This window comes from Schistocerca gregaria, chromosome 3, assembly GCF_023897955.1.
Source record: "Schistocerca gregaria isolate iqSchGreg1 chromosome 3, iqSchGreg1.2, whole genome shotgun sequence".
NCBI classification, from domain to species: Eukaryota; Metazoa; Arthropoda; class Insecta; order Orthoptera; family Acrididae; genus Schistocerca; species Schistocerca gregaria.
The window spans coordinates 610,748,478-610,820,566 of record NC_064922.1 but is presented as its reverse complement, the minus strand read 5'-3'; the positions used below and the strand labels follow the sequence as shown (position 1 = coordinate 610,820,566).

Sequence of the window (72,089 nt, the reverse complement as noted above, 5' to 3'; positions counted from 1 at the left end):
AGAAAGTATTCATACACTACTAGCAATGTAAACATAAAAACAACTAATCAACCACTTGCAGCAAGAAATGCCTTTAGTGGCAAACGGCACATCGTGCACATTGGTTGGACCTCATACATGTTGGTTCTGATGAAACAGTAAAATGGATCACCAAGGGAAGGGAACAACTGTGGAGGAAAGGCAAATAGTTATACTTAAATATGAAAAGGGAAAATCATTTTTAAAAATATCTGATACTGGAAGAAGCCAGGAAAGTGTGCAGTTTCTCATAAACAGCAAAAAAGAGGCTGGCCACAGAAGCTAACAAAGAGAAATGAAATTTGATGATAAGATTGCTCAAAAAAGATACTAAATTGATACGTTTCTGCACTGTCCATGTTAATGATCAGTTGTGGAAGCAAATTACACCAGGGGCTGTTCACTATATTTTGTATAGTACAGAGTAAGGAGAACAACTATACACAAAGAAGAACAATTAATTGTTCAAGAGCATAAATAAGAACACAAGCTTCTCGGACAAGGAACTGCTCGTAGATGAAAGTAAACTTAACATACTTGTAAATAACGACAGAATTTTGCTGTGAAGATGACCAAGTACTGAACTGAATCCCAAATACATTCAAATTCCAGAAAAACATGGAGGTGGAGGAATTATGGTGTGAGGGGTGTATGGCTACATCTGATGGGCAACTTGTCTTTGTTGAAGATAACATAGACAGATTTCAATATTTGAATATTCTAAAGGAAAATCTGCAAAAAAGTGTTGATAGCTTCGGTTTGGACGCAGATAGAAGCTTTCAACAAGACAATGACCACACCTTACAGCAGAAACGGTTCATCTGCTGTAGTTGTACCCTGCTCCCCATGGTCTCATGTTTCCAGTACAGAGTGCAGACCTTAATCCATCTTCGTTGTATGCTTGACAGAATGGTCAGAAAACATGAAACACGGAGTAAGACTGCTCTGAAACAACGTCTAAAACAGGAGTAGCAAAATTTTACCTCAGACACTGCAAAAATTCTGGTTCATTCCATGCCAAAGAGGTTAACAGAAGTACAGGTGGGTCAATTCGAGTTACCAGACCAGGTTAACTCGGGTTGAGAGGATTTCAAATCAACCCGAGTTAGACTGTTACTAACTCAAGTAGTTTTGTGCGATGCACGACGACCGCCACTTCCGATGACCGTTTTGCACATGATTAGAGTTTACCACCGTCGCACCTACAGAGCCCGAGTTGAACCGCGTTGAGTCTGTGCCTGCAGAGTGGGACGCCACTCTCTGTAATCTTTAAAAGTGCAGTAGCTTCTTATGATTTATTTTGTTACAGAACATTAACGTCATGGCAACTCGGAAATTCAAATTTTTGTGTAGAACGTGAGTGAAGGAAACGATGATGAAGCGATAATTTACACCATTCATCTCGAGCAGCAGTATGTGGCTACCTTCAGATCGTCCAATTCTCGTCAAAATCCTTACAGTAAATTCCGGGTATCTCATGATTGTATTTTCGAATTGCGGCCTATAGCGTGGCAACCATTCACGCACATGATGAGATATTTGGCTACCTTAAGATCGTCTGATCACTGCCAAAACAAATTCAAAGTGTCTCGGATGTGTCTTTTCAAATTTCAGTGTGTATTGTGGCATCCATTAATTCTCGTGACGAGGCATCTGCTTATCTTACCATTACAGCAAATTTTGGTTGTATCACTATCTTTAGAATTTCATGCCTAAAGACTGGAAACCGCTAGCTGTAGCGCAGTTCGCAGTCATACTCGTCAAAAGGAATGTAGCTACCTTATGATCGCAAAATAGTTGTCAAAATCTATACAGTAAGCTCTGGATGACCACAAGTCTAATTACCAAATTTCAAAACAAAAGATCCAAAACTGCGGCGTGCAGTGAGGTATGGAATCATACTCGTGAACAGATTTTTGTCTACCTTGCGTTAGACTAATGGCTGTCAACATTTATACTGTGAATTTCGGACGCTTCGCAAGTTTAATTTCAAAGTTTCAAACCAAAATACCCAATATTGCTGCCTGTAGTGCGGTATGTAATCATAATCGTGAACGGGAATTTGGCTACCGTAGTATCGCCCGTTTGCTGTCAAAATCTATACATAATGTTTCAGGTTTTTCACAAGTCTACCTTCAAGCTGAAAGACCAAAAATTGCCCCCCATGTAGTATCCATCACACCCCTGACTGCATGTATAATCACCAACTGGGAAACCGCGAAGCTCGGGTTGGTTAACTCAACTGAACTGAATCGTGGACCGCGCAGACGGGAAAGAGAGAACGGCGTTGAATGTTATCACAGTTTTTTCGTCTCAATTCGGTTTATACACAAACTTTCAACTCGGTTAAGTTAGTTTGGTGTAAACCCGAGTTGGACCATCACTATACAGAAGTGACATATGTAGAAGAGGAATTCGTACAAACATTATGTTAATGTACATTGTATTTTTCTTCTGTTACGTATGAATACCATTTTCCTACTGTATGAAGCCAGCTGGTAACTGATTTTTATTTACTTTTTGCAGAAGACTAACTTAGTTAATCTTTTTATTTGTACAGACAAGAAAGGAAACCCAATACTGTTGGTTTACCAAGTAACATCCCTGTTATGTTCTTTAGCTCTAATAAATAACGCTATTCCACATGAACAATGATGTATGAATACTTTTTTCCATGACTGTACAGGCTCACTAGGTATGGGCCTATGGGCGGCAGCTATAGAGGGCGACATTTTTGGCACCGCATATACAGCGTGATTCTCGAAGATATGCAAATATTTCAATATGTCATTCTACAAGTAAAACTAAAGAAAAAAAGTCCATACAAACAATGGCCAGCAAGTGTTTAATTATGGAGTTATGGCTAAAAAGAGATTTTGCCTGAAATTTAGCAACTTTGCTAATATGAAGCCATCGCAAAACTGTACAAGGTTAAAGTGAAACGGTATTTCCATTTATTTTGTTGTTATTGTTCTGGTGAACCATGTCCCAGGCGTGCATCTGCGGTAGTTTTCCAGAACATCCAGACAAGCAAAGATTATTATACAAGTAAATTTGTTTATTTCCATTAAGATTGTAGAAACGTTTATGTCATTGTTGGCAACCGTTAATGAATTGGTTCAATCGTTTCCTAACCTTGAAACGAATTAGTTTTCTGTATTGTTCAGTGAAAGAATATAACAACCACAGTGTATTTAAGTGAAGCCACATAGTAAATGTTGCAGTTTGTAGATTATTTAAGATATAGGGATCCCTTTCAAATTTACGACAGAGGAATACGCCGATATGGTGTTTATTCATGGCAAATGTGATGGTAATGCTACGGCTGCAGTTAACGCATATCACATACATTATATAACTCGGGAGGATTCCGAATGCAGAAACGTTAGTGGAGTATTTCGAATGTTAGGGAGACAGGTTCTATACCCAGCGTTCATAATCAGTACGAGCGCTCGATATGTTAAGGTACCAGTACACGACGTATTTCTCGACGATTAGGCATTTCACAATACAAGGTATGGCGTACACTGAAGTACAATAATCTGTCCTTGCCATAAACAAAAAGTGCATCCTTTACATCGGGGAGATCCTGCCCTTCGCTTGGAGTTTAAATACTAATCGGCAGTTACACAAATACATTTTATTGACTGACGAGACACAGTTTACTCCAGATGTTATAAACAGTTTACATGTGTGGTCTGAAGAAAACACACGTGCTAGAGTGCAACACAATTTCCACCAGCGATTTAGTATAAATTTGTAGCGTTGTATAATCAACACACTTTATTGGTCTATTCATTTTCCCAGGACGTGTAACTGGCGAGACGTACTTTTAATTCCTTCAAGAAGAAATGCTCCGCTTGCTCGAAGATGTTCCACTTGCTACGCGGTGGCAAATGTATTTTCAACATTAGGCGCGCATCCACATTTCACCAACGCCGTTACTACACATGTAACTGAACATTTCCCCCATAAATTGGTTGGTCGTGGTGCTACACGTCTGTGGCCACACAGATCACCTGATTTAACACCAATTGACTTTTGAGTATGGGGATGGGTGAAAGACAAATTTCATGAGCACAAAGACAATACACGTGAGGTATAAATTGCTTGCACTATGAATGCAATAGACGAAATTAAGAACAAATCTATGAAATCAGAACGAGCAACAAAATCTGTTCATACATGGGTAGCTAAATGCATTGAACTCGGTGGAGACATTGTGAACATTTATTTGAATGTATTGTGAAATTGAATGTACACTGTACAACTTCCTACACACTGTACAACTTCCTATACACTGAGCTTTGTTTTATTTCCAGTTTAACATGAATTCGGGCGTGCTATGGTACTAATAAAAGCAGATTATCTAACACATTAATACAGTTTCATTTAACGTTATAACCCCCATTTTTCCAAAATTACCCCGGCGTTGCACGCACCTGGAAACAAGATGGCAGTACACGCAGCTGGTCTCACAGACCCTTGCAGTTTCTATCTTTGTGAATTTTCATTTAGGTGTATATTATGGAGGGAAGCGTTATTAAATGAAGTAATATCATTAAAAATCAGTTTAGTAAATATATTTAAGGGATAAATTTAATATATTGGTCAAAAATATTTACACAAATGGAGATACATAAAATTTAGCTGTTATGAAAATAATGCATGTATTCTATCAGATATTTTGTCGATACAGTCTTGGCACACAGTAACAAAATGTTCAAGGCAAATGTATTTCTTGCAGTTCTTGGAAATATATCTCGTTTTTCTGTTCTTACTTCTGCAGTCCACTCACCATCCAAGTGAAGTCGCAGTTGATTCCACTTCAGAAATTTTCGCACTGCAAAGCTCTCCAATTCACCCAATTATATTCCTTGGCAATATTTTTAGCATTACTCTTTTTTGAAGATGATCATGCAGAAGCGTAAAAAAAGTTGCCTGAAAAACTCTCTTCTTCTCAGTTGCTCTTTCTGATTTGAATGAAAATAGCAGCAGCATTTATCGCAGCTGTGTTTATGAAGCTATAATAAACAACCATTGGCCATCTTCTTGTGTTTCTAGCTACATTATATGTTGCACTCATTCTGTCTACAACGTCAACTCCACCTTTAGTAAGGTTATAGAAAGCGATAATTTCTGGTTTTTTTTATCATTCCCTGTATTTTCGCCAGTATTTACATTGTGGTGCATCGTTGACAGTAATAATACCACTCTATTTGGTTTCGGCACATAAGAGACTGAGGTGCAATTTTTCTGAAACCCAAACATAGATGACTTTTCTTGTCGGTTTTTAATGTTAATAAATCCCCTTGGGACTTGTCTCTTGTTCATACTCAGGGTACCAACGATGGTCGTCTTCTTCATAATCAATGTGTTTGCAAGCTCGAACTTGTAAAATAATTGTCGCAAGTTATGTTGTGGCCTGTATTCAGGATAGGTTGGCAAAGTCTCTGAACAAGTTCAATTCGTCCCTTGTCCTGTATGTAAGGGCCTTCAGGCTGTTGCCCACAGATACCTCCATGTTGAATGTGTAAAACACTCTGGCATCCAATGCTGCAAAAATCTCTACTCCATATTTGTCTGGCTTATTTGGCATGTACTGTCTGAAAATGCATCTTCCACGGAATGCTTCTAGTTTTTCATCAACTGTCACGTATTCAGAAACTGTATAAGCCTTCTGAAAAATTTCAACAATTAGACGAAACACCTGTCTTATCGCCGCCATGTGATCTGTTTTCTCCATTTCCATTCTCGTTTGTTTATCGTCGAATCTGAGGCATCGAAGGAGAAAATGAAATATGTTTATGCCCATTGTGAGATGAAATATTTCAACTCCTGTGCCATCTGTTCGCCCCAAATCTTGTAGACTTAGTCGATGGGCATGCATGACACCAGTGTAGTACAATAATCCCAATAAGGCCTTTTTTTCAGCTTCATTAGTTGTTGTGCAACTCTTTCCCTTGAAACGTTTCCCTGGCTACTTTGAATGTACCTATTAGTGCAGTCAACGAGTATGTGTATAATGTTTTCATCAAAAAACAGTTCCCAGCACTGTAGAGGATTTGTAGCACTTTTTGCAGCACCTTTCACACCTGCTAGATGAGTTATGATGTTATGACAATGTGTGTGGGAGTTCTTTGGCGGAGTATGTGAGTTCCATACTGTTCCATCTTTACCGACAAACACATCACTGTCAGCATCACAATCACTGTCTTCTGATTCATCACTCGACGTTTTTTGTTTGGTGCCGGAATCACTTTCCACTCTATGTCCTGGATTTCTTCAAAGTCGATTTCTCCATCTTCAGAATCACCAGCGTCACTTTCAGCCATTACTTCTTCAATCAAGTTCCTAATTTTCTCCTCCTGTGCCTCGTAAGAATAGGCCATGATGCATTTACAACACTTACAACACACTAAAATAAGTTACAAGGCACGAAAAAATCTGTTCTACCACTAAACTAAGTAGATACCGCAAATATGCGTGCGTGTGAATAACTTTGTCGGAGCTAACAATAAACTGACACCAGTGCACGCGACTGGCCTTTGAGACCCTAGACCTCTTTGTTGTGAGCTAACCAGAAGTGCTATTGTTGAAATACCAGATACACCATACCAAGCTTACTCACTTAAAGGTACTGAGAAGATAGCTTCTTGGAAACAACTTTCAGACACTGCATTAATGTGAAAATATTCTCCTTGGTCAGACAGACCACCTGCGTGTACTGACGGTTTAAATTCTCTACAACTTCTTTTGGAAACTTCTTGCAATTATCTGGAATTTAAAAAACAAATTCGGCCAAGTAGTTAATAAATTAAAATTTTTTACGAAATTACTTCTTTACTTCTCTGGATTTTATGAAAACTAGTGTAGATACACGTCCATGACGTTTCATTAGATTCACGAGATCAATAAAAACAAAATAAATGGAAATCGTGCTTTACTTTAACCTCATAGAGTATTGTAGTGGCTTTGTATTAGCAAAGTAGCTCAATTTCAGGGAAAATCTCTTTTTAGTCATAACTCCATAATTAAACATTTGCAGGCCTATGTTTAAATGAACTTTTTTCTTTAGTTTTACTTATAGAATAACACGTTAAAATATTTGCATATCTTTGTGAATCACCCTGTATTTTAACATTTGATGTTTTAAAAAAACTTTGCTTACAAATGACAAAAAGTATTAATATTGTGAAGTAACTAGGTAGTCCGAACAAGCTGTAAGAACGACAATCGACAATACAATCATTGAAATATTATTACAGTGAAGTGCCAAAGAAACTGGTATAGGCTCACATATTCACATACAGAGATAATTATGTAAACAGGAACAACATGGCGCTGCTGTTGGCAATGCCTATATAAGACAACAAGTGTCTGGCACAGTTGTTAGATCTGTAACCGCTGCTAAAATGGTAGGTTATCAAGGTTTAAGTGAGTTTGACTGTGGTATTATAGTTGGGGCACAAGCGACGGGACGCAGCATCTCCAAGGTATCGGTGAAGTGGGGATTTGTTCGTACAACCATTTCACGAGTGTACCGAGAATACCAGGAATCCAGTAAAACATCAAATCTCCAACATCACTGCGGCCAGAAAAAGATCCTGTAAGAACAGGACCAACAGATGACTGAAGAGAATCGTTCAACGTGACAGAAGTAGAAGTCTTCTGCAAATTGCTGCAGATTTCAGTGCTGTGCCATCAAATGTCAGTGTGCGAAGCATTCAAGAAAACATCATCAATATGGGTTTTCAGAGTCGAAGGCCCACTCGTGTATCCTTGATAATGCACAACACAAGACCTTATGCCTCATCTGGGTGCGTCAACTGTGACATTGGACCGTTGATGGGTGCAAACATGATGCCTGGTCAGACGAGTCTCGTTCGAAATTGTATTGAGCAGATGGACATGTGCGGGTACAGAGACAACCTCATGAATCCATGGTCCCTGCATGTCAGCAGGGGACTGTTCAAGCTGGTGGAGGCTCAGTAATGGTATGGGGTGTGAGCAGTAGGAGTGATATGGGACCCAATATACATCCAGATACGACTCTGACAGGTGACATGTACGTAATCATCCTGTCTGATGACCTGCATCCATACATGTTCATTGTGCATTCCAACGGAGTTGGGCAATTCCAGCAGAATAATCTGAAACACCACATGTTCAGAATTGCTACAGTGTGCCTGCAGGAACATTCTTCTGAGTTTAAATACTTTTGGTTGCCACCAAAGTTCCCAGACATGAACATTATTGAGCATATCTGGGATGCCTTGCAACATTCTGTTCAGAAGAGATCTCCATCCCCTCGTACTCTTAACGGATTTATGGACAGCCCTGCAGAATTCGTGGTGTCAATTTCCTCCAGCACTACTTCAGACATAAGTCATGCCTACGCCATGATGTTTTGCAGCATTTCTGCGTGATCGGGGGGGGGGGGGGGCCTACACGATATTAGGCAGGTGTATCAGTTTCTTTGGTTCTTCAGTATTATTAGTTTACTAGGTAACTGAATAGAAATTCAAACACTTAATTTCCGTCCAGAATCGTCTTTACGAAATTGTTCAATACTATTTTAAAGTAAGCTATCAGGATGACAATCGGCAATACGTGCTTCAAACTGTTATCACTCTGAAAATTCTGATGGCTTCTAACTTCTGTTCACTGAGAATAGAAAAAGAGGCGACAGTGAAATTAACCATAGTTTCAACAGCGGTTGGGGTGCATCTATAGCATCCAATAAATAAAATATTTATAACAAGTGACAAGCAATATATTTACAACAGATGGCGAATTTAAATTTCGTTCAGGTAGTACTAAATGCTACAGTGAAATTATTTTAACTTTTTGAACCATTCAATTTTTGTAAAAAAAAAGAACAACTTCTTTGTGGTACTAAATATAAGTAAACTGGAAGTCCAAGTAATTTTGATTGAAATACGGATGTAAATGAGAATAAGCTGTAGAACTACAAAGAAAAAATGTTGAATTTCCATTACATTACAGAAATTGTGACCATAACAAATAGATTGTGAGATACCGTCCTCTAAAATCGTCATTTTATCAATATAATCGCGGCAGTCCTATGCGCCAAGCATTTCCCCACCTTACAGACTTTGCAAAAGTATTTTGTTTTGCAGTCCTTGCGTTTGTAGCATCTTCCCCTTTTTGCTGGTTGTGGATTTTCAATTATTCTTTATTCTTGAGTGCTGGAGAGGTTAGAGGGAAGCCTGCGAAATTCGCGTGGGATATTTGGTTCGGCTACACCCATTGTCAAACTTGGTGTTATGAGAGACTTTCCTAGTGTTGTGAGGTATTCTCTTCCAAGTGAAAAGGTTTTTTGTTTTTGCCTTGAATACAGTGTAGCCATCGACTGCTGCTACGTTCAGCAACTGAAAGAAAGAGGCAGGGAGACCACTGTCTTGTCCCTCTAGCAACAGTTTATTCAGCACAAATAGCATCAATGACATAATAACGTACTAGAACAAAACAATGTGGGTTGTATATACGTGCTTTATTCTGTCACTGTCAATTTCATCATCATGATGCATTGACGAAATAAGCACTACTGATTTGTTTCGTTTTGTACATATGAAAGTACTATGAAGTCTTCTTGAAATCAAAATATATTTGAGTACCTTTTTTTTACATTTTTTGGATGAGGACCCAACTGGAATTTCAGGATTTTTTTTAACGTACCAGCAACAGAAATATTCTTTTCTTCTAGTACATTTTTGACGATTGAGTAAGAAGTAAACCAGTTGTCTACTGTCAGATTTCTTCCAGACCCTCTTTTTGCATATACAAGACTCAAAACAACATCGTCTGCCTTATTACTGATTTCGTACGGTCCTTGTGGTTGTGCATCTGAATAGACTTAGTTTTACATAGTACATTTTAGAACAAGCCATGATGAAAACCTTGATCCTACACTTCGCAAGTTTATTTTGGATATACGGTATGTATTAAACCTGCTTCTATCTCTGTATGAAACGAGCATTTTGTCTGAGTAACGTTTTTTGATGGAGCAAAATATGCATTGCAGTTGGAGACAAACATATCAAGAATAGATCTTATGGCAGCAAGAGTACCCCATGCTTTTCTTTCTTCCCTCGTATGGATGTTGTCAAATCTGATGCAACGAGTCAAAAATCTGAACCTTTTCAATGATATACTTATTCAAAAGATTTCTACTCCGGTTCAATCTGTATTCCAAAAGTCTTCAGTACTCATTTTACGGCCATGCAATGTTCCAGCTAAGTAAAGTAGGCCAGAATATACCTTCAGTTCATCAAAACATGTAGGGCTAACCATATTTGTGTCACTTGTATATTTTGTTTGAAACTGAATCAATATAGATATTGGTTGATTCAAGAACTAAAGCAATCAACGGGTTGCTAAAAAATTATTTCTATGATACTAACGGTGAGTGTACAGCCACGAAAATGGATGATAACTGCGTGTGTATTCGGTCATTTTGTTCAAAAACTTTGTGCAAAACAAGTTTTTCTCCATTTAATTGTTGCATTACTTCCTTTATAAAACCGTAGAGGTGACATACAGGAGTCAGTTACAGGAGTTGGTCTTGAATAAACAACAGTAAGTGCATCTGTGCTTGCAGAAAGCGGAACATCTTCCTCTTCACCACTACTTACTTCACTATTACTGTTATTATTGCTCTTTCTTTTTTTGGATGTATAGGTTTGCATCAGAACTGTCTACTTCACTCTCATCATCATTTAAAATTCTGTAAATCTCTGTAAGAAAGATTTTTCTTACCATTTTATATTGTAAACTATTGACAATGATAATAACGTTTTTGGACATCAAAAATAGTTCGCAAAGTAACTCAATGATAAGCTTGCACCAAAATAAAAATGGCATCGCCCTGGCAAAAATTAGTAATGTAAACGGTTGGGCTGGGTCTCACAGACCGACGCGGCTTTGGAAGACTGCCAAACAACGATTAAATGAAGCAACACCTCATTCACGGCTTGGACTCTTTCTTCTTGGATGCATCAGGAAGCTATCGGACCACTCGAGTCAAACTATAAAAAAATAAATTCAGTGGAGCAAAAACTAGTGGGACTGATGGATCCAACCTGACCGTTCTAAGGTTAAATTATTCAGCTTTTTCAATGTTGTCTTAACGACTTCATTTTGTAACACAGTTCGGTCAAGTAATCCAAGCTAGCCAGTTGATCATTGTCGTGTTTAAGGTAAAATCTATGTGGTCATGTGCCATGTGCCATGCGGCATGATTTTGAACTAGGTACTTTTATTTACAAACTTATTTTCTTTTGTGTTGGTGTTGCTCGACAATTTCTTAATTGTCTTTTAACATGAATAAGGGTGACAAAAGATTTGGTGGAATAGCATTTCGGAAATTAGAGAAGGAAAAGCGAGAGCGAGAAGCTAATGTTCAAGAAACGCTCAGCAAAATAGACAAATTGTTCATAAAAAATGTTTTTTGTTTCTTCTTCGAGTTCAAGTACTACGGATGACACTTGGCGTTAGAATCCGAGCATCCTAGGATCTCGGTTGATGATACATCTAACACTACAGTTGCAGTGAAAGAAGTAAATGCATACGAAACAATAGTAAAAAAAAGAAAAAGAAATAACCTCGTTAGTGATCATCCGGTGGAGCGGTGTATCAATTAATCAACAACCGACATTCACTTACACCACGGCATTAATCAAAACTGTAACTATTTATATAACAAAAATCCGCTGAAAAATTCCATTTCTTGAAATTTTCTTAATTTATTCCACGACAGGTACCAACAAATAATTATTAAGACATGAATGTGTGGCGGTTGGGCCAAACAAATGATTGGACTGCACGACACAGAAGTGTAAGATTGAAATGGCGGTTTTTCTAATTAACGAAGGTTGGTAAACCAGATAATTGAACAAAAATTTATTTTATTGTAAACTTTAAGTGGTGCATCAACTTCGCGTAATTACGTAGCGTGAGCACCTTTGCGATATTTCGTGCATCATGAAAATTGTTCAGAGGTAAGACTGCAATTGTTACTATTTGTATTTCAGATTGGAACTAGGATTGTGAACCTGTTGAACGTTTCCTTGTGTTTTTACCAAACCTGGAACAGAAGTAAGAAAGTCCTATCTACAAATTCCATTTATATAAGTAACTGTGGAGTCCAGTCATATGACGATGCAAGCAACCTGTCAGAAGCCTACATTGGTTTGCAGGCACACATTATAGAAGGAAATCCGAAAACGCATTATGTGCCTTGTGCTGCACATTCTTCGAATTTAGTAGGCACTAGTGCCACAAGCTGTTGCCAGGAAGCATGTTCGCAATTCAATTTAAAGCAAAACGTTTATAATTTTTTTATTGTTTCTACACAATACTGGGATCAACTTCTTTCTTAAATGGAACCATAAGAAAAACAGCTAAAAATTTATCAGAAACACACTGGTCAACAAGAGAGAAAGCATGTGTAAGTATACATGAAAATTGGGAGAGCATTATCAGTGTTACCAATAATACCTGTGAAAAACCATTTGTGTAAAATGATGTTTGTGCTTTACTGAATCAGCTCAGAAGACTAGAAACAATTAGTCATGACATTTTGGAAGGATATACTCCAGAGAAATAGAGTAAATATGAATCTGCAGAGTGCAAATACTGATACTGAAATAGTGCATGAATTATGTAAATCACTTGTATGGTTTATTTTGTCTGTTTGTGGCATGTCCAAGTATTATAAGAATAAACCCTTGGAGATTATAATTAATACAGACTACCAATACACCTATAAAAGATCAGGGAAATGTAAGTTTGAAGTTGATGAAGAAGTGGGCAATGAAGAAGTTCTTCTGATTGTTAGTGAAAAATTTAGAATTGGAACATTTTTCCCAGTGCTCGACAACTTACACACCGAATTAGCAAAGAGGAAGGAAAGACATAAAACACTGTTAGACACTTACATAGTTTTCACTTATTTGTAAATGCATCTCAAAACTTCAAGCATCATGTGAAACTGATTTGAAAACTTCCTTCCCAAGTGAATGTGTACATTTGACACCACTTTTGAATTTTTTGTGAGATTAGTGATGTACCAGTCGAAATGAGTAAACTTGTACTAAAGGGGCTGTTACAGTCCATGTTTCCAAATGTTGAAATTGGTCTTAGAATGTTTCTGCATAATGCGCATATACTTTCTTCAGCAGAACGCTCTTTTTCGCCTGTTAAAAGGCTGAAATCGTACCTGCATTCTACCGTATCTGAGGAGAGGTTGAATGCCTTATCTGTTCTTCGCATTGAAGCTGACCTCCTAACTAATTAATGTCTCAACTATGAAGATATGATTAACGACTTTGCTGCCATCAAAGCCAGATGCAAACTTGCTGACTGGTGAGTTTTGTTTATTTCTTCTTATTAGTTTTAAAAATTTTGGATGACAATGTGATTTTTTATTAGCAAATAAGAGCACAGTCATTGTGATTCAAAAACTACACTGGTGTCCAAGATACAATTAACAAACGGAAATTTTGAAAAGTTGTAATTATTTTGCCACAAAACGGTATAAATAGGTCATATTAAAGAAGAAACAATGTAAAGAATGTAGCACGTAAACAACTGTAGCACGAATAACAGTTTTCTCCAACGTAATAGATTTTCACACACATTCTGACAGCTGTTTAATGTGCTCAGTATGGGCCGTGACCAACTGTGGCAGCAATACAGGCCTGACAACGACGGGTCATGCTGTGAATGATGTCATCAATCTCACGTTGAGGCAATAACGTCCATTATTCCTTGGAGAATGGTTGATGAACGCTGACGTGATGCAACACGTCTCCCTGGTGCATCCCAGATACGTTCCGTAGGGTTTATATAGAGAGAGCGAGGAGGCCACGCCATGCGTGTAGTATCTTCCGTCTTCAAGAAAACAACGACTATCTTTGCACCAAGCGAGGTGGCGCAGTGGTTAGCACACTGGACTCGCATTCGAAAGGACAACGTTTCAATCCCGCATCCGGCCATCCTGATTTAGGTTTTCCGTGATTTCCCTAAATCACTCCAGGCAAATGCCAGGATGGTTCCTTTGAAAGGACATGGCCGACTTTCTTCCCTGTCCTTCCCTAATCCGATGAGACCGATGACTTCGCAGTTTGGTCTCCTCCCCCAAACAACCCAACAACAATTATCTTTGCACTATGAAATGGAACATTATCGTCCATCAGTATGAAGTCTGGGCCCACAGCACCTTGAAACAACCACACACGAGGTCCCAATATCTCGTCACGATACCTGACAGCAGTTAAAATTTGCCAATTCATCCATACAATTTCACAAAGAGATGTTCGAGTGGCCAACATAATTCCCTGCCAACACCGTTAGGGATCTTCCTCTATACTGCTTTCTCTCCACAATGTTTAGGTGCAGAAATCGTGTTTCGTGTTCCCTCCAGATGCGAATCCGTCGAGAATGACTCTCCAGACCAAATTCGGATTCATCCATGAGAGAACATTGGCCCACTGTTCGACTGTCCCGGTGGCATGTTGTAGACACCACTCTAGACGGTTCCTTCTGTGAAGGCCCATCAGAAGACACATAACAACAGGTCTCTGACAACAGAGGCCACTCTGCTGAAGCCTTCTTATACCTTTTTCCTCGACGCAACACGTCTAGTGAATGCTGCATTGTCAGCCGCCAGTTGCCATACAGCGTTCAGGAGGTACCATTTTGCCATTACAGCCAAATAACGGTCATTTCTTTCTGATGTCACACGTGATAGGCCCTGTCCTGGTCTGTACGATACAGTTTCGGTCTCTATAAACTGTCACCACATCAGAGAAACAACAGAACGATTCACATTAAGCCATCAGGCCACATCAGTTTGCGACTGCCCTGCTTCCATTCTTCCTACGGTCCTCCACTGCAGAGAGTAAGTTAGGCGTCTTCTCTGTACCATTTTGCACCGTCTGTAACTGTATACAAAGCGACTGTGGGTGTGGGACTACCCAGCAAACACTACCCCTCTGACAGGTGACCTGACGTCATTGTTGGCATGGTTGTCTGTTGACCAGAATGCCGTATTCCGTGCAGAACACGATTGCACGGACATCTGTTGACAGTTTATACGATGATATGGTGAATTAGACACGGGACGGGGAAATACAGGTTTGTTGTTTTAATTTTGGACCCAGTGCATATTGTTATTATTTAAAACATATATTTGGAGGGGACCGTGTATTACAGTGCACCTAGGGACGGAAAAATACCAAATCCACCACAGGCCAGGGCGCTCCCTCTCGCCATTTGTAACAAATTTGTAAAAGGAGAGAATACTGGAGATTGCTGAAATAAAACCTGTTTGTTTCTTTTGGTATGGCGACGACACTTTTGTCATCTGGCCACATGGATACGAAAAACTACAGAATTTCTTAGAAAATCTAAACTCCATACATAAAAACATTCAGTTTACCATGGAAATGGAAAAAAATGACATATCACCTTTTCCCTATGGCCTAATTCGGCGTTGGCTCGACAGTTCGGTTGTCCACTGCGTATACAGTAAGTCAGTGCATATGAATTTATATCTCCATCCCTCGCCGAAGAACTGCGCTCTCAACACTCCAGTAAACAGGGCAAATTCCATTTCAGACGAACAAAGTCTGATGGGAGAGCTGCGGCACCTTAAATCCATCTTTTACGGGAATAGATTCAGCAGCTGACAGTTTCAGACAGCCCTGCAATCCAAGAGCCCTAAGAAAGTTACAGATGACGAAAACTCGGATGAAGACCATAAGAAGACCGATTTCATGACATTTGCTGGCAATGTATCATCAGAAATTGGAAGACTAGTGTGAAAACACTACATAACCCCAGTTTTCCGCCAGACACAGCCGAAATACGAGCTTTATTAAGTACAATGGAAGACGACCTGGGTCTAGTAACGTGTGAGTGGAGTGGAGGGGGGGGGGGGGTTGTACCAAGTTCTGTGTTCATGTGGAAAACCTTATTTTGGGTAAACGATCTGCACAACTGAATGTAGACGCACAGTACAAAACGCCATACTCGCTTACTGCAGCCCAATAACAGAACAGTGCATTGAAAAGATTGAAAAGGGATATAAGATGAATTATCAGCAAACAAAAGTTCTTGCTACCACTCATAAGTTTTTAGGCTGCATTTTCAAAGAGGAATTTGGTAATTTAACCAACAGGTAAATGGACTTCCAACTGGACAAGGCATCTGAGCCAATACTAAGTTCCCTCAAAGCAAAATGTGATATCCAGACGTTTGATGTGACAGAGATGGTAGGTGGAAGGCAACTGAGACTGTCCCTCTCGCTATCGCAGCCACATGTCACCCCCCATCCCGCCACCACCACCATCACCACCACAGAGCAAGGGGCGGGACCAGAAAAGCCCTAACTTTGGACTTTCAGGGTGGGCATAGATACCACCAGCACACAGCAGACACTGCATTCCTTCAGCACCATCTGATAATGACAGAACAGCTGTCTGACGAAATACTGTGGAGCTTCGACGATTGGTTCCAGCAGTACACCTGAGAACTTCAGAAGGAAAGATATTCCTTTTAAAAATGCAAGACCATTCTTCACGTTACAGGCATAAATATAAATATAGCTTTCAATCATAACAGTGTAAAGTTCCTTTGTGTACTCATGTGTCAATTATTCTCATATTAAACCAGTTTGACAGAAACTTTACTTCAAATAACATAATAAACTTTTTTCTCTTAGACAAATAAGAAACTGACCTTTCATTAATACTGCTGAAACTACACTCGAAAAACTTTAGTGTAACCCCCATAACATCTACTGTAGAAGGATAGCATGATAGTAGAAGATACATGAAACGTTTACAGATCAGTCAGAAAATAAACCTCGTACAGAAGTCGAAAATTTTAGAAAAATAAATCACATTGGTTCGGGGCTTTGTATTCGCCAGTCACGTAGTGTGGAAATGAGCCTATACTCCCCCTCCAAAAAATGGCTTTGAGCACTATGGGACTTAACTTCTGAGGTCATCAGTCCCCTAGAACTTAGAACTACTTAAACCTAACTAACTGAAGGACATCACACACACCCATGCCCGGGGCAGGATTCGAACCTGCAACGGTAGCGGTCGCGCAGTTCAAGACTGTAGTGCCTAGAACCGCTTGGCCACCCCGGCCGGCATACTCCCCCTCCCCACCTGTAGTCCTTGAAGTTATGGTATATATTAATCGTCATTATTTTCTAAATCAACTGATTCTACTATTCTACTTCCAACATGAATTTATTTGAATTTAGTTTTTTCTATTTGACATACTGAAAAATACAAAAATGGCTGGAAAATATAATTGACTTTAAATATTTCTTCTAACTGTATGTTACACAGCTACTAACCAGTTTTGTACTCCATAACCCCATAACACTTTTAGATTCCCACAACATCATTATTATCTTTGTCATTCTTTTAAGCAAGTAAACATTTTCATTGCAACTTACTTTTGAAATATCACTTTGCTCTATAGTTTGAGTTAAGTTTACAGATCCTATGGTATCTTCGTACAGAAAATACATGACATAGATATTTGCTAATAACTTGCATATATTCAATTATTTGCTTTATGGCCTTTAACCTTTTTCAGTATTTCTACCTTAACATTTGTTAATATTTTCATAAACTATGGGCACAACATCAGTGCATAGTCTATACTATGGTTAAAATTACTTTGTGAGCTGAGTAGTACCATGCAATCCTAGTTCTTTCTTGAACACCATGTACTCGCTGTGTTGGCTGTTGTACAGCTTCATACAGTGCATTGTGAAGTGTGGCTGGCTGCATGCTGTTAACACTGCCACATACCCCTGCAGTCTGCATTCACAAAGTAGTTTTAATCAGCATGTAATTTCATTTCTGACATTTGTAACAGTTTGTTGTCAAACACCAACCACTATTGTCAACCCTTCCAAAATGAAAATTCCATTTCATGTATTTTCCAAAGCCGTTTCACTTTCTGCTCAAAAAATGGTTGAAATGGCATGAGCACTATGGGACTTAACACCTGAGGTCATCTGTCCTCTTGACTTAGATTACCTAAACTACTTAAACCTAACTAACATCACACATATCCATGCTTGAGGCAGGATTCGAACCTGCGACCATAGCAGTCGCGTGGTTCGGGACTGAAGCACCTAGAATCGCTCTGCCACTGCACCTGGCTCACTTTCTGCAATTAATAATCTTTTCAACTTCATTTATTTGATCTAATTGCACTACTATTTTCCACAAGATTAGCCTTTCATCCAATTATTTGTCATGTGGTTCTATGGCAAGTTCCTTTTTAAATTCTGCAATATGAGTCCTGTAATTTGAAATTTTACTCCTCAGTTCTCTTAAATCATTTTTCTTAACATCAATTTTACCACCCAAATCATTTTTTGTAGCTTCAGTCCTATCATCCAAATCTCTACTATGAGTACTTAATTCGTTTATGTTTGTTATAAGCTGCTGTTTAATTCTTTGCTCCATTTCCTGAATTTTTCTCCAAAAAGCCTCACAATTTGTTGAAATACATTTAGCTAATAATTACATAAAACTGATTAGCTTTCTCAATTTGTTTTTGCATACTAATGTTTTTTGCACTGCACAGAAAAAATATAATTACAGTACTTATCATTTTTTATGTCTACAATGATGATGTACCACATGATTATTTCCAGTCAATCAGATTGTTTGGGTTTTGTCCAACTATACAGTCATACTCTCAGCCACAAAAGACCAGTTCACACTGGCCATCATGTCACCATCACCTTATGGCACTGTTACATCAATGTGTAATCTCACAGTCACGTCAAGTCAATTCAGGTCACATTATCTCTTCTTGCATCGCTGTCCTCAGCTGTTTTTTCACAAGAATTGTGGTCTTCACAAGAAGATTTTTAATCTTTTTTACGCGTGAAGTGCACATATTCAATGTGGTAGCATACATATATGTATTCTGGAGTCCATATTTGTAGGAAAATGATATATCTGATTCAGATGGTATGCATATTGCGTGGGCAGCTTGTACGTCAGAGAAAGAAGACAGGATTGTGAAACAACACTATAAAAGAGTGTGGGGTTCCGATAAATGTCATTACATGATACATAAGGGGCAACTCACACACTCTGCAAGGATATCCAAGAAGTCGAATTTGCATTTTATAATTATGTTATAAAAATCGAAGAACCAATTTCTTCAATTGTTATGTCAAATTGCAAGCACAATTACTAAAGGAACACATTGTTATGATCTGCTATTACATCCCATCCCATGAAAAATTTGTTCCTTTAAGGCTTATTTGCCAGTCCAGTGCAAATTTTTGTTCAATAGTCATGTCTCTCTGAATATCTTGCCCTTCAAGAGTTACAGGTTTTCTTTATGTCTTGTACCTGCCTTTTTATAGTTCAGGTACCTTATTTATACTGGGATTAGCTTGTGAAACAATGTAAACATTGACCACTAATACTTTCTAAACTGTTTCACACACAATCCAGAGAGCTATTTAACAGTAAATAAGCCCACCACAAACACATATTTAAACAAAAAACTTCAGTACATTGCTTGGTATATCGGTATATATCACGAAAAACACATTTTGGCACTGTTGCAGTATCTCAAACTACCAGTCCATTTCTTTATCAAATGATACAAAAGCCTGACAACATGGAAATATATGCCACCTAATAATCTCTGTAATTCTACCCATATTACTTTTTCACTTCAAAGTGCAGCCATAGTTCAGTTCATTTCATTGTAAAATATTAAATATGGTACTACTATCTATATTTTTTTATAAATGTGGTAGAGGGCAAGTAATTTAGCGCACTCATGTCATACAATTCAGACTGCTACTTCAATGAATCTCTTGTCATTCATTACAGAATTATACATTTTAACAGAAGAACGAAACAAAACAATTTGTAACAAATAACAAAAATATCGAATTACAAAGACTTCGAAAAATAACTGAAATCAACAACGAAAAGCATGATGAATCAAAGTATGGAGATGAGTACTCGGTTGTGTATCTGGAAGAAGTGAGGTATCTTGAAGAAATGAGCTTCAGGATCATGTGATCAACAACACATGATGACATCAGCTGTTAAATCTTTCTTCCTAAGAAACCTTGATGGTGTCCTGGCCACCATTTGAAATGTATTGTGAAATGTTTTGACAAGCAGTGACATGACAGGACAGCAAGTGTGAAGTGGCCCTAATGCAAATATTGTTGATGAGATTGATCCACCAAATTTTGTTTTTGTTCTTATAACGGTGAGTTGGCTTCCATCTGTGCCAACTGAAATATTTCAAAATTTTACCAGAATGAATTGGTAAGTATCCCAGATTAGTGATGGAATTGGCACAACAGAGGATGTGGACCAAAGGAATTCGAGAAAACGTGAATCACATATCAAAATTTTATAACCGGTCTATGCTGTATGACTGGTTAAAAAATCTTGAACTTCCCTCAATTACTGCAAGCTCTGGTCATACAATAAGCAAAAATGAACATTGGAGATTAGTAATAAAATCTCATCTGTGGCAGATCGGTGCCACATTGGAGTGTTGCATCTTCCCCATGGGAAAAGCTGAAAAATATAACTTGTAATACAATAAATAATGACATAAACATGTGAACTATTGAATTAATAAATAAACAAAAGTTGTTAACTCAAAGTAAGTTTGTATATTGGAAATCATTAATAACTACACCCCACAATGCTTACATTCTCATGGCTGAGGAAAAACAGATACCAACAGTCAGGCTTCTACTAGCTGCTAACAAAAAAATGAAGGCCATATCTTCCTTCATTTGTAGAGATAATTCAAATATAGGCATTGTACCTTTGGTCATAAAGTGAAATTTGTGACTGGAATAAGTTTTTTTTTTTTTTGTTTGGTAAGGAAGCCACGGCATATTATCTTGTATATTAATGGCCTTGCAGACAATATTAATAGTAAAATCTTCCTTTTGCAGATGATGCGGTTATCTATAATGAAGAACTATCTGAAATAAGCTGCATAAATAGTTCAGTCACATTTTGATAAGATTTCAAAGTGGTGTAGAGATTGGCAACTTGCTGTAAATGTTTACAAAGTGAAAAAATGTAGTATCCTATGACTATAATATCAGTGAGTCTATACTGGAATCGGCCAACTCATACAAACACCTGAGCGTAACATTCTGTAGGGCTGTGAAATGGAATGATCACATAGCTTCAGTCATGGGTAAAGCAGGTGGTACAATTCGGTTTATTGGTAGAATACTGAGAAGTGTTGTCAATTGACAAAGGAGATTGCTTACAAATCACGCATGTGGCCACTTCTAGAATATTGCTCAAGTGTATGGGACGTGTACCAGATAGGATTAACAGGGGATATTTAATGTATACAGAGAAAGGAAGTATGAATGGTCACAGGTTTGTTTAATCCATTAGAGTGTCATAGAGGTACTGAAGAAACTCAACTGGAAGTCTCTTGAAGATAAACATAAGCTTGCAAGCTTCCGCATTCTATCTTTTGCAACCAAGACTTTAATAAAATGGCAAAGGTAATGTAAATAAGAACACTGGGAGGAGTTGTGGTCTAAATAACTATTGATCTATTTTTTCTTAACATCACATGACAAGTGATGGCTAAAGAAATGCGCCACAAACATTTTAATTTGACAATCGCTTTCTATAGTATGTAGTCTATGGTTAAGAAAGTGATCAACGGGGGATCAATGCACCACACTAACCAGAAATGATCTTTTCATCTGACTTCATAAATGTGTATCTATGGTATGGCCCAAAAACTATGCTACTATCAAAACATCTATAGTCTACTATTGCACAAAGAAAAATGTGGTTCCAAAGAACAGGGTGCTGAAAAGCATATATTGGAGCCCTACGCCATACCATAGAATACATTACCCATCTGCAGGTGAGGGCAGCGCAGTATAATGCGCTTGTTGAGTGCAGTCACGGACAGCGTCAATCTATTATTAATGGCGCACGCCCAGAAATTTGCAAGTACACAGTCTCGTGTTCAGCTGATTCGGAATTCAGATACTTCCCTATGATCTCCTGAAACACCAGAGGATTCCAGTGTGCAGGTGGTCCTGTTTGCTGGGCTGCCAAACAAATTTGACTCTGTGACATGACTATGCATGATGGAATATGTCAAATGCTTAGACAGCCGACTCAGAACAAGTAAGTACACCCATGCATAACATGCTGTGTGCGCGATGCAAGAAGCAGTACCTCTGACGGTTCAGATGGTGATTGGCACAGACTCTAAATGGCACACCAGAAAAGGACACAAGTCTCACCGTCTAAGTAAAGACCTGCCATTCTTTACTAGTGAAGTGCCAGTACTAGAGAAATCTTCTTGTTCTCTACAGCTTTCCTCTGCAGCTTGGTAACGTAGCACATTTCCATGCTTAGACCACACCCACTTTAGTACAAGCCAGTCACGAGCTGGAGTTCGGCTTTCAAAGCTGGGAGACTGCCCCCCTGTGCTACATACACAGATCTGACCAACCAGCGACTTTAAAAATTAATTGGGATAAAAGGAAAAAAAGATTTATCTTCACGCCCTCTTTCCCACATATTTACGCTGTGCCTTTGCTAAAAGCATGACTTGGATGGAACCACAGCCCTCCATAAACAGATAGTTATGTCCCCTGTTGTGTTCATTTCGAACTTTCTAAAGAATGGCGATAAATTCGCTAAAATCCTCGTGCCTTCACAAATATGTTTTGTAGCAGAGTCTGGATGCCTGGGTGCCACTGCCCTATCCCACAGAATTCGCAAAAAACTCTCAGTCTTCTCATCCACTTTCTACCTAATAAGGGCACATACTCTGCTTTACTGCCGGCCATCAGGTCATACAATCCACAAGTCAAACCTGCAGTGACCCCTCAGCCCTAGTCAGCCTACCTGAATGCAGCCACTGATCAACTTGCTCCACCCAATGTGTCTGCACAAGGAGACCGGGGGACTTGGCTGTCGCCTAACATTTTCACTCAGGTTCTGCAGAAAAAAGCTTCCCTCAGCTCTCAGCTGCCATAAGCTTTTACTGCTGTCAATTGACTTGGCACCCTCTTCCTTTGAACACAGGTAAAGCGTACCGCTATGCCTTCACTAGAGCACACAAGCAAGAGCGTTAACTACTGGCAACCATTTCATTATATGACTGAAGTTAGATTGTATCTAATGTAGCAACCAAGTAATAACGATCACCTTCCCTATGAACGTTAAGTAGCATGACACCTCATGAAAAGTGAGAGTGCCCTGCAATCTCTCACAACCTCCCCGCTGCTCTCAAATTTATTCTTGGGGAGTGTCACATTTTAAAATGGTTAGTGTGACATGGAGTCAATTTTTGTTCACCATAAAACCCAGCCTAGTGTTATACCCTGCCTTTACCACATTCAACCAGGGGTAATACGTACACTGTCTGCTGCTTGCCTACAAAGTTAAAGTGAGGAAAAAAATGTGATGAGCATACCATCTGGTCGCAGTCTTGTATACCCAGAGTTTAACGATAATTAGTAGACAGTTACAGGGTCATGCTCACATTTATCTACTCATTCATCCTGAAATTGGGGCCAGAGAAGGTTATTTCCCTAACCAGAATATAATATTGCTGTCTTGAGGATTCTCTGTCCCAAAATTAGTTCCTCTGGGCAACTATACACATGGCTACATTCATTACTTGACAGAACATCGACCAGAAACTTTCTCACATTCACCCAATACGAAGGAATCATACTGTTCTTGTGGCATGTGGCTTGTGTTAAACTTAATTCTTTAACATGAGTCAGTCTGTTTCTTTAGTACAAAGATGTGTCAACACAACAAAATAATATATAAGTGATGTAAAACAAGTGAATCTTTACAAAAAACGAAAAATATATGAATTCATGAAGAAAAAATAAAACTTGGTATGAATACACAGAAAATACATGTAATCTAGAAAAAATGAAAAGAGCAAGGCATATATAAAACAAATTAATGGAAAACAACTAATATCTCCTACAGCTCTCTTCTCAGAGGCCTTTAGGAAGTCCAGTTTTTTTAAAAAAATATTATTGTCAAATGAATAAACACAGCACTAAACATGTTATGTAACAGATTGGATGTGGCAGCTATATGAGATGAGCTTGCCAAGATGAGTTACGCCTTTTACTCTGCTTGTGCAGTACAGGCAGAAGCCTCGGTGTGGCAGGACCTCCTCCTCGTCCATGGGCAGCAATCTATGGAATCTCGATTACTGACCGTCTTGGATGATGTGGTAGTCAGCAATGCGTTGTCATTGTCAAAGATGTTCATGGGATGAGCCAGACAGCATATGAACACAGGTCTGAGGTGAATCACCATCGCCGTCTGCATTGTCCTGTGTCTCCTCCATTCAGCGCTCTGCAGCTCTGCCGCTAGGTCCCACGGAACCTGGTAAGCTGGAAGCGGCGGCGAAAGTAGTCGCGTGCCGCCAGGGCACCAGCCCTTTGTTGACAGCCCATGGCGCGCAGAGTCGCATCCACACCCGCCTCCCAGTGTTGTCATGTCGACCAGCTGCCCTGATGTTGCTATGTGGACCACTGCCACCTGCAGCCAGCTGCGCCCAACTCCTCAGCACCCCGTCTGCCCAGCTGCTGTGGCCGCTCCTGTGCCAGCGTCCTCTCCAACTGCTTGATACGTCGCCATCCGCTCAGCTCCCATAGTCTGTACAATGCTTACATGTGGGCTAAGTGCTGTGTTTTAACAAATACGTTCACAGGATAAATATAGAAAGAATTGGAACGAAATAGTAAAGGATTGCTTTACATGATTACTTCAACAGAAATAAAAAAATTGTTTACAGAGCTCTTTTGACAAAAAAATAAAATCTGATTCTATTCTACAGCCATTCTTTCATCGTATTATATCAATAATTTTAAATGATCAATTTTCTGTGTCTAAATGTTTATAACCTTAAGTAGTGGTGAGGTCATGATGTTGTAATGTATGATAACGTAGTGTTAATTTCCCACAGCCTTTCGTGCAACTCAAAGACTAAGACGGCTCAGACTACACTTTCACTTCAATCACTCTCACATCGTGGCAGATTAAAACTGTGTGCCCGACCGAGACTCGAACTCGGGACCTTTGCCTTTCGCGGGCAAGTGCTCTACCATCTGAGCTACCGAAGCACGACTCACGGCCGGTACTCACAGCTTTACTTCCGCCAGTACCTCGCTGTGAGTACCGGGCGTGAGTCGTGCTTCGGTAGCTCAGATGGTAGAGCACTTGCCCGCGAAAGGCAAAGGTCCCGAGTTCGAGTCTCGGTCGGGCACACAGTTTTAATCTGCCACGAAGTTTCATATCAGCGCACACTCCACTGCAGAGTGAAAATCTCATTCTGCACTCTCACATCATTTAAGTCTACTACTTATTCACGCAACTACTATAAAATGTATATGAACTACTGAAAGTACTAGAAATTACTTCCCCATTACTTAGTCATTATGATGACACTAACGCTGGTATGTGGCGTGAATCTCGATGAGTGCCAACGTCACCAATCTGTTCTCTGTGCTATGTGGACAAACAATTCTGCTGCGAAAATCTCTTTTTGCTGAAAATGACACAAGAATTTCTCAGATTGGTGTGCAAATTTTTCACTCCAGGTGCTGAAACAACCATAAAAAAAGCACAAGCTATTGTCGACATTTGACTGCATAGCTACATTTCTTCCGTTCTTCTCTTTCTCATAAATTGATGGTGTGCCTCGCTCATTCTGCAAAGACATACCAAAGTGACTCGCACATTCTGTGTACATACTATCACCCAGGATCTACCATTCAGGCGCTCTCAAACCATTCGCGAAAGCCCACATGAATAACGCGGAAACCCACATACGAAAACCACAAGCGAATAACCACAGCGAACAACAATCGCATAAGACGCGATAGCTCATCTGTGTAACCACGCTCGAGTAAAATATCCCATTCGCGAGAAACATCACACCAAAGGCGACATCCCTAGACGAAAAACATCCCACAAATACGTCGCGCCACTGGCGATAGCAATAATCAGCACACAGCAAAGACACGTTGCACTGGGCAATGGTCACAAACCATGGCGAAAACACACAAGAAAGTCAACACGCCTCTTGCGTGGGCAATACACGACCATCCTGCAAAATACCTCCATGGGTCTCGCAAACTAATGTCAACGACACCCCTCTCAAGCACGATACAACGAATTGTATACTGGATCACATAAGGGCATTTATGGCAATGTGCACACAATAAAAAGAAGAAATTTGATTGTAGCTGAACTCCAAGATGTTACGAGAATAATTCCATCCCCAATACTTGTGGACTTGTTTAGGACACGAAGACAAAAACTTCTATCGTTGTTGTGACACCTGATTCTGTCGTACCATGCAAACTGCAAAACTGCTATGAGAACATACTAACTCACGTGAAATTGGGATCAAATAAACAACAATGTTTCCATCGTGAAATCGGCACATTTCTATGATATGCAACAATAAAGTAATGAGACTGATGAGAAAAAAATGTTGCTTACCGTTTTAGTCAAGTTTAGTGTTGTCTCCTTTAAAGTAGTTCCCTTCTGATAGAACACACTTTTTCCAGCGCTTCTGCCATTGATGGTAACATTTCTAGAACTCATGTTCTGTAACATCCCCTAAGACACTTCTCACAACTTTTTGGACATCTTGTGTTGTTTGAAAATGGTGTCCCTTGACCATTGTTCTGACTCTTGGAAATAGAAAAAAGCCGCACGGAGCGATATCTGGTGAATAGGGTGGCTGTGATAGTACTGAAATTTGTTTTGAGGTCAAACATTGCTGTACTCACAGGGCAGTATGGGATGGCGCATTATCATGATGCAGAATCCAGTTATCAGCAATGTTGGCACGGACACGAAAAACTCTTTTACGAAGTCTTTCTAAAATTTATTTGTAGTAATACTAGAATGAGATTTTCACTCTGCAGCGGAGTGTGCGCTGATATGAAACTTCCTGGCAGATTAAAACTGTGTGCCTGACCGAGACTCGAACTTGGGACCTTTGCCTTTCGCGGGCAAGCGCTCTACCATCTCAGCTACTGAAGCACGACTCACGCCCGGTACTCACAGCTTTACTTCTGCCAGTATCCGTCTCCTACCTTCCAAACTTTACAGAAGCTCTCCTGCGAAACTTGCAGAACTAGCACTCCTGAAAGAAAGGATATTGTGGAGACATGGCTTAGCCACAGCCGGGGGGATGTTTCCAGAATGAGATTTTCACTCAGCAGCAGAGTGTGCGCTGATATGAAACTTCCTGGCATATTAAAACTCTGTGCCCGACCGAGACTCGAACTCGGGACCTTTGCCTTTCGCGGGCAAGTGCTCTACCATCTGAGCTACCGAAGCACGACTCATGCCCGGTACTCACAGCTTTACTTCTGCCATTATCCGTCTCCTACCTTCCAAACTTTACAGAAGCTCTCCTGCGATGGTAGAGCGCTTGCCCACGAAAGGCAACGGTCCCGATTTCGAGTCTCGGTCGGGCACACAGTTTTAATATGCCAGGAAGTTTCATATCAGCGCACACTCCGCTGCAGAGTGAAAATCTCATTCTGGAAACATCCCCCAGGCTGTGGCTAAGCCGTGTCTCCGCAATATCCTTCCTTTCAGGAGTGCTAGTTCTGCAAGTTTCCAGGGGAGCTTCTGTAAAGTTTGGAAGGTAGGAGACGGATACTGGCAGAAGTAAAGCTGTGAGTAGCGGGCGTGAGTCGTGCTTCGGTAGCTCAGATGGTAGAGCGCTTGCCCGCGAAAGGCAAAGGTCCCGAGTTCAAGTCTCGGTCGGGCACACAGTTTTAATCTGCCAGGAAGTTTTGTAGTAATAATGGTTAACTGTTTGTACAGGAGGCACCCACTCCTTATGAACAATTTCCTTGGAATCAAAGAAGCACACAAGCATGCATTTCACTTTTGACTGTGACATGCAAGCTTTTTTTGGTCTGGGTGATCCCTCTGAGCACCATTGTGAACTTTGGCGTTTTGTCTCTGGATCGTACTGAAAAAACCAACTTTCATCACCAGTGATAACGCGGCTCAACAATCCTGGATTGATTTCCATTTGCTGCAGCAGATCGGCTGCCACATTTTTCTGTGTTTTTCGCTGTTGTGGTGTGAGATTTTTGAGTACCGTTTTTGCACAAATCTTTCTTATACCAAGATCTTCAGTTATTATTAGACGAACCGTTTCTCAGTTGATGTTCAGTTCTTCTGCAATCATTTTCACGGATAATCTTCATTCAGATCATACGAGTTCATGCACCCTGGCCAAGTTGATATCTGTCAGTGAGGTTGATTGTCGTCCACTGCAGTCTTCATCTTCAACATTCGTTCTGCCTTCACTAAACATTTTATGGCAACGAAAAACTTGAGCTCTTGACGTAACCTCCTCTCCAAACGCCTTATGAAGCTTACTGTAAGTTGTCGTCTCGTATTCGCCCAATTTAATGTAAAAAGAAATGGCATACTGTTGCGCAGTATTATGCGGTTCCATTTCCGTGACGAGAGACTCAAACATGTGTTAGCTTATTACAGCACAACTCACGACTGAGCAGTTGCATTGATGTGCTGCTTGGACTAGAAGCAGCTTATAGACCAAGGTTAAAGATATTGTGTCGACGCAAGCCTGCACCTTTGCTACATCTTGCAAAGAAAATCAGTCTTATTACTTTATTGTCGCACCTCGTACTCTTAAAAATTGTAATTAGTCAGCTCCGGGAGGACCATCTGTACATCTATAAACTTGATATATATGTGACAAAGAAATACTTGTACAGAAAAATTCTATCAATGTCTAACTCTTACGACTAGCATTAATGAGAGAAGTTCCTATGCTAATTACCTTCTTGAACCACAAAAAAATCTAAAGAAATTATTGTTGTCTCTAACACTATTATAACTAAACCAAACTAAGCTTATGTTCAGCTGTCACTGACCATCAAAACAGGAATCTTCCAGCAACATTTCTCCGAGGTCGTCGTATCTAATACCTTTGATGAGGCTAGGTCCGAGTTCAGTTGCAGATACGTTTTGTACCTCTTCTGCACGTTCAACTAGTCACTGACGTTGGTTGTCTTTTCCTCGCACCCCTCGTCATGGCTTCGGTCCTCGAATCTCAATTTCCTCGGCCTGATCTCCATTTCCGTTTCCTCCGTTGTTAATTCGTATACATCTTCCATTGTCATTGGCACCAGATCCATAGTTTTGCCATCCGTTGTTTTGTGGTCCATAGCCTTCATTCTTCGTTCCATTCCAACCTCTGTTGCGTAGTATGTAACCATTGCGGTTCCCATTCCAGTTTCTCCGTTGTTCCACTTCATTACTCCCAGAATTTTCCGACCGTGAATGGTTCCCATAAGGCGTTCCATTTCGTACATTTCCATTCCTGTTATTATAATTGTTATGTTGTGGACACGAGATAGATATTGCGACGTATCTATCAGTTTCTTTTGTGTCCCCTGATATTCTCTGCTCGGAATGCGTAGTCTAATTCGTAAAGAGTGTTACAGAAAGTACTGAGCTCCATATTACACTTGCCAGCTAATACTTGTTGATATGCTGACGGAAGTTTGGTGTAACAGTGACGCATGATTTGACCGGTAGAGCATGGTACTTTGATTTGCCTGTCTGGTTTGAGAACAAACAAATAATAATAAGTAATGATAATAGTATATGATCAGTTTATACAAACTTTGCGCGCTTGACAATGGCTTTTTGATTAGGTCCATTCATTGTAAGTTTGTCCGTGAGCGATTTTTCTGATTTTTCCTTATCGGACTCTGTACATTGAATAATTCCAAAGCTTTGGTTCGTACTGGACCTTTAATAATTTGTAACACGGAAACTGTACCCTTGCCAAGACGCCGAATAATTGGAACAATAGCTTGCAACATAAACGATACATGAGACTAAATAATATCACCGTATTCACGAAATACTCTGCTAAATTAAACTACATAAACACATTAATTCTGTTGCTGCGTGCGACTATGAGTACTCCTAGTGAGACTGCGTCTCATAGAATAATGACGATGTGCCAAGTAATTATCTGCAACAATAGCAGATTTGGGTTCGATCAGGACGGCTTGCGGAATGAAAAAGGTGCCGTCTTCTCGGCAAGACATGTAAACTGCTTAATTACTCTAATGTTTCAGCAGTTGCACGCCACAATCGATACAACCGCCTATACTAATTAATATCTTAAGTAATTCTTTATTTATATTCTGAACTTTTGCCTACGTGTTTGCTGTATATCCACTCCCTTCCTGCAAATGCGCTTTTAAATTACGTCAAGATACAGGATCTTGTCAATCATTGCATCAAGGAACTTGACTGGGCTTTTGTAGCCTGAACTCTCGAAATCTTTACCAACAGTCATCTCGTACTTTATGCGCTCTTGCGTCTCCTTGGACCAGTATTTAGGAAGCTGTCCTTGAACTCCTGGTAACTTCTACATGTCGCTAATATTCTCCGCAACTGACTCTTACAAGTGTCCGCAAATAAAGTCTAATATGTATTTAAAAGGCCAATTTGGAGGTAAAGAGAGGTCCAGTTGCGATATCTAAGTGCGTGGGAGAGTAAAATTATCCTCATCTCGGAAAATTTCGAATTTTCGAACTTTTAAGAAATGTTGAAAATTGAATGGCGTTTCATCGACATCTCCCGTTCTACGAAAAATATCAGTCCTTGGGATGTCCTCTTTCGACATCGCCTCATCTGTGCTGCCTCCTCGGCTTGTGAAAATGCAACGTTTATATCAACATGTCCTTTGCTCGCTGCTAACGGTGTGCAGTTACCCGTGCCGTCCGAAGTTGTTTCTGGTTCTGTTGTGTTTGCGCTTGGCCGCATTTGAAATGGGTTCATAAGCGCCTCCTCCAATTACTTCTCCATACGCATGTTGATAGCTTCCTGTCGAAATTTGAATGAAAGGAGAGTCCGGACCTCTTCAGTCTCGCTCACTGGAGTTGCAGTTGTCAAGTGCGCACCAGTCCCTAATTTGCGCAGCTCATGGCCGCTGTCGCATAAAGAACCGTGGCTTCACGTATTTTCGTGTCGATGCGCTGCTCCTCGTCATTTTGCCGCTTTTCCATGCTTTCGACCTTCTTGTTCAAATTGATCACTGCCTCTCGTCCTTGTTGTTCTGTGGGTTTACTCGTTTTCAATGCTTCAGCTGCTACTCGTCTTGCGGAAGTTGCTACTGTCCTGGCGCCCTCTGCCGTCTTATTAGCATCATGTGCATTCTTTAAACTTTTGACTGCTTTGGTGCTTACTTTACGTAGGTTTTCCTGGAGTGTATTTGCCCATGAATTGTGTTTCTCTTGCATCTGATTTACCAGAGCACTGATGTTTATATTGTCCATCCTCGTCTCGTTATTATCTTGTATTAACTCATTAATCTTCTCCTCCATTCCTTTTAGTCCATTAATCTTCTCCTCCATTCCCTTTAGTCCATTAATCTTCTCCTCCATTCCCTTTAGTCCATTAATCTTCTCCTCTATTCCCTTTAGTCCATTAATCTTCTCCTCTATTCCCTTTAGTCTAGCCTTCATTCCCTTAAGTCCATCAATTTCCTTCTCCATTCCCATTAAAAATGCTACTAGATTGAAGTCATCTTCTTTTTCCTCAGTATTGTGATCGACTGAACTCATACTTGATTTCTGTACAGATAAGACAGTTTTACAATCAGCCAGTGTTATAGCAAGAGACAACTGCGCTGGATTCTACCATGCTGGATTCTATCACGTCAGTTCATAACCTGATGTTTCAACTCACTTCGCATTACACTCTGCGACCGTTGAAGAGAAATGATGTGTGCTCCAATGACTGAACCACTCCAGTATCAACTGCGCTATTGTGTGAAGTGTGCACTGGATGTCGAATTGCACCGCTAGAGTGCCAGGAACTTTCATCATACAGTGCCTCTCCAGCGAGTGGTTGGTGCTGAACGATGGTGAGTTAGAATCATTTCATAGTTACCAGCATTCCAACCCAGCCACCTACAGAATTAGTTTCAATAACTGAATGGAGTGCAGGACGATAAGCACACATTTATAGCAGTCCTGAACAGTTTAGCCAAATATTCTCAAATTATTAGCGACATTAGTGCCACTCTATCTACTTCAAACAAATTTTATATGATAAAAAATCCAATACAGTCACGCCTGCCACAGTACCAAAACATCAAATACGCAAGACCTTCTATAAAGAGGACATAGGAAGCTGAACACCTTCGCAACTATGGTGGCACATGAAGCACACACTGGACCTGATATATTTTCAGCTGAGACCCTATGGAAAATATGGTTACTCAACCTTCCTCCACCACTGCAACCTACGCTAATTTCAAAAGAGCATGAGATTATAGATATCAAATTACACTTGGCTGATAAACTCCATGAAGTGCTACAATTATATAAGGAAGCGGATTTTCAACTAAGAAATATTACTAATACTATACAGGAGAGGGAGACTAAGAGATGAATACACTAAGCAGATTCAGAAGGATGTAGGTTGCAGTAAGTACTGGGAGATGAAGAAGCTTGCACAGGATAGCGGAGCGTGGAGAGCTGCATCAAATCATTCTCAGGACTGAAGGCCACAACAACAACAACAACATACAGGAGAGGAGTAGTCCCAGAGAAGAATGAACACTAACATACTCTCACAAGGCTGACAGTGTGCGACATGAGGAATCCTGGGGTCCATAGAGACGACTTGGAACACTAAGTAATCGAGCTTTTGAGGTAGCAGCCCTCCCAATAGAAGACCGTTGATCTGAGGTTCTTGGCCTTATGTGGAGAGCACATCAATACATCGCATTATGGTGGCTCACTGCTGTAGGACATATGTTGGTTTTATGAGAAATTTTGAGTCACAGCAAACAAACATATTTCCTCCTTGCAATATCACATATCAGCAACAACACACTACTCTCCATGCACTGGAAGACCAAGACTTAAGAGAAGTGCAGCCTACAGAGTGAAAATGGCCAGGATATCATTTCATTTTTTTCAGCTTAAGGACCTGACATTTATGTGTGGGATATGGTGTCCGGCCGCTGCTTCTGGTATACTCTGGATCCGCAATAAGTACTGCTCCATGGGCACATTCCCACCCTGGCAGCAAACAAATAAGGTCCTTGCCACGTGCCGTTAAAGACACACCAGCGCGCCATTGCGGAGCGCGTTATCTCACAGTAGATTTTACATTGCAGCACTCTTTCAACTGGAATTTTGTGGTAGCAGATGCATCTGTGCCAATTATAAGGGCTGATTTTCTTCGCCACCACAATCTTTTACTAGGTTTTGGAAAAGAAACGATTGGATACTCTAATATTGGACAGTAAGTGCAGATGCAGAGAAGATCCCCAAGACTCACACCAAATTACAATAAGAGGCACAGTAGAAAGCGTTACTACACCAAGAAAATTCAGAGTTACAGGAAGATATAAGGAACCTTCAAGAACAGTTGGGTAGCATACTAGCACTCTTCCACCATAAGGAGCAGCAGATTGAACCTCAGTTGGAGCAGTATATTTACACACTAGTTTAGAGGAGACAAATACACAGGTCAGTAGAGCGCAGGCCACCAAGATTTTTACCTTGTCATGCTGGCAAAAGAAACACGCAGTCAGTACAAAACGTGAACAAAGAGCATTTGGTGTTGTTGTTCAAGGGAACGCATTACACTCATACACTACAAGTTGCCCCATTCTACGACAAGGCAAGGAGAATTGTACCAGATAGACGTTGGGCAGCTAAACAAACTGCAAACGCACTTTTGCACTTAGGCAAAGTTCGGTCTTCTGCTAGAAACTAGGCTAGAAACTAGACATGTCTTCATTTAGTACCTAAGAAAAATAGATCTAACAAATTGTGGGGAGATTATAGATCACTTAACTCCTGCACTACACCAGATAGGTATCTGATTCCCAACTTACAGGCTGTGGCAGGTGCAAATTGGTTAGCGTAATACATTGCAAAAAGGCCTACCATCAATTCCAGTGGGGTCGAAAGACATTCCAAAAACGGTAATTATCCCTGTCTTTGGCCTTTTCGAATTCGTGCAAATGCCTTATGGGTTAAAAAATTGCTGCCCAGACATGGCAATGTTGTATTGACTCAATATTAGGAGGGTTTCTGTTCTGTTTTTGTTACTTGGATGGTATATTGGTTTTCTTTCAGTTGCAAGTACCTTTGACAGACACCTTGATGGGGAAAGATAATCGTGGGAAACGTGTGCTGGAGTGGACAGATAAAATGCAACAGGATTTTGAGAAGATCAAACCCAGCTTAGAGCAGGCAGTTACATCAGCACAAGCTTTAGAGGGTACCCCTTTAACTACAATAGCAGACTCGAACGACTTCATAATTGGAGCATTTTTGCATCAAATACGTAATGGAAGACCTTACCCACTAAGATTCTTTTTAAAAAACTAACTTTGGTTCAAAGCAAGTTGACAGAGTTTGATGGGAAACTGTTCGTGGTTTATGAGGCAGTTAGTTACTTTAAAGCAGACATCGAAGGACAGTACTGACTGACCATCACCCCCTGTTGCACGTGATATGGAATTTCAGTAAAGCTTGTCAGCCTCAGCGTTTTCGGCACTTGAATTGGATCATCCAGTGGCGTGCATGAGATGGGCACATAATGTTGTAGTATGTTACCTTTCCAGAATAAATTTACTCTCAATATGTCTCGACCTCGACGGTATTGCAGCATCCCAAGAAAACGATGATGATCTCCAACAATCATTAAGAAACAACACTTCGAGTCTAAAATGTGAAGGTAGGCATATCAACGATACAGCAGACAGGCTATGATGTGACGCATCAAAAGGAAGAGCCATATCGTTTGTGCCTAAAACATTAGGCAAACCATCTTTCAGAAATTGCATGCAGGAATATGCCCATCTACGAGACTAGTGACAGAACGTTTTGTGTGGACGAACATGAATAAAGATTGTAAACCTTGGACAGAAGCTTGTTTAGTATGTCAAAAGAGCAAAATCGAAAAAAAAACGAACATTGCTGTAGGCACTCTCATTGTTCCAGCTGACCTTTTACAGCTTGTTCACCTGAATTTGAGTGGCCTCCTTCTCATGTTGGGGAGGACTTAAATACATCTTATCTGCCATTGACAGAGTGACGAGAGGCTGAAGGCCACTCCATTACCTGATGTCATGGCTGAGTCCACAGAGGAAGCATTGATTGAATTATGGGTGGCTCACTTTGGATGCCCAGTGGCCTTATAACTGATAAAAGCCAACAATTTGGGTTAGCACTGATCACAAACCTTTGCAAAATGTGCAGAGTGAAACGCCTTAAAACCACAGCTTACCACTCCAAAGTAACTGGCTGGTAGAGTGCTGACACCACACATCAAAGATGGCATTAATGTGTCATAGGAGCGAATAACATGAATCCCTTGCTTGGATCTTATTAGGCTCAGATCAGCATTCAAAGACGACTTGCTGTCATCATTAGTTTTGGGTAAGGTCTAAATCCTCTGGCAGAGTTCATCGATCCAGCAGCCTTACCAGATTCTGGGGATTTGCTGGAATTACTACAACGTGTGAAACTTCATATTTCCAATATCCATACTCCTCTTCCGAGATCACACGGTGTTCCACTAGTTATTGTACACAAACAACTGCAGAACTGTTAGTTTGTGATGCTGAGGGATGACACAATGAAGCCAGCGCTCCAACTACCATATTCAGGCCCACATAGAGTGATACACAGAGGTGACAATACTTTCAACATTATACTCAACGGAAAACCGTCTACAGTCTCGGTACACAGGCTGTTACCAGCGTTGATAGTGCAAGATGGGGACATAATACGAGGTTCACAGGCTATTTCCATCATGCAGGACGACTCCATGTGTCCACACTACGTGCAGCAGCAACTGTGAATCCCAGACCACGCCCATGCCATGGAGACAGCAGATGTGACACAATCACGCTACGGTTGCTGGCATAGACCACTGGCCTATTCTGTAGATTACACATGGATTAGCTCTAATTGCTGTATTATGCCAAAAAGGGACTAGTGCATGGGTTCACAAATAATTTTTGTTCTTTCTTTCTATTTTTATTACATTATTGTGACAATGTTGTATGGATGTCAGATATAAGGGGGTAGTTTGTGTTGTTGCCCAGATAATGGTTACAAGAATATTTTGTCAGGATTTTGAGGGGGTTGGTCCATGAGGTACGGCAATGCGCGAACACCGAGAAATTAGTTTAAACAGTTTTATTAACAAAGGCGGATTATAAAACATACATGCTATGCGTATGTATCACCACTGAGTATGAAATCCTAGCACCGGCTAATTACGGTCATGTCGAAAGGCTCCATGGTGAGCTAAGAAAAAGAGACATATACACCCCAGAGACAGCACTAGTTAATACTATGCGCTGCGGACAGTGGCCAGTTGCATGCTCACTGCGTCACACTCAGTCGGATGGACGTGTACTGTCCAAGCAAATTGTCAGCATTCCAGATAGGTCGGCTGGCGAGTGTGTGTTATGTACCATATGGCTGTGCCCAACCCGAAGACCCTTACATCACTCTCCCCCGAGAAAAAGAGACACCAAAGGGTTTCTCAATACGACCTCCTAGACGTTATGAATTTGTTTCGCAATTTGTGGCATCAGAAGGCATTGGGCACATGTATTTCATTTGCAGACACAGTAATGTTCGCTACAGAGAAGTGTGCCTTCAGGATGACAATTTCATACATTGCAAGTGCTGTTGACAAAAGACAAATTAATAAAAGCAATAAAAATAAAATACTGACAATCAAGTACACATTAACATTACTGGATGAATCGAAGGGCTTAATTCCATTTGCTGCTGGATATCTATAATTAAATTACTGTCTTCAGAAAATCTTGATAGGGAATGCTTTCCATATGTTGATATGTATGAATCATTGTAATAAACAGATAAGATTCTTGTTAATAGCAAATGTCCAGTTGCATGAAATATAGTTGGCAATGCAGTATGCACATCAAATAGTTCACATGATAAATCACAATGTGTAGCATTCAAGATTAATCCACTATCATTTAATTTGAGTGTAACTGGTAGCTCGGGTGTATCATAATTTTTACATGTAAATGTGATATCAAAGGTGGAGTTAAATGAGAAAATTATACCTTCAGAACATCGTTTAAGAAATGGATGATAAAGATTCATTAAAATTCTAGTGCAATCATCTCTTGGGGGATGATTCATAAACAATACTTTCTCACAGCTGTTCACTCTAAGGTCTATTAATACTGCTGATTCATTGCAAATTAACTTAGGACTACGTTTACACATATGCAAATCATTTTCATTTGTTGTTGTTGTTGTTGTTGTTGTGATCTTCAGTCCTGAGGCTGGTTTGATGCAGCTCTCCATGCTACTCTATCCTGTGCAAGCTCCTTCATCTCCCAGTACATACTGCAGCCTACATCCTTCTCGATCTGCTTAGTGTATTCATCTCTTGGTCTCCCTCTACGATCTTTACCCTCCACGCTGCCCTTCAATACTAAATTGGTGATCCCTCGATGTCTCAGAACATGTCCTACCAACCGATTCCTTCTTCTAGTCAAGTTGTGCCACAAGCTCCTCTTCTCCCCAATTCTATTCAATACCTCCTCATTAGTTATGTGATCAACCCATCTAATCTTCAGCATTCTTCTGTAGCACCACATTTCGAAAGCTTCTATTCTCTTCTTGTCTAAGCTATTTATCGTCCAAGTTTCACTTCCATATATGGCTACACTCCATAGAAGTACTTTGAGAAACAACTTCCTGACACTTAGGGGCACAAAATATATTCGATCATTGCTGATGAGTAGATAATCATTCAGTATGTACTTTACATGAATACCAGCCGATCTTCATTTCACAGGGTAAGTATAAACCTTATACATTTCAAAATTATGCTTTGATCTATCAATGGGTATCGAAACAATAACAGTTAAATCATCTTCAATCATTAAATAGTATGTGGTGGTTAACTTATAGTAAGCATATAAATTGTAAGAGTTAACAGGGTAAATCATAGTATAGGTTGCATCTAGCTTTCGTTCAATTGATTGTAGGATATGTAAAAATTGCTCTGGATGTAGTAGCACGCTGCTCAAACAATCATTTGAACTACTTTATAAGGCTATTCTTAAGTTAAGGGCATCAGTTCTAGCATTTGATAAACTATCAGTAATCCTCAACAAAACAGTGTTTAAATGTGTGTGCACTCACAGCATTTAATCCTTGGAATGGTTCTTGGATATTTGCTTTTGTTTCATTACGAAGTATGTGGAAATGTAAGATAAATTGCTTTACAATCTGTTCAGTGAAAACTGTGGTTAATAATGGTTCTTTGCATATTCTTTAATATGATAATTTCATTAGAGAGGTTAGTTGAATCTGTACTGGACTGTTGTTCAAGAGCTAACATTTTACCTTTAACTTCCAGTAGATCTGGACTGGTTAAAGCACCAAATATGGTATGAAGGATACTCCCTCCAAAATCAAACCAGGCACCTTTATGCCTAATTAAAGTTTTGTGTGGCGAAAGCTTTAAAAAACAGTAAATCTCTTGTTCATAATTAGCAAATGTAGCCTCTATCTGCATTTTGGCTGTGATCCAGTCATTATACCAAGATGTACCCATTTCCAAAGTTGTATCATTACCCTTAACAGATCGAATTAGATCAATTTGCTTCTTTACAGAATTGAACTGTTGCTGGATTTCCCTTTTGTACTTGAGGACAATTTTTGCATTACTTGTTGAAACTACCATGTCTGATCATGGTTCAAACAAAACACCTTTACTCTGTGGTACTATTGCTACAGCGTTAGTAGAATACGCTATCATAGCAAACATTAGAATAAAAATGAACATCTTGTGGTAACCTGTGGAATGAAAGGTTTAGTTTCACTTGTTTACTCGTGCAATAGCTTCAGTATTCAATTTTCACAACACATTCACATAAGACTCCTGGATTTACGCCAGAGGAATTGAATGACAATAGCAGACAGCTGGTTTATGAAGAGAGAAAATCATGTTGTCACCAGATACAGTTGGGATGGAAGAACCAAGAATGTAACTGATTATATTCTAGTAGATAGAAAATGGGGAGAGTAAGTAGGTAATTCCAAGTGTGAGTGCAGATGGAGACCATAGATTACTGGTAGGACAATGGAAAATGAATCAGTGTGTGAAAATAGAAAACAGAAGAAAGTGATTAGGATACAGGATTGGAAACTGAAGGAGAGTGAAAGTGCTGAGAAGTATAGAGACATAATCACACAAAAATTTCCAAAAGAAGTTTTTGCAATGTAGAAAAAGAATAGAGTTTATTCAAAGAGACTTTAGTTGTAGCAGCACAAAACGTATGTGGTAGAACATCTGGAAAGGAAAAAGTAAGACAGACAAGTTGATGGGATGATACCACAATCCAAGGAGTTAGAAGAAAAAAATGGAGCATGGAGAAAGTGGTGGAAAACTAAACATGACGTATACCTTAAAGATATGTAGAGTAATAGAAGAATTGCAAAGAAATAGTGGAAACAGCAAAGAAAAAGGCTTGTGAAGAGTTTATAAAAAAGACTTGAAGAAGATGTGAAGAGCAATAAGAAAATTTTCTATAAAATGATGAAAAATAAAAGGGAGGCCCCTGAAGTACCAGTAAAGATGGAAACAGAGGACGGTACCATGATTGAAGATCCAGGGAATATAAAAGATCTCTGGACAGAACATTTTAAGAAACTGTTAAATGCTGAGGAGCAGGTACAAAAGGAAACAACAAATAATGGAGAAATTGAGAGAAGTTTGGAAGCAGAATTAAGACAAATTACACTGGAAGAAATGGAAATAGCTGTGAAGAAGATGTATGTGGGGAAAGCCCCAGGACCAGAAGAAGTATCAGTGGACACGAAAAGAGCAGCAGGTCCAGTGGGAATGCAGTGTCTATACAGAGTACTATCAAGTGTGTGGAGAAATAGTACAATACCTGACAATTGGAGAAGAGGAGACATAGTTCTCATCTTCAAAAAAGGCAATGAAAGACTTTGTAAAAACTACAGAGGAATAACCCTTATGAGTCATGCAGTCAAGATTTTTGAAAGAGTTTTACTAAATCGAATAAGTGAAAAGATAGAAAAGGAGCTGAGTGAAGAACAGCATGGGTTTTAGGAAAGGAAGAAAACCGATCGATCTGATATTTTCTATCTGTCAACTGATCGCAAAAGGGTGATTATGGTTTTTATAGACATAGAAAAGACATATGCTGGAGAAACATGGACTATGACACAAAGGGACTGGGGCAGACTGCAAGCAGGGGAAATGAAATTTCTCAGAGCAGTTAAGGGAAAAACAAACATGGACAGAGTAAGGAATGTAGAGATTAGAAAGGATCTTAAACAAGAAAATATGAGAGAAGAAATTAAAAAAAAGAGATTAAGATGGTATCTGCATATTAAGAGGATGCATGGGCAGAGACTCCCCAAAATTATGGAAGAACTTAAGATGGATGTAAAAAGACCTAGATGGCGCCCAAGAATACCATTGAAAAGGGGAGTTAGAATATCTGTGGAAAGGAGAGGTGTGACCTGGCAGCAAGTGGAGGAAGAAAAGTGGTGGGAGGACCGAGCCAAATGGAGAGGACTCATCACCACCCAGAACCTGCAGTAGTTGGAGCAGGATCCGGATATAGATAGTTAAAATCACATAATTACATGGCTGGAAAACACACACATTGCACTCTCACACACTACACACGTTTATGTAGATTGTAGGGGTGTCTGGAACAGGATCGCTCGGAATGTGGCGATGCCATGGCCTCGAAGTCTAGACTGTGACCTTGCGATTCTCGCCTTCTGGATTTGAGAACAGCAGGTCTGGCTCTCGGTCAGTCCTCTTTGTCTTGCGATACTACAGGCAATCTACCAGAAATGGCCTTGCGTGATTGACGTGAACGACAATCGAACGAAAGGGTAGTTGGAGCTTAAGAGTGACTGGCGACAATACCTCCAAGATTGGATATGGTCCTATCCAAAACTTCTTAAACTTTTTGACTTTAACACCACACTGTTCAGATACACAAGATCTCCAACTCGATACTGTGACACTGCTGCTTGGCGATCGTGTTTCGTTGCTTGCTGAAGACAGGGTTGATGATTTCGCTGTTTCACTCCCCTCCGTGCATCCTTCAGCTTGCGTGCTAGTCCCTTATATGTTCATTGTCGATTCCAGGAGTCGATCGCGCAAAGTCCAAGGGTGAATGCATCCTTCTTCTGTAGACGATCTCATATCGACTTAGGCCAGTTGAGCCATGCATTTTGGCATTGTAACAACTTACCAAGTACGGTAAACAGACATCCCAATTGTCGTGTTTGCTGCTTGCATGATGGCTAGCCATATTAATAATTGTTCTGTGGGCTCGCTCCACTCTTCCATTTCCTTCAGGGTGTGCTGGTGTAGTTATTAACCTAGTTATTTGCATGAGCTTATAAGTCTGTTTAAGTGTTTCACTCATGAAATTCGTTCCTTGATCACTAATTATACTTAAGGTGATCCAATCTTGAGAATTCATTCTTTTACAAAAACTTTAGCTATAGTCTCAGCGCTCTGATCAGGTATTGGTATCATGAAAAGGTATCTAGAGAAATGATCTAACATTTTCAATATGTACTTGTTTCCATCTTTAGTCGTAGGCAATGGTCCTACAACATCTAGACCAACGTGTTCAAATGGTTCACTTGTCTCTGGCATTTCTTGAAACAGTGGTCTACTTTTCCTACATTATTCCGTCTGTTACAGGAATCACATTGTGAAAAAACTCGAAACCATCATCTTTGCGGCTCAGCCACGAAAAATTTGAGCTATTTTAATGTTTGTTACTTTTTTATCACAATACCCTGATAATAAAGAATTGTGTTGTTCTCTCATGATTTGCTCTTTCATGTTCTCTGGAATAACTAGGAGGTTTATTTTGCAGAATAATCCATCTATTTCGAGAAAATGTTGATCATTTTTCCATAATTTGCATTGTGGATCTTCTTCTTGAGCTCCCTGTAACTCTTCTTCTCGACTTATCGTAACACAAACATTGACTTTTCGACTCATTGCATTAGCATTCACTTGTTGTTTACCAGATCAGTGAATCACCAAAAATTGTGCAATTTATACAGAGCATAAACCTCTTGTCCATGCCTTTTGTCAAAGTAATGACAAGTGCTTGCCAAGGTAATGTAATCATTTGGAGTTCGTTGCACAATTTTTCACTTATGTATGACTTGCATCAGGAATCGACAGCACAGACTACGTTTCCCATGTGAACTGTACCATGGAGGCATTAAGTTTCATGCAGCTAGCCATGGCACAAGATGGCTCTGAGCACTATGGGACTCAACATCTGAGGTCATCAGTACCCTAGAACTTAGAACTACTTAAACCTAACTAACCTAAGGACATCACACACATCCATGCCCGAGGCAGGATTCGAACCTGCGACTGTAGCAGTCATGCGGTTCCGGGCTGAAGTGCCTAGAACCGCACGGCCACTGCGGCCGGCCATGGCACAAGAATCTGACCAGGAGCTGCAGGGACTTCTAACACACACCACATCCAGTCTTCAGCTGAGACTTCCCAACATTTTGCAGACAAATTACGAAATATTTTGCGAGGTTTAAAATGATGGAATTAATCCATTTGTTCCTTCTGCATTTCGTAAACTTGCTTCCAAAAGATTATACAACCCATGTCACTCCACTGTCAGGGTAACAAGTAAACTAATAACTATCCATTTTTTATGGCCAGGAATATGAAAATATTGTCAGACATGGACTCTCTCACATCCACAACGCCGGGGCAGCAAGATTTCTCGCCATGTAAGATAGATATTGCCTACAGGAAAATAAAAGAGACTTTTGGAGAGAAGAGAACCACTTGTAAGAATATGATGAGCTCAGATGGAAACCCAATTCTAAGCAAAGAAGGGTAAGCAGAAAGGTGGAAGGAGTATATAGAGGGTCTATACAAGGGCGATGTACTTGAAGGCAATATTATGGAAATTGAAGAGGATGTAGATGAAGATGAAATGGGAGATACGATACTGCGCAAAGAGTTTGACAGAGCACTGAAAGACCTGAGTCGAAACAAGGCCCCAGTAGTAGACAACATTCCATTAGAACTACTGACGGCCTTGGGAGAGCCAGTCCTTACAAAACTCTATCATCTGGTGAGCAAGGTGTATGAGACAGGAGAAATATCCTCGGACTTCAAGAAGAATAGAATAATTCCAATCCCAAAGAAAGCAGACATTGACAGATATGAAAATTACCAAACTATCAGTTTAATAAGCCTTGGCTGCAAAATACTAATACAAATTCTTTACAGATGAATAGGAACACTGGTAGAAGCCCACCTCAGGGAAGATCAGTTTGGATTCTGTAGAAATGTTGCAACACGTGAGGCAATACTGACCTTACGACTTATCTTAGAAGAAAGATTAAGGAAAGGCAAACCTACGTTTCTAGCATTTGTAGACTTAGAGAAAGCTTTTGACAATGTTGACTGGAATACTCTCTTTCAAATTCTAAAGGTGGCAGGGGTGAAATACAGGGAGCGAAATGGTATTCACAATTTGTACAGAAACCAGATGGCAGTTATAAGAGTTGAGGGGCATGAAAGGGAAGCAGTGGTTGGGAAGGGAGTGATACAGGGTTGTAGCCTATCCCAGACGTTATTCAATCTGTATTTTGAGCAAGCAGTAAAGGAAACAAAAGAAAAATTCGGAGTAGGATTTTACTCCATGGAGAAGAATAAAAACTCTGAGGTTCATCGATGACATTGTACTTCTGTCAGAGACAGCAAAGGACTTGGAAGAGCAGTTGAACGGAATGGACAATGTCTTGAAGGGAGGATATAAGATGAACATCAACAAAAGCAAAACAAGGATAATGGAATGTAGTCGAATTAAGTCTGGTGATGCTGAGGGAATTAGTTAGGAAATTTGATACTTAAAGTAGTAAAGGAGTTTTTCTATTTTTGGAGAAAAACAACTGATGATGGTAGAAGTAGAAAGAATATAAAATATAGACTGGCAATGGCAAGGAAAGCATTTCTGAAGAAGAGAAATTTGTTAACATCGAGTACAGATTTAAAGGTTAGGAAGTCGTTTCTGAAATTATTTGTATGGAGTGTAGCCATGTATGGAAGTGAAACATGGACGATAAATAGTTTGGACAAGAAGAGAATAGAAGCTTTCGAAATGTGGTGCCACAGAAGAATGCTGAGGATTAGGTGGGTAGACCACATAACTGATGAGGAGGTATTGAATAGAACTGGGGAGAAGAGGAGTTTGTGGCACAACTTGACTAAAAGGAGGGATTGGTTGGTAGGAGATGTTCTGAGGTATCAAGGGATCACCAATTTAGTATTGGAGGGCAGTGTGGAGGGTAAAAATCGTAGAGGGAGACCAAGAGATGAATACACTAAGCAGATTCAGAAGGATGTAGGCTGCAGTAAGAACTGGTAGATGAAGTAGCTTGCACAGGATAGAGTAGCATGGAGAGCTGCATCAAACCAGTGTCAGTCCTGAAGACCACAACAACACAACAACAACATCCATACCCAAATGTAAGATTTTCAACACTCAACAGAGTGATTTACACTTGTGAGGACGGGACGTGAGACGTGCTTGGGTATCTCAGTTGGTAGAGCACTTGCCCTCGAGAGGCAAAAGCCTGAATTCGAGTCTTGATCTGGCACACGGTTTTAATCTGCCAGGAAGTTTCATATCAGCACACACTCCGCTGTAGAGTGAAAATTTCATTCTAGAAACATCCTCCAGGCTGTGGCTAAGCCATGTCTCTACAATATCTTTTCTTTCAGGAGTGCAAGTTACGCAAGGTTTCACAGGAGAGCTTCTGTGAAGTTTGGAAGGTAGGAGACGACATACTGGCGGAATTAAACCTTTGAGGACGGAGCGTAAGTCGTGCTTGGGTAGCTCAGTCAGTAGAGCACTTGTCCACGAAAGGCAAAGGTCCCGAGTTCGAGTCTCGGTCCGGCACACAGTATTAATCTGCCAGGAAGTTTCACGATTTACACATGTTTTCACTGATGTGATAACACCATAATGCCCTTCATATGGATGAAGATAACTTTTCACAGCGAATGGCCATTTTATTCGATCGCCAGAGGCCATCTCAGTGGACAACCTTTCAGCCAAGACACATGCCACTGCCTTTGTGTTGCATTGGGTACCCTGCTTTGGTTGTCCACCTCACGTTACAACAGGCCAAGGACCTCAGTTCGAGTCTGAACTATATGTTGAGTGATCAAATCTTGCGGTGTGGTGCACCACAAAACAAGAAGCTGAAACCCTGCAGGTAATTGATGATATGATTGAACGCTGGTAGTGGTACGAAACAGCAATAATTTGTCATGAGTCAAAATGGACATCTGTGTTACCATTAGTCTTACTTGGCCTACGTAACATTTTCAAGCGTGCCCTAGACTCTTCACTGGCTGAGTTAGTACATGGAGAAATTCTATGGCTACCTGCTGAATTCGTCGATTCACGTGGAGTCACGATAGATATCTCAAATGAATCAGATGTTAATACTCAAGAGAACGAATTCCACTAATCCGCCCATTTCAAACATCGCTTCATGAAACTCCACATACCTTTGTGCATCATGTACACTTATAATACTGTGCAGAATAGTGTGAAACCTGCACTAACGTTTCCATACACTGGTCTGCACCGTATCCTTATCAGAAATGGAAGACATTAGACATTCTCATCGACAACAAGCCTAAGACTGTTTCAGTCGCTAGGGTGATGCCAACTTTCGTTTTCCAAGAGACTTCACAACAAAATGCTCAATGCAACCCATCTTGATCTATGCCCGAAGTTCAACAACCTCCACCGGAACCATCGTTGACTCAACCACAACTCCATACTCGTTCCAGGCGGTACACCCATTTTCCAGCGCCATTCCAGGACGACGCTCTGCTTTCCACGAGGGGCTGGAGTAGCGACACGCAGCAGACCACAGCGATGTCAGGTGGACAGCTCATTTGCTTGATGAATTGTCGGCAGGACTCACGTTTTGGCCACCAGGACAACTGTAACCGGTTTCTCCTTGCTGCAGTGCGAAGTTGTGTGACTATTAGTATCTGTATACTAATTCTCAATTGGTTACAGGACAAACTTGACGGTATTCGCTTCATGTTACCTAATTACATAATGGCTTCCCTGTGTGTTAGTGTAATTGTTCTACATGTGAAGTACATGATTGTTGTAAATAAAACACTGTCTAAAGATACTGCATTACTTTTCATATTTATTACCACCATATTTGTTAGAAATCAGCATGTGTATTAAGTTCAGAAGTCTAATAGCAGACTGCGACAAGCTTGCCAATCAAAGCCCTTAAGTTACATAGTGGTCATAAAGCGAAAGTATCTCCAATTGCACTCCACAGTTTAGAACACTGACAGGCGATTGTACTCAAAAGTGTGAGATTTTATTATAAATAAAAAGTTTGTACACCAGACTTCACGAGGGTTCAAGAGCTCCCTCTTGTGGATTTAATGAAATATATATATATATATATATATATATATATATATATATATATATATAATTATTATGTAAAATGATTGGGTGAAAATGGGGAAGAAATGGCTTTAAATATTTTTGTTATTTACTCTTTCAGTACGAACTTTGTTGTAGAACCCTTTCTTTACGTGTGGTAATAAAAATTCATTTAGACATAATTAAGCACATTTAAAATTACGTGAACTTTAGCAACCCTCTCGCCCTGATAAATTCAAACTAACTGATTAATAACGTTTATGACTCTGAAAATTAATTAAATTAAATTTTTTACGTATTTCGGCCTTGGCACACATTTTCTAAATGCAGTGGGTTTTTAAATATTTATTGAATTCTTTCCCAGCATTAGCTACAGAACACAAGACTGTTAGTATAAAATGGTTAAATATTGCCAAGCCGACCTGAACGTTTAATCATCATTGACAAAACACACTTCACTATACGTTTAAGTTATTTGATTTAGAAATTGAAAGAATCAACAGATTAACAACTTCAACGTTAATTATCTGCCTATGAATGCACAAATGTAAAACCAGTAATAAATTCAGTCAGCCTCAGAATCGATGTAAAAGAAAAATATTTCGTGATTCACTGCTAATTTTACCTGCTCCCGATTTAAGGGTTTGGTTAATTTTATAGCGGAACAATTTTTTAGATGTGCCGCCGCTGCAAATCGTTCGGTCGCGGCACAGCCCAGCAACACCAACGATAATCGCTAAAAGTGCTGAAAATTTACATTAGGAATACACAATTTTGATAAATTATAATGTATTTAGACCACAAGAATAATTAAAATTACACACCTTTATAATTTCTCCTTTAATGGCGGCTAACTGTAGTTTAGATACCTCCTTGGTGGCTAAAGACAGATACAGACAAAAGAAGTCTACTACTGCATATAATGCCCCGTTACAGGTTCCTCTTTCTCTCAGCTCTCGAGGAAGACGACAAAGAATGCACATTATGTAGTGCTATTTATACTATTGGTGATTATTAATATCTTATTGCAATCTTACAACATTATTTTCCTCTGTGGCTATATTTTACATTTTTTCATCGCAGATAATAACATATTTCGTAATTACATTATGAGTATAGAAATATTACAATCATAAATACATCGAGAATATTATTACAGAAAATATTGCAATAGTAACCGTCATTTATACAACATTAAGTAATATTTTTTGTTAAACAATTACAGTACATACGAATTGCTTCATAGCGGTGTACATAGTACAATTAAACGTCATTTCAGTGTATTAGCAGCGTGTGTGCTGCCAGGGAACGTTACACGAAGAAACAAACACAAATCGAAATCCCAATTTAATTTTACTTATTCGAAAGGGATTTTCGAATGTTGCTTTTACCCCATTTTATAAGGGTATCTGTACTTTACAGATGATTTAAACCTATATTAATACCCAGGTTTTGCTTCGTTAACTTTTCTGTAAGCGCTAGAATTTAAAAGCTACATGACTACATATCACCCTGCACGGATTCGTTAGGCTGATGACATCTTGAAAACTGTGCCTCTAGAATTACTACTGCACATGTGGAAACGCTGGCCACCGGTAGCGTTAGTGGGGTGAACGAATAAATGTACATTGCACAAATTTTCGTTACATGTGAAAGCTCTGTGAACCTCGTGGTAGGGGCATCTCTGACATCTTGGATGTACTCAAAGACCTTAAAGTGGTATATCTTCCATTTTTGTTTGGTTAACGCTAGTTGTTACGTTGTTTGATAGTTACTTAGGCGTGGGAAGTAGGAGAGTTGAGTGTGTATATTTTGAGTGGTTAAGTAACTTTCTATTAAAGAAAGTTTTCTTGCAACATGAGTAAAGCACATCCCCCAGAACTGAAAAAGTAAGTACTTGAAACTATTTTGTTAGAAGAAGCCGGTAAGGTAATGTGGGTTTCTGATCCATTGAAGTGCATTCCGTTTTGAACTTGAGACTCGGTTAAATTGATCACTGTAGGAAGTTTTTCAGTAACAAATACCCCCAAAAATTGTTGAAACTCCCGTTTGTATGAATGAAATTGACCTTTCGTAACTGTTGTGAAATTTAAGTATGGAATAGTTTGTTTTTAGAACTAAGAATGGAAAATTTTGTCAAAAATATTAACGTTTCGACTCTTTCCCTCTCCCCAGGTTTATGGACAAGAAGTTGTCGTGTAAGTATTACTTGAGTATTTTAAATGTTCCAATCAATGCCTAAAGCCGTAAAAGCTTCTTAAGCTATCTTCCATCCAGAATCAATTTAGATCTAAACTTCAGTATTCTTCTACAGTGAAACTAAATGGCGGACGTCTTGTTACGGGTATTCTACGTGGATTTGACCCGTTCATGAATTTGGTCGTTGACGAGACTATTGAAGAATGTAAGGATGGAACGAAGAACAATATTGGCATGGTGGTAAGTACTGCTGTAATTTTATAGTTAAGTACATGTAAATGTTAGATTTCTGTTTAGACATGATTTATACTTGCCCATGATTTAAACCAAGTTCGTTGACATTTGTAATGCATGGACCAGTGACTTGGTTTCAACAGTTTCCTAATATCAGGTCTGGCGAATTGTTGGACGTTCCCTATCCTAAAACTTGTCCTTTGTAACCACTGCGTCATTTGTAATCAGGGCGATTTTCTGAAGTGGAAAGTTTCAAGCTGGACTGCTTTATATCTAATAGGTTGCACATTGTGATGATGAATAGGCAATTCTAGAAACCTTTAAAATTATATAATCTGACGTGGTATATTCTTTCATTCTGTAAAATGATTGAGACACTTAAACAAGGGGAGCTTGTTGCCAGTTTATTTAGCGTATGGGTTATTAAATTATTTTAAAAGTACGATCATATGAATCAGTGGTAACTGTGTATACACTGGGGTTATGGACTAGCAATATGCACATATACAGATGGTGGTAGTGCAGCATACACAAGGTATAAAACAGCAGTTCATTGGCGGAGCTGTCATTTGTACTAATGTGATTAACATTAAAACGTTTCTGGAATGATTATGGCTCGACAGGAATTTAGACTTTGAACACGGAATGGTAGTTGTAGCTAGACGCATGGAACATTCCATTTCAGAAATCACTAGGGAATTCAATATTCAGAGCTCCACAGCTAGTGTGCGGAGAATATCAGATTTCTGGCATTACCTCAACATGGACAGCACATGCCTGGGGCTCATGCTCTATAGGAAATTGTTTGTCCTCCCATATATCTTACCTGGCAGCCGACAGTATGCGGTTTCTCAGTATCTTACATGTCCTTAGTGGTACTTCCTGGGGTTCTGATCGAGCCACCCTCCTCCATTTGTACAGGTCCTTCGTCTGTTCGAAACTCAACTATAGGTGTTTGGTTGATGTGTCTGCATGCCCATGCCTCTTATGTAGTCTTAGCATTATCCATCATTGTGGCCTCGATTTGGACGTGGGTGCATTTTTACACCAGTGCAGTTGAATATCTGTATGCTGTAGCTGTTGAATTACTCCTATCCTACTGCCGTGACTTTCTCCTCAGCAGATATGCATGCCGTTTTTCTGCTCTGTGTGGCCACCCATTCTATGCCTCCTTTGATGATTCTTTGGATCGTCAGTGTGGGGCTTGTCCTTCTTCTGTTACCTTCTAGAGTCCACTTTTGGCACTTAACTATGGTGGCTTAATTTCACACTACCTGTGCCTTTCCCGGTGGGTGGAAACCCTTGACCACCTTGGTTTCGTGAAGTCACCAATGTTAACCTTATCCTCCATTCGCTTCCTAAGGACACTACTCCAGCCTTGGTCTATCACCTTCAGTTTCATGACCTTCACATGGAACTACGCGATAGTACCTTTGTATACACCAGTGGCTCTCGGACTGACTGTGGGGTCAATGTGCCTTTGTCATTAGCACCTGTGTGTTTAGATATTGGCTTCTGGCACACCCATCAGTATTTACAGCCGAGCTCTTAGCCTTGTATCAGGCCACGGATTACATCCAGTGACACAGCCTTATCAATTGTGTCCTCTGCTCAGACTCACTCGGTGCTTTTCAAAGTCTGTGTGCTGTACACTGCCCATCCCATCCTTAGTTCAATGGGTCCACGAAAACTGTCAACTGCTCACTCTTGGTGGAGCAGTGTGATCTTTCTGTGGGTTTCAGGTTATGTCAGTGTGCCAAGAAACAAGGCTGCTGACGCTGATGCGAATGCTGCAGTCCTCGTACCTTAGCCTGCAAGTACCCATATTCCCTCCAGTTATCTCATTGTTGGTGTCTGTCAGGAGGTGGTGTCCCTTTGGCGTATTGAGCACTGCCTTTTTAGCCATCATCATTTGATAAGTGGTGCTACTCTACCACTTTGTAAACATTGCACTCAAGTTTTATGCACTTCCTGATGGAATGTCCTGTTTTTTAACCTTTTATGTTCCTGTTTGCATTTCTGTCTTAGTTCTCAGACATTGTAGTAAATGATGTGCGGGCTGTCGACCGCATCTTACTTTTTATCTGCCAAAGCAATATGGCGAAGGCCATTTAATTTTTGGTTTTGGACTTCCGTTTCTGTATGGTCTCATTTTTAGCCCTTTTTCCACGTGCCTGTTCTTAGCTGTCTTCTTATGTCAATTGGGACTGATTTAGTTGTTTTTAACTCCTCTGTCTTCATGTTCTGTAGTTTTGAGTTGGTTGTGTATGGCCCCTGTTGTCTTTGTGCCCTAAAGCAAAACAAAACCAAAACACTGTCCTCTGGTCCAACTGAACCTTTCATTGCCTGGAAATCCAAGTGTATGGCTACTTGGAGACCATTTGTAGCTTTCATGGACATAATGTTCCCAAAGAATAATGGGATTTTTGTGGATGACTGTGCATTAGGCCACCAGGCCACAATTGTTTGATTGATTTGACAATTTGAGTGAATGATTTGGCCACCCTGATTGCCAGATATGAATCCCATCAAACAATTGTGGGACATAGAGAGGTCAGTTGACGCACAGCATCCTGCACTGGCTACACTTTCACAATTATGGATGGCTATAGAGGCAGCATGGCTCAATATTCCTGCAAGGGGCTTCAAACGACTTGTTTAGTTCATGGCATTTAGTGTAGCTGAACTATGCTGGGCAAAAGGTCTGGTGTGATATTAGGAGGTATCCAATGGCTTTTGCCACCTCAAGTGTAAATGTATGTATAGGTAATAATGAAACATGGAGAACCAACAGTACCCAAAAAGTCGAGATTTCTATTGTGCATCATAGTTAGGTATCTAAACACTGTGTTAATCACTGCTGGTGTTGTCTACAAAGGCATTTCAGATACTCTTGAATTTTCTTTTTGGGTAGTCGTGCAAGAACAACTTGGTTTGTTTCAGTGTTCCTGCATTGGTCATCACTAGTTCCCCACTTGTGTAGATTTGCTTTGGTCACATTGTGGCCAGTTCTGATATCATTGAGGGTTGGTTGGGTTGCTCCTGGGGGTTGAATGTTTGGATCTATTTTACCCAACATCTTATGATGAAGGAAGCACAGCCACTGATTTCTCTCTTCATCTCTTAGTTTATAGTTGTCTGGGCAAGTTGGCCATTGTTTACCACATTGGTTCCCTAGATATTAGTCGGGTGTCTGTTAAGTTGTTCAATGTTTCATGAAGTGGCAAGTCTCTGGATCTCCAAAGTTCAGCAATTTATATGTTACTGCTTATTTCCATCAGATTTTGAAGAGCAATTTTGGTGAGTACTGACAGCTATTGTATTGGTGTGGATTTAAGAGCTGCTGTCACGGTCCTTATGTCGTCACTTACGTGGATATCTATTTTGTTGACACGGCTACTTCTACTCCAAACATGAGAACAGTATTCGCTCACATGATACACATCTGTTGGTAGTGTAGTTATTGTGTTGTCATGGTGTAGTCTGGAAAGGTCTAAAATGGGTGCTTAACCATGTGTGGCCTACACCTGCCCCCCTTTGCTCTCAGTAACTTCATCAGTCTTTCTTTCCCAGTCCTGTTGAGATACACACCATGCTTATTGTAGCCCCCTCCTCCTGTTAGTCATCAATGCCATCTCCAGCTGCAAATAGACTCACTGTGCAGCATTGCCAAGACCAATATTAAGCTGCTGGAACATCTCATCCGTACCATTTGCTGCTACCACTTATGCAAGCTATCTTTGCCAGGTCACAACCTGCTCAATCTGTTCCCTGCCTTATCTACTGTCAGTATCTGATAATCTTTCATGCATAATCACCTGATTCAGCCTTGCACTAGAACTGAAAATGCTACTGATGTGAGATTTTCCTAACTTCTCCTGTAAGCTTAATTGAAGACCAACAGCTCTTACCCAATAACAGTAATCTGATTCCTAACAGTGTTATTCCAAAACTTTAGTTGTCGGCAGGATCTGCTGTGCATTTCCTCACTCTTTTTCTGTAGTAATGACAGTCAATTTGAAATATTTTGTAAATAAAGATTGTTCTTGGTTGTAGTGTTATATTCATATTTTTCATTTTAAGATAAGATAAATATTTAGCATTGCAGAGAATGTTATTGAATGTATATACTTTAGAGGCTGTGAAAATGCCCAGCTTTTTGAAATGGTATCATCAGTGTGTCCTTTAGTCTGAAAATATTTTCTGTGTGAGTGTAAAGTGCCCTTTCTCATATTTTATTGTTTGAGTAACCTATTTTTGTTGCTTGTGGTTTTTGAAAATTACTGAACTGTGTGTACTGATAGTTGTCAAAGTTAAATGGTAATCCATTTGCTTCTAAACATCTGCTTTCGAATGATACTGCAGCAGTCGAAAGAATCACTAACATTCTTATGTATCAATATTTGTCTACCTTATCTTTACTGATGGTCCCTGAGACCAAGCACTGACACTTGTTCGTTACATATGTGTAGCGAGGCTGTTGGTAAACTGTTTTAGAACTTTGACACTTGAGGAATATCGAACATAGTACTTAGTATTAATGCTTCTTATTTAATACTATAAGCAGTCATAAGACTTTAGACTTTGCTTGCCAGCTATGTCGGAAAACAGTTTCTGTGTTGGTAAAACTTCCTTTCACTAAGCTAGGTGAGATAGTGTTGATGCTTTAGTCACTTTTTGTCATTAATTGAAAATCTAGCCTATATTATAACCCTTGTTTCTCCTCTTTTAACTCTTCATTACTGTGGTCTACTAATATAACATTGTTGGTGTGGTTTGTGTAACCTCAAAATAAATGTATTTGGGGGGTGGGGGGGGGGGGACAACTTTGTTCCAAAAACTGGTGAAAATGTTATTAGCCAATGTTGACAAAAACATGTTATCAGTTGAAAATCAGTACAGTTATAAATAATCAACTTATAGACACACAACACTTTTTTTTTACAGTTTCAGTGTATAATATTTGTGAAAATACTCTACTACTGTTGTCAGATATTATATACCTCAATGACAGACAAGTGTTTCTCTCTACAAACAAAGCTAAACTGGTGTTAATTATAACAACTTCATCTACGGTTTGTAAAAGTAAGCCACCAGTGTATTCTAGTATGAATTGTGCACCATCTCAGGACAACATTGAAAAACACATCGACTGTTGTTTGAAACAAAGGCACAGTACCAAAGGGTTAAAGCACCATAATATTAATCTCCTTTGCATGTTTGCTTGCAGTTGCAAACATTCGTATCAGAATTCAGTAATAGTTTCATACCTGTTTCTCAGTGCCCACTAAGTTTACATACAAAAGTATGTCCTGTGTTAATAGTGGCTCATTATTTATGTATGTAATGTGCAGCAAATACAGCTTTTCTAAATTTACCTTGTATGTGTTTATGATGAAGTGTAGACATCAGGCTGCACCACATATTATATTGTCAACAGAGCCATTTCAGGGAGGGGCACTCTCACATGCTAACATTTCTTGCTTATTAATTATGTTGTAAACAGAAAACTGAAGAGTTATTTTGTGTCTGTATTAATACCTGGAATTTAGGTTGTCGTGAAGACAAATTTAAAGTGTAGTTAGAGATCTAATTTGGATTGGAAGGGGGTTGGGTTTTGGCAAAGTGGAATTGGTAACTTCAGTTTTTATAGTTGATTTTGGTGTAATAGTACTACGAATCAATGCAAGTGGAAATTTCATAGAATGTTTAACTGATATGTATTGTTTATACTTCTGTGATTGAGGAGAAGAATGTCTTAGGTTGAGCAACACTGCCTCATGGAGGACCATGGAGAAAACAAGACTACATGTGGGTAATGATTTAAATTTCACAGTAACATTACCAGACAGCCACTCCAGAGTCAGTATTTTTGGGATATATTGTAATCTGAAAAAAAAACTTCCACTAGTCAGAATAAATAATTAGAGAGTAGTTTGGTATGTTTCTGAGGTATTTCTAGTCACTGTTTGAATCAGAATACACTTTTGTTACACTGCTGAGGGAAGAGTCTAAAAGTTATTCACAGAAATTTGCCCCCATGCCTCAACAGTAAATCAAGGAAAGTTTTCCTGTTATTCCACAAATGTAAGTTGGAGCAACTTCTTTTTATTGGAATTTGAAGGCAGTCGTATGCTTAAAGGACGGATATAGCTTTGTCATTTTGTGGGACTAACAACATTTTGATAGCCATAACACTTGTTGGTAAGCCATTGTGCTCAATAGCAATGCAATTGGTATTCCTTTATATAAATTTTCTGTTTTCCATGTCATTGCACACCACTTATTTGATGTTTGTTAAACTAAAAATGTTAATAGTCATGTGTTGAGTAAGTTGTCTTGCAATTCTGCATTCTTTGCATTCATAAGTTAGTACAAATTGGTTATTCTGGTTGACAGATTGTTATTAATACTAAATGTTGTTACCATCAACTGCTCTAGCTGAAATACCTGTGGTGGTACATGTACATCCCTTTCTATGTCCTGCTAGGTTGCAATTTCGGTAAGGCCGTGCCGTTTGCTGTATGCATTGTGAAAGTCTTAATTACAATACTGCATGTACCAACTCTTCGATGAGTAATACTTAAGGTGGTACTGATGAAATGTAGAAATGTGGCAAAATATGGAATTCCATCCCTGTAATAGTGTCAGAAACAAACAAATTAGATATTCAAAAATGCTTTTTCTTATCAGCAAGGTGTCAAAATATTCTAGTTTTCTTGGTGGCAGCAGCATTGTCTGGTCCCACACTTGAAACATTTGTTAGTTATATTAATGAAATGTGACAGAAATCTTATATTTGCTTGAAAAGTCCTTCATGATCCTCGAATGTTTCTTGGTCATATTACAACAGTGATTGTAGATGTATATAGATTAGTGAGTACTTTCAAAATAAATAACTTGTTACATAATAATAAATTAATATCCCCAAGTTTTTGGCATAAAATAAGTCGTAGAGGAATAATAACCATGCGGTTACCAAAACTCGCACAAATTTTTCAGTTATTATCCATACATGTGTGGAGAAACTTTGTTTTGCACGATATTAAAGTAGATTTAGTGATATCCGCTGTTGAAGCATGATCAGATTGAATCAACAAGTCTTACACTGCTGAAAATACTTGTCATTATTCATGAAATTGTGCAGATGCACTGCTGTTACTGCCCTTCAGTTTTCTAGTACAGCTTGTGCACTGCCAGAATTGTTAAATTTCAGTGAGATTTCTTACAGCATGAAGGCACTGCTCAAGGTCAAACTGTCTTGTACTAATACACCACAATAAAAATATTCGTTTAATGAGTGCAATCCACATTTAAACTCAAACCTTAAAGACTGAACTTATTTCGTAGCTGGGAAGGCAACAAAAGAACCACTGTCAAACATATAAGGCAAATTAACTAATAGGAAGCGTGTGTTTTATTTTCACATAAGTGTACTTGTATCATATATTTTACTTCTGTTTTATTGTTCTAGGTTATTCGTGGTAACAGTATTGTGATGTTGGAGTCGCTGGATCGAATATGAAGCTTTGTCTGTGGATTTTGGACTATGATGATTGCATTAGTGTGTTCTGGTGTAAATAGTGTACCTTTCCAACAACAAATTTGCGTTACTGTGTGCCGTCTTATTGTTTATTATCATATTCATTTTGAGGACATGTCATTATGACAGAACTATCTACAGATAGTCGTTAATCATACTTGTGAAGTAATGTGTGTAAACGAAGTTCTTTTCAGTGTCTGTGAAAAATGTGACTGAAGTGTTTAAGTGAAATGATATACAAAAGTACCAGCTGTGAATTTTTCTAAATGTTTAAAACCTCCCTTGGTGCATCAGCATTGCATCATCCTATTCCTGTATCCCTGCGCACCACCTTAGACCATTCATGATGCAATGTTTTGGTTTATATTCGTTGGAGTGACCTGTTTGTGGCTGCAGTTCATCCTTACCAAGGATGGTCTTAATAAACCCTGAAATATTAACAGCTCATTTCTGGGTGATTAAGAAGATTAGAAATATATTAATTTCAAAAAGCAAAGTGGTATGAAATATTTTGTGAGAACATATACTAAAATGAAAAAAAGATTAGAGCTGCTAATAGCACTAATTTGTAATGTTAGATTCCTTCTTGTAAATGTAAGTGAAAAATATTGTAATTAAATTCACAAAACTGGTATTAATGAATTTGTGTACGCTGCCCTTTATGAGAAATGTATTTGGTGAAAATTTTTAATTGCTTCATATGTTAATTTTTCTCCAGTGTTCCACCAACACTGTTCATATCTCTATCTCTCTATATCTCTCTCTCTCTCTCTCTCTCTCTCTCTCTCTCTCTCTCTCTCTCTCTCTCTCTCTCTCTCTCACACACACACACACACACACACACACACACACACACACACTGTTCATATTTTCCGATTTGTCACACACTAGACCATCTCTTTGCAAATAATGTAGATTAGGAGAGCAAGCAGGTGACTATGCAATTGTTGGTGTGAGATATTCAGTATGTTGAAAACAGAGTGTCTGTGAGCATGACCAACATCCAGCAATTTTTGTGTGAAAGCTGTCTAATATAATATTTACATTGTTCTGTCATGAAAGAAGTTTGATATTTAATTGCACACAGATGATGATGATGATGATATAATAGGAAACAGTCCTTCGTGTTACTTTAAGTGGTTGATAAAAAATAATCTCTGGGGCTCTTGCTGCTTTCATATTTCAAGGGCTTGTGGAGTTTCTCATGTGAGGGGCTCTGTACTGCTGTCTTAACTTTAGTGAAAAAGGTGCTAAATTATTTTTTAAACACAGTATGCATTTTGTGTGGAGAGTTGAAAAATACATAAAGGTAACCTTGGTTTGAATGAAGTTTTCACCTTGGTGTAAATCATTTAAAATGGCAAAAGACAAAAATGATGCCCAGAAGCCCATGCTGTTTATTAGAATTTTTATTCTATTTAGTTTAAAACTGAGAAAACATTCATTTTAGAACATGCCACAAACTTCCTTACAGAAAACTCTATAGTGCTACTGGTATGCCTAACATCTTGTAGTATTTCTTATGAAGATTTATTGGTAGATACTTTGTTACATTTTATTTAAATGCAAAATGTGTTATGGAAAATCCATTTGTGACAATTCTATAACAAGATTCAATTTTGTGTAGATTGCGGGTGGGTGCTCCCCTCACTTTTTCTGTCGCAGGGGTAGTAGAATGCCACAGCACCTGCTTAAAATCACACGGTTCTGCAGGTGAGCACCAATCCTTCAGTCAACCAATAATGTGCATAAGAAATTGATAAAAGCCATTAAATAAAATGGAGGGAATAAATAGAACTGAAGCTTGAAAAATGTTGTCAACACAATAACAAATGCAATTTCAAAATGGAATACTCAAATACGATGGCCTTACAAAATATAATTAGCTTATCTATTCTCCTTAAAGTCGACAAAATTGTAGTGGGCACAGTTGTGGAAAAATAGTGAACTATTTGGTCAAGTCGCTAATACATTCAGATAACCTAGTTGTAAAACAAAAGTCCATATTTTGACAATAGTACAATGAAATTTCCTCGTGTATGCTACACTCCTATTTGTAAGAGTTCATCACTGAAATGGTGAAGGCACAGGTGCGCCTGTCTCCCCTAACTCTTTACTTTTCGTTTCCTGCCATTTAATCCCTTCATTCGCAATGTTAAGCTCACTGTGCTGGGCCATATTACTGCCACATGGCAGCTAACACCAGATAAAGTTTGCAAACTCACATATCCCTAGTTGAAATTTCATTTACCTGTAAGTGTAATGCAATTACCACCAATCTCTCCTCTAGTACTCAGCATACATGTCATTTCACATTCTACCAGAGATTTTTGTGGCGAAGTGTCACCATGTGAGATGCATCAGGAACAAAAGATATGAACTGAAAACCTAATTACTAAACAATTAAAACTCCAATACTTAATATTACTTGCACATGTACAATATTGTGCCATAAATGAAATCTGATAATGCTTCCTTAACAGGTGTTTCCCTGACTATTTAAAAAAGAACTTATTTCACACTCCTTGTATGAAATACTAAGTACAATCACACAAGCAGGCATTTGTACGTACATCTTCATGCATGCACAGTGAGAAATGACGACTGCCAGGGGCCCATGAGAGCCCTTCGTAACTGGATAAATGCAGACTGTTCCCAGAACTCATTGCAGGATAGGTCATGTTCTTACTGTCAAAATGGGGCAAAAATGTTAATTAGCAATAACTTGGCATATGCAGGATTCCTTGGTGTCAGGCAACATATACCATCCCCAGTCGAACCACATAAACAAAATTCAGAGAGCCCTGTGACTAATACTGTCACATTGGTTTGCTACATTGCCACATCCATTGTGCAGTTTTCTTCCTCGAGCTGATTTGTGTCCCTACGAGAAGATGCTGACCATTGTTTACCCACATATCACAGAAATCAGCTCACTTGAACCAATTATCATATTTATTAAGATCTGAATGTTCAAAATTAAGTTGCTACAGCAATATAACCCATCAAAAATGCACATCAGTGACAAGAAATGCAACCTCACCCCTCAACAGGTGAGACATGTATTGCAAGGGCTGCCCACATTCCTGCTAATTAATTCGTACCACCATAATGCGCTCACGTAGACAAGATGACTATACAGATTGATACTACACATGTTTGTCTATGTGACAACATATTGATGAAACACACAATGAGCCAGCAAACCCATTTAACTAAAACTGTCAGTTCAAACTATTTATCTGCCAACAAGAACAGAAAACATGTTGTTCGCATTAATGACAGTGTATAAATGTACCCCTAAAATGACTAACAGCAGAAAAAACATTATTCAATAAAAACATCAATTCTAACCCTCCTGCACCATCCTTTACAGTTTAGGTTAGTGTGATAGCTGGTCAAAAATCTGTGCCTAAAAGTAAATCCTTTAAGAATCCTGGAACATTTAAACATTTTAAATTAATGTTCATCACACTTATGCTTCCTGTTGTATAGGTTTACAGAAGCCAGACGTGCTCCTGTCTTTACCTCATTCATGTTAATTTCAGTGATTGGTTGTGTTTTCAACATCTCTTTCTAAATACCTCATATACATTATTTAAAGGTTCTGCACTGTGTAACAATCCTTTATTAAATGCCATCTCCTCTCCTATCACTTGTGATTTTGGAAGCGTATGAGCCGACATTCCTTCTGCAATGCCGCATGATAGAATTTCCATCTCTTTTAATTTGGTCTCCATCATACGTGCTATCAGCTCGGTTGCTTCCCACAGCACAAACAATGAACTCACCAACATTATCTTCATTGTCATCACTACCACATGCTATATCTTTCATTTTACCCATGCACATGAACTGTCAGAAGATTTGTCCGACCTCACAGTTATATAAGGTTGGTTACTTACTCCTTCACACAGCTCTGCCTACCGTCACCCAAACTCTCCCTAACACCACCCGAAACATCGAGCAACCAATCAATTTGATAAACATTCATTAAAATCATTCTTTCTCTTCTCTGATTCTGTGATCTCGTGTGTTCTCAAATGTCCCCAGAATTGGACCACCACATGAAATTGGGTCCATATAGTGTATTCTTGTTCTGCTTGGGCCCTCTTGTTTTCTCTAACACACTCTTCCTGCTCATAATCTCTGTCTTCGCTGTATTTTCAAAGCATTTTGGAATGAAAGATTTGGCACCCTGTCATTTTGTGTGTATAGTTGCCTATTATTACATCCATTTCGCACGCTTCCCTGCTTATTATTCCTGTTGCCATTGTACTGTTGATTGCAATTCTGTGAAAATTCATATGCCCTGTCCTCACACTAATTCTTTGGTGCATCTGACCAGTTACAAACCAATAATAAGGCACATTACTATGATTCCCATTATTTGGACCACATGTTTTGACATGCAGTGCATCGTCTAACTTTTCTGTAAAATCATGTGTTCACTGTCAGACTACACATTAAATCCCACTGCAGATTCTCTGGTTGTTGTCACATAAAGATTGAAATGTCTGTCAAGACGCGTATGAACTATTTTCATTCTTAAATACAAAATTTCATCATGGAGCCTGGACCATTTCCAAACACAAGCCCATTTAAGAATTAATTTTGCAATTGAGTCTAATTCATATTATTGCACAACATAAAACAACAAAGTTTTTATTGACAAAGTTGTCAGCATTCTGATTTGTCCATGACAAAGCAGTGCTGTGTCCATGTGCCAGTTTGCAACAAAATTAAGAGTATGAGCTGATAAGAAATCAGTGTTAACCATCAAACACTTGACAACACCTTGAATATTTGCTTCTTGATGTGATACAATGTAATAAAGCACCACCTTCAGCTCTGAAATTTGTAGTGGTTGCTGTGCAGCCTTACTTCAGATTTTCATTTTGAGGCTAATTTTGCAATTTTTAATCTCATTATGATATTCTCCTACATCTTCAGTAATTGTCTCAATGGCTAACTTCGCCCCAGTTCCGAATTCATTTGCTGCTGCTCCATCTCCATCCTGCCATGTAGATTGTCCCGCAGATTATTCATGCACCACACTGGTTCCTGTTCCACCTGACTGACTTTGTGACCTCCCCCTCTTTGCTGATTTCTGAATCCAATCCTCTGAATTCAATTATTCCCACAATTGTTTTGTACACTCTTAATCTACAATGGTAACACCTTTGACAGACAATTGTTAATGGTGGATTGGTGGTTAACCATTCTTGTCCTGTTTATGGACTGCTGGCTTCTCCAACCCACGTACACTTGGTTATTCATCACCGTCACATTACATGCCTGCAAGCAACTCTGTAAAGCAAGTTGCATGTGGCTGTTATGCTTAACTATTTTGTCTCGGATGCTCCGTATTCTAATATTGTAACTGGCTAGAAGTTGGTGGACCCTTCCATGGCCAATAGTAGCTACTGCTGGCTGGTACTTTGATAGCTGCCCTTTACTGATGATGACTGCTGCTGGATAGAAGTTAGCTGCTCTTGCTCTTATGATAGTTGCTATTTCAGTGGTTAAAGACTGCAATTTGGAGGATATGTTTTTGACAAGAGTACACACTTTCTACTTTTATTTTTCCAATTGTTAGACAATTTGCTACTCCTTAAGAGCCCCCAGGGCATTGCCTAAGTAAATTGTTAATCAACGATGCACTGTAGTTTAACCTAATCCTAGAACAGAGACCCCAAAATAAAGTGGACCCTCCCCTTGTAATTCATCCCGCTTTGTCTGAGGGAGCATGAATGTCATTATACTCTTTTGCCCTGATATCATTTGCTGTCAATTGTACTGTTTTACAGATGACCACCAATCACACACAAAGTCGAGCAGTGATGCACATAAATAAATGATGAAACACATTAAATAAAACAGTTTGTAGATGTACTGCCAGGTCATAGTATCAAACGTGCACAATATATTGGCAACCAGATGTGTTGCTATTGTCAAGTGCAGTGATGAACAGAGCTCCTGGGAATATGTGGCTGACTTACACCCCAGTCCCTGTGCATTCCGCACCCAAGGGCACGCGTCGGCAGGTGCGGAGTTAATAGCTTCACTGTCTGTGGTAACATATATGTAGTTACTCTGATTGTCAGATGGTTGTATGCCAAGTGTCTTGAGTAGACCCAGTGTTAGTTCCCAAGTCTTGCCTAGATTATAGCTGCAGTAGTGGCTGATTACTGTCCCTGGTAAGAATTAAATGGCTTCTCTAATAATGCTGTTCCAATATTTTGAAGTCTGTGCTAAAATGCCGGAATGTTTGTATTCCATTACATGATTCTCAAACAGTGATTGCAACTGCTGACCTGTTGGGATACATTTGTCGGTGTGCTACTGTTGTTTTTAGCATCACTCTTAAATGTTGTGCAATGTTTGTGCAGTATGTCTCACCACAACGGCACAGAATGATACATCCTGGTTTTCTGCAGACTGGAGTCTCCCCAATGACACGAGTGTTTTTTCCAACCCAATAAATGACAGTTCTTACAAGGTGCTTCAGAGTGTGTGTGTGTGTGTGTGTGTGTGTGTGTGTGTGTGTGTGTGTGTGTGTGTGTGTGTGTGTGTCACACACACACACACACACACACACACACACACACACACACAAAGGCAGTGGCTTCCTTGTTTTTCCATAACTTCTTCCATCTCCACAAGTTGAACTGTACTATTGAAGTGGAGAATGAGCCTAATCTGCCATTCTTCGTAATTTTTTTACATTGTTAGGAAGTTCAGCATCTGAGACAGTGTGCACCCTTTGTATCAGGGTTTTTAACACCCCTTTCTGCTGTGTAGGATGGGGGCATATGCATGAAAACACAGGTCAGTGAGTTCCAGTGCACACTGTGGGCCCAAGGTGCTATCAGCTCTTCTATTAACTGTTATGCTCAGGAATGATAGTCCTCTTCCTGCTTCACTCTCCATAATGAATTTGTTGTTGGCTTATATGGAATTCACATGTTTTAGCAATTCAAGGAGTTTGTCCCTTCCTTGGTGCAGATGACACATGTCATCCACATAAAGGAAAAAGGGGGTTGGTTTCCAATTGGATCATGTCAGGGCTTCTTTCTTGATGTGATCTATATACAAATTCGCAACCACAGGTGTGTGTGGGCTGCCCATTGCTAATGCTTCCTTTGGTCATAGTATTATCCATTAAATACGCTATAAGTAGGCAGGACATCCATGGATTTGTTGTTAATCTTCCTGTTGAATTTCTGACTGGTTAGTTCTAATGGCTTTCATTGAGGTTCCATGGTGGACAACAAAATGTCAATGCTCACTGGTATTTGTCAGATATTTCCCACCAAATATATGGCAGCCCTGATGCTGCTGCCAGTGGAGTGTAGCAGCACCCATCTTTGTGGACCGTAGTGTGTCCATAAAATCTTGGCTGTACATGTCCTTGTGGTAACAAACTCTCGACGACCCCTTTGGTAAATCCAAGACCTTGAGAAGCATCGTGGTCCCGTCTTCTAATTTCTTGATTGAGTATGTTTTGGTCTCCTGTAAGAGTTGACATGTAGCAGGCTTTGCATCTTCTCAGTGTAGTGCTTGTGGGAGAGAACAGCAATGTTGCCTTTGTCAGCAGGTAAGACAACAATCTAAGGACACTGTCTCAGGTCCCAAATGGTTGCGCTCTCTCTGCTGGTAACATTTGAATTTTTAGGTTTGGTTTCCATTTGACCACTAAGTTTTACAATGTACTTCTCAGCGTTTTCAACTCTTCTGATTTATGCAACTGGTTTGAAATTAGTGGTGGGAACAAAGCCTAATTTCTCAGTGCAGACCTGAGACTTCATTGCCACTCACCTACATGTTAGATTGATGACAGTCTTGCATGGGGCCTCCAGGAATGGTTTGTCAGCAAGATATAAAAATTTTGATGTCGTGTGGCATTCCTATGCGTGGAATTGGCTGCCATCAAGATAACACTATCAATCCAGTCCCAGATCTAGAATTTAAAATGATTAGCCTGTTGTATATGTAGTTTAAATTGTTCCTGGGAGCTGTACTCAAGGTTCGTGCAGGTGAAGTGTAGCATCTCATATACCAAGGTGAGGCAGGTTCATTTCTTGAGTCTCCTGGCTGCCAATGAATTGAGGTGATGCATGACGTTAACGAAGATTGGCACAACATGCTCGGCATGATCTCTCTTCAGAAATGCAAGATCACTCAGCAGGTGGCATCTGTGGTAGTGCAACTTGTTGAATTTCTTCATTCTGCAGTTCATCTCCACCATAGAGGCTTGTTTGATTCTTCAATTTCTCGTGGTGTATTTGTTGACAGTCTGTGGGTGTACTAGAACAATGCATCTACCTGAGAAGTATGTGCAACCCATCACTTGTTACATGTATTGCAGAAAGACAAGGCTGGCAGTTTCTGCACTCAGAGGGAGTGGCCCTGCCATTCAGCTAAGAAAGATGGTCTCCTTACAGCTTAATCACATTGTGACGACACTAATGGGACTGGTAAGTGTTAGAATGCATTGGAATTATAATTGTTTTTTAGCTCTCGATTTCCATGTTTTCTATGAGAAAGTGGATGCTATAACTGTAAGATTCATCAAATATTCTCACAGCTACTGAGTATAATTATGTATAATAAAAACTAGAAATAATCAAATATTGAATGTTACTGAAGTTCATTGATTTAGCTGTAGAACTGTAAATTGGCAGGAATTACCAGCTGCTGAAATAATAATCTCATTGTCTGCAGGTAAAATCTGACACTGTGACATTTTGTAAAGAACAAATTAAAAAGCTTTGTGTTGAGGAGGTGATACCTTTTACAATTGTCAGCTTTGTTCATAATTAACAAAAAGCTTTTATAAAGCTACACTGGTGGATGGATCTCGTGAGTAAATTGAGAAACTGAACTAATAGAACTCTACAGTTGATATTAACTCTACAACAGAAAAAGTAGTGCATACAAGACTAGCAGGAAGCATTATTCTTTGTAACTTAAATAAAGAATAACATAAAATGTCACTGTATTTTCTTTATTTACTCTTTGTATCGAATACTGTAATTCCTAGCCACACAATCACAGGCACGTGTGAACTATGCGGAGAGGTGAAGGGCTCTAAGATTTACTGTCAATTTATACCATTCAATAGGAACAAGTATTTCAGCACACACACACACACAGGTCGTCGTCATCAGGTTTGCTAATGAGCTTTCCTCATGTCTTCGGGAGGTTTCCTAACATCAGTGTTTTGCAGGTTGTATCAGTTTGACTGCTGTTCTTCTTTCTTGGTTTGTTGTAATCTCTTGCCTTATGATCTTCTCGTCACACTTCTTGTGTATTATTCTGCTTTTGTTGAGTTTTGTGTACTTGGCTACTCATGTGGTAGGTCTGGCCGTCCTGTCGGTCGCCAGTGCAACTGGTCCCCCAGGGGCTCAGCATTCACTTGCTGAGTACGGGCTTGGCGACCCCGGGTTCCTGAGCTGGGGACTGGTCTGCGCCGCCAGTCTCCTGTCACCGTAACCCCCAGACATGCTTCAGCGACCACCGTACAGCGCGGCGGTGAAATGTTGTGTGCTACGGGGAATGGTAATCTTGTCTTGACCGCCTGGATTGCGAGGAAGGCCAACCTCTATAAAAACCACTCAATCTTTCGGTGTGCTAGAAGATGCATGGCTGTTGGGGGTGGAACAGTCGCAAGCGGGCACCTCTGGGGCACCTGCCGCACCCCAGTTGTATAAGGCTTACTCCGGCACGCGGGGCTCTGTCTGAGCAGACCTTAAGTTCCCTAGCTGCTTGTGGGACCGCAATGAACCCTTCGACCTCTACATTTTTCCCTACCAGTGGCTTGGGTGGGCCACTGGTAGGAAAACACACCCCATCAAAAAAGCGGCTACGCGCTGCGAGTCCTCCAGCGCCTGGTGTTGCTAGAGATTTAAGACTGTAGTAACGGAGCACGTGCTGATAATCAGAATGTGTTTTTGATTATTAAAAGGAAGGAGGGTAGCTTTGAGAGGGTTTCTCCCTTTTACATCCACAAGGGTCTTGAGGGAATTGCAGGAACACTGAAATCTGTAAAGCGACTGCGCAATGGGACTCTGTTAGTTGAGACTTCTAGTTCCCGTCAAGTCGCTTCCCTTCGGAAAGCAACCTGTTTAGGAGAGTACGCTATCGAGACCGAGCTCCACTCCACTTTGAATTATAGTAAGGGTGTTGTGACGTGTAGGGACTTGGTGGATATCCCCATAGATGAGTTAAAATCTGAGTGGGCTGACGAAGGTATTGTTGAAGTGCAGCATATTATGAAACGAGTCGATGGGGACCTCGTCAAATCTGACTCGTTTATTCTCACGTTCAGTTGCCCGAGACTCCCAGAGCATGTTAAAGCGGGGTTCTTAAGTTTGCCAGTACGGCCATATTTCCCCAACCCAATGCGCTGTTTTAAATGTCAGCGCTTTGGGCATACCACGTTGGAGTGCAATGGGATAGTCACTTGTGGTAAATATGGTCAGCCTGCCCATGACGGAGCTGATTGCTCATCGCCTGTGAAGTGCATGAATTGCTCTGGGGGTCACCATGTCTGGAGCCGGATCTGCCCCATCTGTCTCGAAGAACGGAAGGTACAGGAGATTAAAACATCTAAGTGCATCCCCTATGGTGAGGCCAAGAAGCTCTTTAAGGCCATGCAACCTCCTGTGTTTTCAACATCTTTCGCTTCCGCTCTCAAAAAACCGGTACAACTGGCCACTGTTGCTACGCAAACGGAGGTTGCTAGTGTTAGCACTAATACCTGCGCTTGCCAGTGCACTTGTGCTGCTGCAGTTGTTTTGCAACCTGCGGCTCTCCCCACTACGTCGGACAAGCCGTGGTTGCTGACATTGGGGTACTTCCTGCCTCTCCCCATATGGCGCCTTCTGCCCAGGCGAGTAAAGCTCCAACTGTTGACAAGGCTCTGCATTCTAAGCCCCCCAAGGCAAAGCCTCAGAAGGTGAAGGTTTTGCCACCTGAGGAGACTAGTCAGTGTCGGTCCGATGACGAGGCCATTGTACTGTCTGACGTCTCCCGTGGGTCGTCATCGGAGCTTATGGACATTGATGTCGACCGGGGGCGATCTTCTCGCCCCAGGAATAAATCTCCGGCCAGTACGGGCTCACCTCCATAGCACAGAGGCAGGGTGAAAGTTCAGCCACCCTGTTCACTGGCTCCCATATTACAGTGGAACCTGAATGGGTTCAGGACGCATGTGGCCGAATTACAACTCCTTATACAAGAGTGCCCCTTGTGCTTATGTCTCCAAGAGACACATTTTTGGGCCACTGATGCTCCTTCTTTATGGGGCTATAGCTTATATCGAAAAGATGATCTGACAGGGGAAAGGGCAAAGGGTGGTGTTGCGGTTTTTGTCCGTGACATGCACCCCTCATCTGAGCTCCCTCTCGTCACCGACTTGCAAGCAGTTGCAGTTGACATTCTTGTGGGTCGGAGGCTCACAGTCTGTTCAGTTTATTTACCGCCTCAGGATGCGATAGACTCTGAGGCTCTCGCGGGCCTTATTAGCCAACTCCCCTGCCCATTTCTTCTTCTGGGAGACTTCAGTGCTCATAATGTCTTATGGGGCTCTCCGACTACTTGCCCCAGGGGTCGCATTCTGGAAAGCCTCATGATGTCTGAAGAACTGTGCATCCTCAACTCTGGTGCTCCCACTCATTTCTGTACTGCTTCCAGGTCGTCGTCGGCTATTTACCTTTCCTTTTGCTCTCCAGCACTTGCAGATTCTGCTCTGTGGGAGGCTGCTGCTGACCTCCATTCTAGTGACCACTTCCCTCTTTGGATTCGCCTCCTGGATGAGGCTGTGGCATTACCAGTGCCGCCCCGGTGGCACCTCTGCAAAGCTGACTGGACACTTTTCAGCCAACTGGCTGTTTCGGAACACCGTGCCAGCGTCCACGAATGGGTAGACCATGTTACAGCCGTGATCTCCCATGCTGCTGAATTGTCAATCCCACGGTCATCCCAAGAGGTGTCCTGTCCCTTGGTGGACCACTGAGTGCCGTGCAGCTCTGAGCCGATTCAAGTGCCGTCCCTTAGCTGACAATCTTGCGGCCTTTCGGGTGGCAAGGGCCAGATCGTGGCAAGTGATTAAACAGAGCAAACGACGGTCATGGCAATCGTTCTTGAACTCCATCTCTCGCTCCACTAGTTCTACGGAAGTATGGGAAGCCATCAGGAGGATTTCCGGGAAACTCAGCCAGCTACCTGTCACGGCATTGCTGCATCAGGAATGTCTCCTCACGGCGCCGAGACACATTGCCCAGACACTGGCCATGCATTTTGCGGACTCTACCGCAACTATTAACTGTGATCCAGATTTCTGCCGCTACCACACTGCCATCGAGAGGGGTCACTTGGACTTTCGGTCTCTAAATTCTGAACCCTATAACTGCCCCTTCACAATGTGGGAACTGGATTCTGCGCTGTCTGTGGCTCATGATGCTGCGCCTGGTCATGATCAAATCCGGTACAGCATGCTGCGGCACTTGTTGCTGCCATCCAAGGAAGTTCTCCTGAACTGTTTTAATATTATATGGTTATCCGGCACGTACCCTGACTCGTGGAGGGAGGCGATTTTGATTCCCCTCAAACCAGGGAAGGACCGAACGCATCCCAGTAGTTATCGCAGTATTGCTTTGACGAGCTGTGTTGGGAAGACATTGGAACACATGGTCAACCGCCGCCTGATTTGGCTGCCCGAGACCAGGCAGTTCCTTAGCCCCTCTCAGTGTCGCTTTCGGAGATGTCGTTCCACTATAGACAACTTGACCCTGCTTGAGGCCGCCATCCAGCAGGCCTTCCTACGTAACCAGCATTGTCTAGGGGTCTTCTTTGACATTAATAAGGCGTATGACACTATTTGGCACCGCCTTATCCTCAATCAACTCCATGAGTGGGGCTTTCGTGGCCGTCTCCCCATCTTCATTCAGTCCTTTCTTTCTCACCGCCTCTTTCGGTATCGGGTTGGTAATGTGCTATCTGATTTGTACGTGCAGGAGAATGGTGTTCCTCAGGGCAATGTTTTAAGTGTCACCCTCTTTGCCGTCGCTATTAACAGTATCACGTCCACTATCCAGAGTCCTGCCAAATGCTCCTTGTTTGTGGACGATTTTGCTGTTTTCTGTTCTTCCTCCAGTCTTGTCACTACTAGTCGGCAGTTGCAGCTTACGATAAAGTGCTTAGAGGCATGGACTGCAAAGACGGGTTTTACCTTTTCTGCAGACAAATCTGTGTGTGTTAATTTTAATCATTCTCGGCATCTTTTTACCTCCCCTGAATTGCGTCTGAGGGACACCGTTCTTCCTTTTAGAGACACTGTGAGGTTCCTGGGCCTCACTTTTGTTTCCAAGTTGTCGTGGTTGCCTCACCTTAAAGACCTCAAGGTGCGGGCCCTGAAGGCACTGAATATTTTGAAGTGTCTGAGCCATCGGTCCTGGGGAGCAGATCGGGTGCATCTGCTGCAGTTTTATAGGGCTTTTGTCCGATCGCATCTTGACTATGCTTGCACCATGTATGGGTCAGCAAGGCCTTCGTATCTGAAGATCCTTGACGCAGTACACCATGAGGGTATCAGGCTGGCCACTGGTGCCTTCTGTACCAGTCCCATCCCCAGCCTGTGTGCTGAGGCAGGGGAACCGCCGCTCGCCATCTGGCGGAAACTCCTCATGGTGTGACGGGTGTGTCATTTCCTTGCCTGTCCTACCTCCCCTGCGTACCCTACTGTTGCCCGACCACCAATGGAACGTCTCTTTTCCAGTCGTCCCAGGGCAACGAGACCATTTGGGATTCGTGCCAAGCATTTGCTTGAGTCCCTTGGTGTGGAGAGTGTTGGCCCCCAACGACAAGGTTTTACTCGCCTGCCTCCCTGGTTGCTCCAGAGGCCCAGCATCCTTCTAGACTTGTCGGAGAACCGGAGGAACTGCACTCCAGTGTTTGTTTTTACCTCCTTATTTTACGATATTTTAAACCAGCATCCAGACCATGTACCTGAATTCACAGATGGCTCTTAACGGGGACTCTGTTGGTTGTGCTGTTGTTTTCCCTGATCGAGTCGTCAAGTTACGGCTTCCTGCGGCGTTTACCATCCTTGATGCCGAATTGTTTGCAATCTTGCGGGCATTGGAGCAGATGAGCTGTGTTCCCAGTCTTAAGTTCCTCATCTGTTCTGACTCCCTGAGTGCCCTTCAGACCATGCAACACTTGTACCCAGCGGATATGGTCGTCCAGAACATCCATGATGCCCTACTCCACCTGCAACGGCAGGGGAAGGAGGTTTTTTTCTGCTGGGTGCTGGGGCACGTGGGTATTAGGGGAAACGAACTGGCGGATGTGGCTGCCAAAGATGCGTGTTCCCTCCCTCATGTTGTTGAATGTGCCGTCCCCCTCCATGCTGTAACCTCCCTTTTGCGTTTTCATGTTATGCATCAATGGGAAGAGGAGTGGCTGGCAGTTTCTGACAATAAGCTGCATCTGGTAAAGGCCACTACGCGACCATGGCGTACGTCCTACCAGTCATACAGGCGGGATGAGGTTCTCCTCACTCGCCTCCGCATCGGGCACAGTCCCTTAACGCATGGTTTTTTACTCCGGCGGGAGGACCCCCCAATCTGCAGTGCTTGTGGCGTCCAGATTACTGTTCGCCACATTTTACTTGACTGTCTTTTATTCTCTGACCAGAGGGCGGTGGTTTCTTTGCCATCGGATTTGCCCTCTATTTTGTAAGATGACACAGCGACTGTGGTTAAGATCTTACAGTTTTGTGTCCTGTACAATCCGTTGCCTCTAATTTTAGGTTGAGGGTTTTAACGTGCTGCTGGGTGACTGGCTCACCCAGGTTTTAGGTAAGAGGTCCGCCAGTCACGATTACCTCCTTGTTTCCCTTCGGTTTCTGTTCTCTTTTCCTTGTGTTTCCTTTCCTTTTTTAGTGTGTTTCTTCTCTTGTTTTGCCTCTGTATGTGGGGATTTGGAACTGCGTCAGGTCTGCTTCTTTTAGCCATTCTCCTTGATCGCTGTTCGTCTTAGTCCCTTCACTGCATGTGTTCCTGTTTTTATGTGCTTGGGCGCTGATGACCACGCTGTTTAGCGCCCGTAATCCTCAAACACACACACACACACACACACTCACACACACACACACACACACACAGTGCAACTGGTTGCCCAGCCCACTGACCAGTTGGTTTTCAAAGTTCTGCACTGACAAATAGAATTTCGTCAATGATTGCCGGATCTTGTCTTTCATCATCAGAATTCTAGCAATCTGGTGTAGCTCTTTGATGCCGAAATTTTGGGGTAGGTGCAGCATCAGCCTCCACACCTTCTTTTGGATTGTCTCCGCTTTCTTCAGGGACGTGCTTGCAGCCTT

The 72,089-nt window shown here is 40.5% G+C and overlaps 1 protein-coding gene and 1 long non-coding RNA gene across 2 annotated transcripts; one reads left to right on the top strand and one right to left on the bottom strand.

The window, feature by feature from the left end:
• Nucleotides 1-48,433: 48,433 nt before the first annotated feature.
• Nucleotides 48,434-57,340, top strand: LOC126356182 (probable small nuclear ribonucleoprotein G). The gene is made up of 4 exons (XM_050006962.1): nucleotides 48,434-48,611; nucleotides 48,898-48,920; nucleotides 49,037-49,161; nucleotides 56,630-57,340. The coding sequence occupies exons 1-4, from the start codon at nucleotides 48,580-48,582 to the stop codon at nucleotides 56,678-56,680; spliced, it is 231 nt and encodes a 76-aa protein (XP_049862919.1). The 5' UTR covers nucleotides 48,434-48,579; the 3' UTR covers nucleotides 56,681-57,340.
• On the bottom strand, nucleotides 57,082-58,034 carry LOC126356184 (uncharacterized). Its single transcript, XR_007565602.1, has 2 exons — nucleotides 57,547-58,034; nucleotides 57,082-57,441 (listed from the first exon to the last, which is right to left on the bottom strand). It is a non-coding gene; the product is annotated as an uncharacterized LOC126356184 (long non-coding RNA).
• Nucleotides 58,035-72,089: the final 14,055 nt, after the last annotated feature.

Bases quoted from the DNA above. Each gene is read 5' to 3' on its own strand.
- LOC126356182 (XM_050006962.1), top strand. From the start codon at position 48,580: ATGAGTAAAGCACATCCCCCAGAACTGAAAAA. The intron at 48,921-49,036 runs GTAAGTATTACT...ATTCTTCTACAG, and splicing joins TATGGACAAGAAGTTGTCGT to TGAAACTAAATGGCGGACGT. The intron at 49,162-56,629 runs GTAAGTACTGCT...TTATTGTTCTAG, and splicing joins AGAACAATATTGGCATGGTG to GTTATTCGTGGTAACAGTAT.